We start from the raw sequence: 72,089 nt of genomic DNA, 5'->3' as shown, positions 1-72,089 counted from the left end.
GTTCTTGACCTTGTATAGGACCACTCCGGGCATTTTTAAGAATATTGTTTGAGGACCCATAAAATTGGGGTTGGCTACACGAATCCCGGTCCGTCATTCTACTCTATTAAGGGGCATGCCTTTAGCGAGGCCATAAGTCCTCATATTTTTCCTCACTACTTCTAACCAATATTCTTTTGGGCCTACCCCTTTCCCTTTTTTAGCCTTCCACTTGAACTGACTCACACCTACTAAGAGGTGTTGTATTGGGTCTGCATTGTACATGGTTAGCTCACTTAAGTCTACTTTCTCACATCTTGTCGTCTATTGGTGCCATACCTAAATTTTCCTGAATGTATTCCTTTTGAATTCGATTCCTTCTTGTCTTGACACTCATTCATCTCAACATCCTCATCTCAGCTACACTCATTTTATGGGTATGTTCTTTCTTAACCGCCCAATATTCCGCCCCATGAAGCAAAGCTGGTCTCATAGCTGTCCTTTAGGAGCTGCCCTTCAACTTCATCGGTATGCAGCGATCACAAAAATCTTCGATTGTACATCTCCACTTCACCTACCCCGCTCTAATTCTATGAGCTACATCTTCTTTAGTCTCTCCAGTTTCATGAATTATCGACCCAAGATATCAAAGGAGGTACCTGTGTGAAACACAAATTAAAAAGTAAAGGCTCTGATGTTTTGACTCCCTTAATGATTTTATAAGGGATTTTTCTAGAGTTAACAACCCCTCAAAATGCAAATGTTAATTTTAGAATGAGTTACGATGGGTGTATTTTTTCAAAAGTCATTACATTTTGTTTAAAAATTTAGTTTCAAGAGTCATTACTTTCACAAAAGAACAATGGTATTTTGGAAGCTAGTATCATGGAACTTTATTTGTAGAGTATCATTGACCTTTAGTAAAAATTTCAACTTTACCCTTATAAAAATAACAAAAATACCCCTTGCCTTTTAGTGATATATACACAAATACCCTTCCTTGATAAGAAAGACATCACAAAAAGTAATTTTATTGAAAAAAAGAAACCAGATGGTTAGTAAATCCACCTTTCACAACTCACTTTAACATTAACCTTTGTAATTTGAAGAGTTGTCAATTGTAGATTTTTCTTATTTATATATATATATGCCCCATGAAACCCTATAGGTTACATTTAGAAATGGTGTGAACTGTAAACGTTACTTTAGTTACGTAAAGGGTATTTTTGTTAAAGGAAGGAAATTGTTGTTATTCTTACTAAATGACAAAGGGTGTTTTTTATATTAATAAATTGCCTAGAGTTTTACACCATAATTATCCTTGTCTTTTTGTGAATATATCAGAACTACCCTTTTCAATGACAAAAATTGTGCTAGCTCATTTCGTAGCCATGGAACAAAGAAAATGGCAGCTAAAGTAATTTTGACAGTTCACACACCTTTCTAATGTAACCTATAGTATTTCATGGGATGTGGGAATTTTTCATGGTTTCTCTAAATCTAGTTAAGCTCAAAATATGAAATTTGTAACCACAAAAATGGTATCGAACTAGTAGTATTCACTTAGGAATAACCATAACGCTCTAGAATTAATATTTGTGGACACAACAAAAGTACCCCTTTTGCATTATTAAGATCACTTATTGAATCCTCATTGTATGTGTACAAGCCCATGTAAAGATTTATGCATGAGAGTAGAGGTGCATACTATTAATAGTGTCCTACATGGTTCAAGGGGGGTTGGGGACTGCTCGATAGGGCTCACCACGATACAGGTATTGTTTGTGTGGCCTTTCAAGGCCTTATAGCTAAGAGTCTTTCGCTTAGTAGGAGTAAGAGAGAGAACGAGATTGAATCTGGGTGCTTAGCGCACTGGAGCCCAGATTCAATATACCCCGAGTACATGAGCTAATGTGCGTTTTTTTTTTGAGAGAGTAATCTCTTGGGGAGGTGTGAGGGTCACCACCAAGTCAAGGCTATATTGGTTAAGATGCCTCATGGTTGTGATGGTTGGCCAGGCCTATCAGAACCAAATGAGTACAATAGAACCCGCATAATTTCAAAGTATCGACCCTATACGGAATGGTCATGACTTATGGGACATAAGTCCGTACTATGACACGAGACCACTCCATGGCATATGCACTTATAGTTGTATAGGAAGCCACTCTTCTATAGTATAATCTGACTTAGAAAGCCAGTGCACATGTGCCTTAAGAGAACCCCTGTATTCGAGTAATAGTATGTCCCACAGGGGTGCACATGTAATCCATTGAGAAGCCGATAATGGAAAGCTATGGCTGAGTGACTTTGATGTGGTCAATTATGTGTCTTTGCCATAGACTGTGGAACATAGGTCCATTTAGCTTTAAACAATTGTAGATCATCATTCAGGATGAGCCCAATGGAGTACTCTGATAACTAGTGTTAGACCTAGTGATCTCATTTACCTGTGGTCCATCTATTTTACTTTGTTGTAAAGAGATATAATAATGATGAGAAATCATTTGGATAATTTTTGGGAATTTTTAAAACACAAAATGCCATTTTCAAATTTGTTTGGACTTAATTCCAAATATAGACGTCATATGGGGAGACCACGTGGACCCCAAGTGGCCATAGGGAGTCCACGTGGCAGCCCCACACACCACCTAAGGGCTGACATCAGCATGACATCATTCCCTATGTGTGGGGGCCCTTTTGCAATTGTGTCATTTGTTTATTTTATGTTATGTTTTCTCATTTAGTGTTATATTTTGTTATATTGTAAATGGGCATTTTGTCACATGCTATATTTCTCACATGTGTCCAGCTTTGGCATGTGTGAAGCCAAAAAATTTTGAGAAATATTTTGAATTCGATATTTCAGTGTGTGTGAAGAAACTATGTAGATTTGTCCCATTGATGTGAAGTATGTATAGAGAATAGGTTGTCTGAATCTCAATGGATGTGCGTCATAAGATATTAGGAAAATTACAAACCCCCCCCCCTTCTGACTTTTCTCTCTCATACTTTTCACTTCAACAAATTATCTTTGCCAAAACCCCCTTAACCTAAAAAAAAGTAAAAAAGGGTCCAAAATACCCTTTTGTCTTCATACCCCTTCTCTACGCACCCGAAGCTTTTCTCACGCGCTCCGGCACTACAGAAACACGCTCCGACAGACAAGCTTTTGGAGCCATAGCTCTCGGGCAGTCAGATCAGCCCCTCTGGCAATAAGCCACTTCAATCCGGCAGTTTAGTACGTTGCTCCGACGATACATTCTGCGCTCCGGCAATACTCTTTTGGAGCACATCGCTCTGACGAGGTGGCAGTGTGCTCCGGCATTGTTTGATCTCGCTTCGGTAGTGACTATTGCGATCCAGCAGTCATTTCAAAGCGGTCCGGCGTTGTTTTTCTTTTCTCCGGCAATAGGCAACTTGGGACCGCCAATTGAATTTTTATTGTACGGTAAGGCCATTTATGTCCAAAACATTACAACTTTTTACTTAGGGGGGGTTTTTGTGAGGAAAGCTTGTTGAGGGGAAAAAAGTGTGAGGAAAAGTTTGGGTGGGGGTAAGTTGAGTGAATAGTATATCCTGGGGGGGTTTTTGTAATTTTCCCTAAGATATTTATTCACACATGTGGGTTTTACTTTTTACTAAAATGGACATGTCTTTGTCCATAAAGTGATCTAATGATTTATTAAAACCATGGGCATTTGAGGAATCTCTACAATGGACTTAAGTGGTATTTTTCTATGGGACTAAGGACCAAAGTGTAAAAAGGCTGAACCTAGGGTTTTGAGGGGTGATAATTGTGTCAAATTCCTTATATTTTGGTGGTTGGATGGGGATGAGTGGCTAGGATTATGGCCTCTTATGTGTCATAGATAAGGAGCACCAAGGGCTAATATCACTTTACATCTAATCACTTAATATAAATATCACTTAAAGGTTCAACTGGCCCTAACTTAAGAAGATCAATTTCAAACGTAGAGACAAAGACAGAGTCCAACTTGAGTTCCGTGAACAAGCCATGGAGATCCATAAATTTGAGTTCGATTTTTCCCATGGTGAGCTTGTTTCCTCTTGAAGATCATGTTAGATCACCCCCCCATCAAGGTATTCACTTCTATTGAGTTCGATTTCCATTATATCATCTTTTGTTCATCAAACGTTTGCTGTAAATTACATTTTACAGAAGATTTTGGATCTTTTAAACCGTAGTTTCATTGATATATGTCCTAAAACTCAATAGTATAGTCCATACCTTGATCATTTGTTGAGAAGATTGAGTATCCTTCAACTATAGCTTGTTTTCTATAGCCTTTTTCTTTCTGAATTTTTTGAGAATTTTAGTTTGAGTATGCATCATATCAGTGAGTATATTTTACATATTTGAGAAACAAGAATGGGGTTCCTGATCATCATTTTATGTTGTTCCCATGGTCCACTATGTGTAGTGTAGATTGAATTTCCTTCATCTACATCTTGATTTCTATGGATTTTCTCTCCCTGATTTATTTGAGCATCCTAGTGAGTTTTATATATCAGATTAGTGAGTTCTTTATCATATTTGAGAATATAAAATGAGGATACGTGATTACCATTGTTCTTGAAAAAAGTTTTGTTCTCTCGTGCTCCATAGTGTGTAGTATGCTCATTGTTTGAGCCCTTTGAATTGGATATCTCTCAACTCACTTTAGAAATTGATTCCCATCATATATCTCTCAAATTGACCCCTATTAAAGTGGTACAAAAGTGAATATAAGCTTCCCAAAGTGAAGTGATCTCTTTGATTATTGAAACCATCTATGGGACAAAATTAAGTCCTTAGAAAGTCCGATTTGTGACCCAGGCACAAAGGGTTTGATCTATGGCTTCTTAAATGATTGCCTATATGTTTATTTGTTATAATTTACAGTTATTTGATGATTTGTCCTATGAAGGAGCTGAGCATGTCTTGTGGGGAATATATTTGTTCTTATGTCAATCTAATCAATGATTTTATGCCATGTTGAATTATTGGCCACATACCATGCAAGTTGAATTTATATTTGACTCCTCATGATCAAGTCTACTGTGCATATGAAATCTTGTGGTTTCGATGAGGATGAAGATTAGACATGAAGTGATGAAGTAATTCCTAAGTGCTACGAAAAATTTGAGTATGTATGTTGTGTAGTGTTGTAAACACAAGTATTTGAGTATTTGAGCATTGCATCGTATATGGTTGTATTTCGAGTTTGGGACATGAAAAGGAACCAATTAGAATTGCAATTTGTAAAAAACAAATTGTACAAGACAAGCTTAGTGGCTAGAATTTGTGTATTATTGTTTTCTTTTATGAAAAATTTATGTATTAAAGAATCATGATTTCACTATAATGAAAAAATTTTAAATTGAATCACTAGAACCTCAGTCTTATACCACCAACAACAGGTCACCACTCCGTATTTTCCCATAAGCTAAGGGGTCACTTTATAAGTGGATGATGACCAACCCCAGTGAGAAAGTAACTTATGCTATGGATTTGGTTTTCTGTAGCTAGGAATGAAGTGAAGATAAGTTGTTAGGGAGTGCAGAGTTTGTCAACTATCAAACAAATGACTCAACCTCATGTCCACCTTCACCATGCTAAACCATTTTCTGAACTACTCAAATTTTCTTTCATCCAACCTCTTGGTGAACACATTTTCCACCTGCCCACCACTAGGGTTGGAAATAAGATCCACCTCAGCTTCCAACACCTTTATTAACAATTTGATGGCATTCTCCAGGATCTTATCATGTATATCCACAGTGTGACCAGGTTAGATTCATACATGATATATAGTTCATAGACTATATTATGACATGAAGCTTTCATGACTTTTCAGCTATTCACCAAATCTGTGAACTGAATCAACCAATTGTAACAGAAAAAGCTGGAGTTGCAACCCTATACCTTTAGCAGATTATAAAGCTGGCACTTTGCTTATTGCTGCCCCTGCAGCCCAATCAAATGCAATGACATGATGCGAACACCCTATTAGCGGATGTTGGCATAGTCCCCATTTACTGCCCTCACATCCTGAAATCTATTGTCCTGCCTTTAATATGTCAAGCTCCACATTCTCACATCAAATCTTATGAAACTTCCATTGTTGTGTGAAATTTGTGACTTCTATGCAAACTGAACATCTATGCTAACTGCACAAGAAATGAAAGGCTGCTTAACCAGCAGGTGGTTAAGATGGGGCACCTTTTTCTCGTTGTTTGCAAGCCAATGACATTTGATGTCATTGTAGTAGAATGACTCGGAGAGTATTTAAGTACTCACAATAATTGAAATTCCATCAAAGAAAATCCTTGATAAGACATCTTTTTAATTTTATAAATGGATTCCCATGAGCTTATATGCTGATATTCTTTCAGTTTTATTATTGCCCATGTGCCCATATCCTATCTTTGAACAAACTGACATCTCGTGTGATTCAGGGTTTTAGCCAGCGACCTGTGTCTATTGCGACATAAATATTTGCATGGATTCTATTTATGTGATGATACTTCTACGGAACTCACTTTCTTTGTTGTTTCTGCAGCTTCTTCACTAATGTCCAAATACTGAAATGTGGCGTGTGCATCATAAAATTAGTCATATTCCTAGATGTATGATCATTTTATCTTGATTGACATGAATATTTGTATACAGCTTAACTTCTCTATTTCACTAAAACATAAGTTAAGGATACATCAAATAAACGTCACTCACCCCAACCACTCCCTCCCTTCCTCTCAACTGACATGCACTCACAGACACACTTACTGAAAATTCTGACATTAAGTTTATTGGTTTTTATGTAAACAGTGTTTATGTTTCTGCCTCTCTGTCCAGTTATGTTAGTGTCCATGTAGTGCAAAGCACAGGCCATGGATTATGTATATGATGTGGTGCTGCAATTTTGATTTTCATATAAAAATAAGTAGCATGTATCTATTTGATCTGTCTTGGGTATTTTAGTTGTAGGGATTGTATGCTGTGAGATCATTTATGTTTGGTACAAGCAATTCATAATCACTTTTGGCCATTGGATGTGAAATCCAATAGATGAAAATATGTCACAACATTCGATAAATTTTATTTTGGACTTTATATGCATAAACAATGACACATTTTCTTTCTTTCTTTTTTTGGGTATTAATTCCAGCTTCAATTTGTTATCAAATGTCCTGAAATTTGGTTCTATTTTGTAGATAATTAAAACCTACATAGTATTCTACTGCTAATTTGTTCATTTAAACTAGGATTCCCCATCGATTTGCCTTCCAAATCCAAGAAATCGAAAAGTTCCTGAACTTTTTAACAGTCAACGAAAATCAAAGAAAACAATGGGGATTTTGGTTGATTTGGATCAAATTTCGGTGGTTTTCTGTTCTACAGAGATTTAGATTTGATATAAATCAACTAAATTTCATTTTCATACCGTATTTTGTTTTCTACAAATTGTTTTTTGCATGAAGGTAGCACAGATTAGGTTTCCACCATTTCAAACTGCTCTCTCTCAAATTTGTGTCAAATTTCTTCAAACTTGAATGAAAATGATCGTATTGAATATGATTTCCATATTACAAATCCAATACAATGTATAGAAGTCGAAAATAGCATGGATTATGGGCCAAATTATGGACTGCTTTTTGGATTGTTGAGAACTCAATTTTAAAACAAATTAATGATTTTCAGAAGAAATTAGGGCTTTTGATGCATTTAGGTTATTGATTCGTGTAGTGTGTGACTCGATGTTTTCATTTTTTATTTGCTCTGACATATTTTCAGCCACCCGATTTCAAATATAATGATCAATGATGATTGTGACCTTTTACAAAAGTAAATGGTCTTGTTGTATACGTTTCATTAGTTGTATGTTCCACAATAACATAAATTATTATCTTTGTCATCCTCACGTGTATATCCTCTACACTGATTGCACATTCCAGCATCCAAGTAGAATTACTTGGCTCTTTCTAGTGCTTTAGATTAAAACCAATATTTCTGTCGGCATGCAGTTGAATGTACTCCATGCCTTTCAGTCTGATATAATGTTTTTCTCTTCTTTTCATTTTCTCATGATTATTACAGCTTCTTAGATGTATTTCCTTCGTCTAAACTATTTCCAGAATTTGATGTATTTAAATCTGAAAGAGTATTAGTATTAAATGTTTGAAGCAATTATCCACAGTTACAGATGTTGCTGGTGAGGTTGTTGAAGTTGGTTCCAGAATCCAGAATTTCAAAGTAGGCGACAAAGTAGTGAGCATGCTACACTTCATGGTGAGTGAACATGACCTCCACAGCATGGCCATGCTTTAAATACATAGTAAAATCCATTATGAAGCAATTACTGAGGAAAACATCACCATTGACATCCTGTAGTGTGATTTGTAATATGCATCCGTAGCATCCACCATCAGTTCTCAAAATTGACCATGAAGATGAAGCATAGTTCCAAAGTTGGATACTCACACAAAACTATAGTTCTTTTCTACTTCCAACTGGGGAACATATGCTGGATACCTTGTATGCATATACTATGCGCTATTCAAGATGTATGTGTTGTACTTTCCCTTGCTACAAACATATTAAATTGCTGGCTTTGCTTATTATTCTATTATTCTGAATATATTTGGTTATCTTATGGAAAATCTGTTTAAAGTATAGCATTGGGATTGACACTTTAAGCATAGTATACCATTTTCGGGTAATGTTTTGTTGAAAAATACAGCATCTATTGTGCATTTCCTATGTTTGTGGATATATTACGATAATCCAATGGACTATGGAAAACCTGCAGTTAATTGGAACATCTATGTCAATTAAACAAAGAAAGTACGCTAGTCGTAAGTCATCAACATCTAATCAATGGGTGAACGGTGTTGAAGAGAGTGGGACCCCCCACTCAGGTCATATCATGCACTGGTGGGTCCCACTCACTGCCCGTTGCCTTCATCCTTTGATTGGACATTGATGACATTTATGACCAAAAAGTTTCTATGGTCATGCAGATCAAAGCACTATCTCATTCAATAAGTGGATTTAAGGATGAATATCATTTCCATGATTCACCAGATGGGGATGACTTAATTGCCCGTTGTTTTTCCATAATCCCATTGGATAATAGTATAGATAAAATTGGATTATAGTTACTCTCTCATCCCATTGTTTATCAAATCTGATTCCCAAGTTGTGGGATTACTGTGAGGCAGAATGGAGGTGGGCTTGCTGAATATGCAGTGGTGAGTAAGACCTTGATGGTGGAGAGGCCACCAGAGGTGTCAGCCTCAGAGGGCGCCGCCCTACCCATGGCTGGCCTCACAGCACTACAAGCACTTACTAAGGCTGCTGGTCTTAAGCTTGAAAAGAGTAGCACTGATAAAGAGATAAATGTGTTGGTAACTGCTGCCTCAGGTGGGGTCGGGCACTTCGCTGTTCAATTAGCAAAGCTCGGCAACATTCATGTAACCGCCACATGTGGTGCCCGCAACATAGAGCTGGTTAAAAGCTTGGGGGCTGATGAGGTGATTGATTACAAAACCCCTGAAGGTGCTGCCCTGAAGAGCCCATCAGGCCGAAAATATGATGTTGTTATTCATTGTGCTACTAATATCCCATGGTCTATTTTTGAGCCAAACTTGAGTGAGAATGGGAAGGTGATCGATATGACACCCCGTTTGAGGGCTTTCTTGACTTCTTTTACAAAGAAACTGACGTTTTCCAAGAAGAAGCTGGTGCCTTTGTTTTTGGCGCCTAAGGGTGAGAATTTGGATTATATGTTGGGCTTGGTGAGAGATGGGAAGATAAAGGCTGTGATCGACTCTAAGTTTCCGCTGGCCAAGGCAGAGGAGGCATGGGCGAAGATCATGGATGGGCATGCTACTGGGAAGATCATTGTGACTTCGGAGTAGAGAGAGAATATTGAGTAGTGCGATGTGCGATGGTTTATCTGTGTATTGAGGGTGTATTTTGTTTTTGCTTATCCTGCATTGCAGTTGCTCGAGTGTATATTTTGAGAGACCTGATTACCTAAGTGTCATGAAGCCCCTTTGGCATGAACTGATGTATTAGTTTAGTGTACATGCATCTTGTGGATATTAATTCTTAAATTTATAACACAATACATGGCCATTGTAGATGTATCGTATGGGCATCAATGATTATGGACTCTATACTAGATATAATCAAGGACCCCAATTAATTGGGAAAAGGATGATGATGCTGGATATAATCGAGGACTGTGCTTGAGAAACTTTTTATGTGCATTAACAGTCTTGCTACCATTTAAGTTCGTTAGCCAAGGGGGGTTAATATTTGCCTGAAATCTTTGATTTCATCATCATAATTCAAGCTTTGATTTAATAGATGATTTTTTATTTTTTAATTTTTTTGAAAAAATGAAGATTTTGCGTTCTTAATGACTTAAGTTGTATGAAATGGAAGGGGCATGTTTTCACTATTACAGGTGAATTAGTTTGTGAAGCATAAAGGAAAGTTGTTTCATGCGGGCTGGATCGCATGACTACATATGTGGTCCAAAAAGTATAAAGCATTCATCTTTGGAAAAGGTTTCCATACTTCCCCTACAGCATAGAAGATCTATGCTACCCTTACCATCCAACCGTCCAATTTTGATCAAGAGAGCCACTCACTGTTTGATCTTAGATCCGACGTCTCAAAGTATTTTATTTTTAGTTTTTTTTATACAAATTATATGAATATGAAATTTGGTACGTGCCATTTTCTCATTGAGGCGCACTTATAAAAAATACTAAAAATAATTTTTCGATAAAATATAATGACCAAAATACCCCTTGAAATTTTTAGGGGTATTTTGGTCATCTTATTTTATTAGAAATATCTTTTTTATATTTTTTGCCAGTGAGAGTTTAATAGAGAATTGGACGTCCAAAATTTGGTATCAAAATAGTTTATAGAAAAAATTAAAAATAAAATGGTGTAGAGACGTGACATTGTGATTGGAGCAATCTTAGCTCTCCATTCAGAATGGACGGTTGGATAAGGGGAAGTATATAAGTTTTATGTTGTAGGGAAAGCATAGAAAGCCCTTCATCTTTATGATGGATGCAAGTACTCGTTTCATCCAAAAAAAATGGAAACTAACAGTCCAAATGTTTTCTTATTAGAATTATTATTTCTAATTTTTAAAATTTATTTATTTATCCATATTCATGATATTCATGTTAGAGATTACTTGTCCTTAAAAATTAAATCCAAAAATCCTCTCAAAAATAGATTTATTAAGAGGCCTGCATTTCTACATATACGGGCTTGGCCGCATAGAAATCGGGTCCCAGAGTAAATCCTCTTATTTCTCTTTTGTATTGCTTTCAGTACAGTTGTTGACAAACGCTTCAGTAATAATGGGTTTGGGTCGTAGTATTAGCTTGTTGAGTTGTTGGCGCACACAATCTTTTTTATTTTTCTCCAAATGTGGTGGATGTTAAGAAAGTTTGCGAAATAAAAAGGGGTGGATTATATCCAATGAGATCAATTATCTTTAGTAGAACTTGTGTTGAACTTTCTAATGGAGGAGAGATAACCCTAAAAAATTCCGGGTATTGAAGGTAATATCGTTGGACTTTAAATCGCAAAGAACATGGCTTTCCAGAACTATTGAAAACTCTTTAGTTTTTCTCTGTGTGCTTCTTCATAACCATGAAATCTTAAGTTATAAACGGATGGGAGGAGGCTGTCTTAAGTTATAAAGGGATGAGAGTAGGCCGTTCTCCAATGTTCGGCTTTTCTTCCTGGAATATTTTTAGAACATTATCATCTTTACCTAGGAGATTGGTAGTTAACTACTATCCATTGAAAAAAAATATTTTCTCTTTAAAAATCTTTTTAGTGATAAACACTAAAAATACATAATATTTTAGGATAAATATTAATTACATTAAGAGAGAAAAATATAGCACATGTGAGACCCCATGGCCACCCACACATATCAACATCTCTCACTTGGTCATAAGAGCCAGATACATTGAAATATCATAAAGTTTATATCACTTAGTGGGTTTAATATTTATGAGCATATCCTTGTCATGAGGTTTTTCATTCTAGTGTGGTTATGTATCTCATGACACAAAAAATATCCAAAATCATATCATGGGGTTTTTCATGTTTATGCAGCTTTTCCTCTCATAACCATGACAAAAAAAAAAAATCTCATTTGGGAGTTCTTGACTTAGATGTTCTTAAATCTCATCAAAGCTACATGCTTTGATAATATTTATGCACTTAATCCATTTGTTAAAAGGTCTGCAATCATATCTAATTATGGCAAATAACTTACAGTTATTTCATTCTTTCTAATAATATTATAAATATAATGATAATCAATTTCAATGTACTTACCCTTGAAACTATAGGAATGATAACCTGATTATCACACAAAAAATTTAACAGGTCCGTCGGCTATATCCAGGTTCAAATCATTTATGAAGCATTTAATCCAGGAAACATAAGTTATAGCCATGTTACAATTAATATACTCGGCTTCCATAGTATACTGAGCTACACAACCTTGTTTCTTGCTAAACCAAAAACACATCCACCTCCGAAGAGGAATACAAGTCTTTGGGTTGATTTTCTATCATCTGGGTCTCTTGCAACGTTTGCATCAGAGTACTCAATAACCTCTAACACAATTTGTAGTTTTTAGTTTCTAAAGATACATTAGTATCCTTTTATAGTTTGCCAATGAGTCATTCCATGATTACTCTGAGATCTACTCACACGACCATATACATAACACAATTCAGGTCTTGTATATAACATGACATAATTTATACATCCTACAACTTGAGCATATTGAATTCTTCATTTCAGCTTTGTCACTATCATTTAATGGATACATTTTCTTTGACAATTTCAAGCTTTACAAATGGGTGTATCTATGGACATACAATTTTTCATCTTAGATTTCTTTAAAATACTTTTTAAATAATTTTTTTGAGATAAACATAGAAGTCTCGAACTTTTATCTCTTGTAATCTTTATGCCTAGTACATAAGAGGCGTCTCCCATATCTTTCATCTCAAATTGGGAACTTAGACATGATTTGGTATGGTTAAGCATACCAATATCATTACCAGCTAGCAATATATCATCTACATATATGATAAGATAACAAAATTGTTCCCATTATTCCAAACATATACACAATAGTTTAATATATTGGCTACGTAACTAATTTCAGTGATTGCATTATGAAAAGTAAAATAACACTGCCTAAGAGATTGTTTTAGACCATGTAAAGATTTCTTTAATTTGTATATTTTGTCTTCCTTCTAGTTGTTTCATGTATATATCTTCTTTTAATTCTTCATTCAAGAAAGTTGTTTTATTATAGATCATAATATGCAACTAATGCTAGGATGACCTTAATAGATAAAATTTTTGCTACAGGAGAATAAGTCTATATATAATCTATACCCTCCCTTTGGATAAATCTTTTAGCTACCAACCTAGCTTTATATTTACAATTGGATCCATTGCATTAAGTTTTTTCTTTATGACCCATTTACAATCAATAGCTTTTCTATTTTTAAGGATGTCAACCAACTCACAAACTTGATTCCTCTTAATAGAATCAAGCTCATTATCTATGGCTTCAGTCCACTCAACTAATTCATGTGAGCTAGTAGCTTCACTGTAGCTTTGAGGTTCATTTATTGAATCATCACTCATTGGAGAATAATCATCTTCATTCATAAACACATAAAATTTTCTAAAGTTTGTAGGTGGGGCTCTAGTTCTTTTAGGTCTATTTGGTATACTAGGTTCAATTGAATTATTCTCACCAATTATAGAGAGAGACTGAGAAATAGGGTCTTCGAGACCCTTATCTTTATCAATTTTGTGTAAGTCAATATGCTTATTTAAAGTATGTTCTTTATCTATATTTTTTAAAAAATGAGCGTCATGGCTCTCTGTTAAGGATCTAATATCATAGTTATAGAATCTATAGCCCTTAGAATTTTCTGAATAACCTATAAATGACATTTTATAGTTTTATTTTGTAATTTTTCTCTATTTTGTGGTGGTATAAGTACATTTGCCCAAGCACCCCAAACTTTCAAGATAATAAAGTCAGGTTTTGTATCTGTCCATAATTTATATAGGCTTAAGTCTATAGATATAGTTGAAACATAATTAATAATGTACATTGCAGTAGTTAGAGCCTCACCCTAAAGATAAGGTGATAAATCTAAATTGTTCATCATTGACCTAACCATGTCCATTAAAATTCTATTTATTTTTTCAACTACATCATTTTGTTGTGATGTATATGGCTTGGTGGTTTAGTAAATTATATCATGCTTCTTATCAAATTCGATAAATAAGTCGGAGCAATATTCACCTCCTCTATCAGTTCTAACAATTAGTCTCCCTAGTTGGTTTTCTACCTCAACTCTATATTCTTTAAATGTTTCTAATGCATCCGATTTTCTACTAGTTAAGTATAGCTATCCATAATCATAATAATCATCTACAAATGTTATGAAATACATCATCATTCTATGCGTTTTTATATTTAATGGGCCACATATATCAGATTGAGCGATACTAAGTAATTCAGTAAACTTTTTCCTTTAGAAAAATGTTTCTTAGTTAATTTACCGAAAATACATGGCTCGCATGTTTTAAACACAATTTCTCCTGAATTGGGGAGCATACCTCTTTTAACCATTTGATTGATTTTATCTTTATTTATATAACCTAATCTTAGGTGTCTAAATATGAATCATCCACACATACATACCCATCAAAAGAGATATCAATATAACCAGAGTAAGATGAACTTTCATTGATGTTCAATTGGTACAAATTGTCAACTTTACTATCGTACACCAACGCTCAATAATGTTTATCAATGGTAACCCAACCAGATCTGAACTTTATTTCATAACCCTTGTCGTCTAGCCTGAGAACAAGAATCAAATTGTGCTATTTATTGGGCGCATACAAAGTATCAATTAGTAGGAGATTTGTTCCTCCAAGTAGACACAGCTTAAAAGTATCGACACCAAGTGTTTCACAATATGTATCATTTCTCATATAAATCCACTGGTTATCTGTTGCGATCTCTTTCAATTTTGTGAATCCATCATTGGTCATCAAGACATATAGAGTGGAGGCTGAGTCGACCTATCGATTCTTCAGATCATGATCGGCAACTAATGATTCTAGGACTATGCATATCAAGTCATTTATTTTATTTTGATTATTATTATTATTTCTAGCATTGTTGTTATTCTGGTTCCTATTTTTATTTTTTAGTTTAGGACAATTAAACTTGATGTGTCTAGTTTCCTTACAATAAAAACATGTCCTTTTAGCCATATTCTTCTGAGTTTTAAAATTATTCCCTTTTCCCTTAAACTTATTGTTGTTATTGTTCTCATTATTATAGCGCTTTTTGGGAAATTGAGAAGATGAACTTTGAGCATAATAGAGCTCATTTGACTTCTTCCTTATTCATCTCTCAGATTCAATACTGAGGTGCATGAGAAGATTCAACATAGTTATCGCTTGTCCAAAGTGGTTCAATACAATTACAACAGGCTCTCAAGATGGAGGGAGATTGTTAAGGACAATGGACACTTGCATGCGATCAGAGATTGGATTCCTGACCTCAACAAGATCCTTTGCAAGCACTGTCATTTTGTTGACATGCTCGGTCATTTGTGTCTAATTCCTTCATTCTACATGAATTATATTTTCCTAATAATAATTGCACATGGGTCTTAGAAGTGGTCTCATACTTTTCAGATAGTGCATCCATCATACTTCGAGCTGTAGTGTGATCCTCAAAAACTCTAATTAAGCCATCCTCCATAAAAAAACGTAATGGTCCGAGCTCCTTTACCATCTTCTAACCATTTGTCAAGTCACCTTCTAGCTTGACTATTGGCATTAGGCTTTAAAATTGGTGGTTATATATGTAGAACATAGCCCACCCTCTCTTAGAAGAGAATTTATCCTTTTTTTTTTTTCCACATAGGATAATTAGTCCCATTGAGTTTTTCGAGTTTTGATAGTTCTGCCCTGACTAGCCTAGATGTCATTTGAAGTTTCAAATTTTGCATAAAATTAAGAGTTATAAAGATGTAGGCAAACTGACGTAAAATTTTAATTATGTTTGAGAATGGGTTGTCTGCTAGTCAAATCAGTACGTTATCGACTCTTTATGGGTAGTAACTTCAAAAAAGAATTCTCTCGAACAATTTATGTTTGTACTGTTGTGATGCAAGAAAACTAAAAGAGTAAGGCAATAAACTACTTCACGCAATTCTTGCACAAGATTAATTTTCATAAATATATAAATATGTTTTAGCTTTAGAAAGAGAGTCTACAATGATATTTGATATTTTCAACAAAAAGATGGCATAATATAATAACAAAAAATGAATTCACAAAATCAAGATCATGAAATTTTTTCCCTTAAAGAGACCAAAGCATAGGATAATTATGCAAGGGAATGACAATTATTATGCAAATAGAATATATAGAAATATCCCTAAATTACATTCCAAGTATATAAAATATAAAAAATAAAAAATATGTAGCACCCAAGGATTTAAAAATTGGCGAGTCGACCCAGAATAGCTCGGGTCGACATGGAAATCGAACACCACGTGTCGATTTCTATCCAATACCGGAAATCAAGCATGTCTAGAGAGAAATTCCTATCCAATACCAGAAATCGAGCGTGTCTAAAGAGAAATTCCTATCCAATACCGGATATCGGGCTTGTCTAGAGAGAAAAGAGAAAACACTGGTTCTCAGCGATTTGCTACAGTGAATCGAGCGAGTGGACATGGTGACACAGCTACCTCTGCATGTGGCAGCCCCCAGTAGAGGCAAGTGGAGATGGTGACATAGTGGCCGCCCCCAGTAGTAACATGTGGCGCCTCAAAACTTCTTGACGGCACAGCTACCTCTACACGTGTCTGCCAGTAGAAACATGTGGCGCCTCAAAACCTCTTGACGACACAGCTACCTCTACACGTGTCACCTACCTCTACACGTGGAAGCCCCCAGTAGAAACATGTGGCATGGACATGGTGACACAACTACCTCTACACATGGCAGTCCCCCAGTAGAAACATGTGGCGTGGACATGGTGACACAGCTACCTCTACACGTGGCAGCCCCCAGTAGAGGGCGAGTGGACATGGTGACACAGCTACCTTTACACGTGGCAGCCCCCAGTACAGGGCGAGTGGACATGGTGACACAGCTACCTCTACACGTGGCAGCCCCCAGTAGAAATATGTGACGCCTCAAAACCTCTTGACGGCACAGCTACCTCTACACGTGGCAGCCCCCAATAGAAACATGTGGCGTGGACATGGTGACACAGCTACCTCTACACATGGCAGTCCCCCAATAGAAACATGTGGTGTAGACATGGTGACACAGCTACCTCTACACGCGGCAGCCCCTAGTAGAGGGCAAGTGGACATGGTGACATAACTACCTCTACACGTGGCAGCTACCTCTACACATGGCAGCCCCCAATAGAAACATGTGACGCCTCAAAACCTCTTGACGGCACAACAACCTCTACACGTGGTAGCCCCCAGTAGAAACATGTGGCGTGGACATGGTGACACGGCTACTTCTACATGTGGCAGCCCCCAATAGAGGGCGAGTGGACATGGCGACACAACTACCTCTACATGGCAGCCCCCAGTAGAAACATGTGGCGTCTCAAAACCTACGTGGAAGAATCTCACGCTTGCCGAAATACAGTTGCACGTGGCACCCCGCCCCCATGCTTTTATGCCCATACTTCATTTTCTATTCCACAGCTATTTGTAGAGAGAATCCTTACACTCGTCCTTCGATGTGGGACTAATATAAGAGTTGATGTAGCAATATAATGTATACATTTATTACGGAAAGAAAAGTATCATATGGTGATGTGGTGCAGTCAGTTATCTTTATTGATAATCAGTTAATGCGTCTCAAGTTCGAAACCCTTTAAGGTTCATAAAATGAGACCATTTGAAATCTCTCTCTCTACTAACAATTTCTTCCACTAAATTTATTCTAAAAACCTAAAAAAAATAAATTTTTTTAAAATTAAAGTGTTATTTCGAAAATTGGGATGCATTCTAATAATTTAACATTGATAACCAAATATTTTATTTATTAATTTATTTGCATTATAAATAATGTAATGTACTATTTTTCTTACCGTTGTCAATAATATATTTTAAATTAGATGATATTATAAGATATTTTGGATTTGTTATTAGTTGTATAATAAAATAATTATAAAATGAAAACTAACAATTTCAATTTCAGTATATAATATTATAGTTAGTTAGGTTGTAACAATTTTGGATTGTAGTTAGTTAGGTTGTAATAATTTGGGTTTTTTTTTAGCGGATTAGGGTTTTACGCCAATTCGAAATTTTAGTGGCCATGTTTTCATCGATTTAATTCATTCTTTATTGTAGTCTATGTATGATTATATACTTCATCCATGATACTTCTATGATTTTTCTTTTGTGTGATGCAAATTTAATGGTCAACATAAGTTCACACAGGAAAATATCATCTCAATATTTGCAAATTGATGAAAAAAACGAAAGTTAATAGTGTAGTACCCACATTTTTTATTGGATTTCTAAAAAACAACATTTTATAATGAATTTTCATAAATTTTTTTGATTTTTTTTAAGTCTTAATTCGACTGATTCCCGATCCGGATCGCTGATTCATCGATCCAGATGGGTTTTTGAGGTGCCAGATCTGGGGCACCAATCCATTTTTTAAACCACTAGTAGCAGTAAAAAATTGATTATCAACTGCAGTAATATGTCTCTTTATCTCTCTCTAAAATTTTAGCAATCTCTAAGGGAGGTTTAGAGAGAGAAGACCTTAAAGGTTTTGAGAGGTTGGAACAAAGAGGGGGTTTTGGATTGGTTCAAAGGTTTTCTTTCTCTTTTCAATACAAGTGATTTTGTTGATGGAGAATACCGTATAAAAACCATTACAAGAGAGAGGTAATCGCAATACAAATTAATTAGAGAAAAAGGATTTCTCTAAAAGGTGCGGTTTTTATAAGGTTGCAACCTTAAATAATCCAATTAAGGCTCACCTTCAAAGTTTTTCATAACATGTAATTTTGGTGTAAAATTTTTTTAGGATTATCTCAAAATCTATTTTCACATCTAATTATTAAAATCAACCAGATCTATAAACATGTGAAAATCTTGAAAATGGACGGTCTAGATAATGTATTGCAAGATGTATTATACTTGGTACTCAAATTTTTTTTTTTTTTCATATTTGTACATCTCAATGTTGAGATGATCAATTAGACAGTTTTCTAACATTAAAACAACATTTTCCAATGGATTTTTTAGGTGTATTTTTAATTATTGCAACCTTATATAAACTTTTTCCTTCTATATAAAAAGGGCTTCCACTTGCTAAGACAAAGAGAATTACTGTTTGAAACTCACATATTTGGGTTGAAGAAGTCAAGAAAAAAAACGACAAGAGAGACTAATCTTATGCTTCCAAACCAGTAGATAAGCACTAAGCCTTGCAAGAGATAACTTTATGCAGGAGATGGACGTACTAGTGCAAAAAAACAAGATAAACACGCGAATGGTCCAGCACGGAACTTGATGGTGGGCATGGATGGCCCCATGAGATTGGAAATTCTCAACACGTATTAATAAAAAAAAATGAATAAATTAATCAGCAAAGTGAGATAAAAAATCAAAGCTTAAATACGAACGTGATTGCTTTGATACCAATGTTGTACTTTTTTATAGAGAGGAGTTAACCCTCCAAAATTCTAGGTATTGAAGGCAATGTCGTTAGACTATAAATCACAAAGAACGGGATTTTTTCAGAACTCTTTAGTTTTTCTTTGTGTGCCTCTCCATAGTCATGAAACCCTAATTTATAAAGGGATGGGTGAAGGTTGTTCTCAACGTTCAGTTTTCTTTCCTAAAATATCTGAGGAGGTGATCATCTTTACCTGGCTTTCCTTCCTGGAATCTCTGAGGAGGTGGCCCTCTTGGGAGTTTGGTAGTTATCTACTATAAGTTGGAGAAAACATTTTCTCTCTCTTAGAGATAACATTTTATCTCTCTTAGAGATAAACATTAAAAATACAATTACAATAAGAGAGAAATATATGATACATGTGAAGCCCCATGGCCACCCATACGAACAAACAACGTGGTCACAATTACTTATAATCATCCGCTATGCAATCCGTAGTTCGAGTGTGTCCTAAAATTCGAGAAAACTTCTTTTGAACTTTGAGCTTGGTCAATAGAGTAGATGCAGCTACCCAATTTTACATCCAATGATCAAGATTAATTGTGACCAATATATATATATATATATATATATATATATATATATATATATATATATATATATATATATATATATATATATATATATATATATATATATATATATATATATATATATATATATAGTTTATGGATCGAATAAAGCTCACACGTCTCTCAAAATGGTTCGCCTTTCTTTATGGCTTCGTTGCTTTACACATGTATGTATACCCTCCCATGAACAAGGGGATTCCTCTGCATGCTTGGAACCTGGTCATCATTAAAAGGATTGTGGGAACATTGGAGATGACTTCCTATTTGGACATGGACTGGGATTCCTCTTTGAATCCGGTTTGTAATGGGGTTTTTGTTACAATGATCCTAGCTAAAGGTTTCCATTTACCTGAGAATATATGTCTTTCCATTGGAGATGACTTCTTCAGTATTCAAGTTTTCTGTGAGTCTTTGTCAAAGGGGGTGGAGGCTTCTAGTAGAACTGCTTGTGGACATTCTTAGATGGCCAGGAAGTTGCCGGAGAACGTGAACAGGCCGGCCAATTTTTCGAGTAGATTTAAGTTGAAGCGTCGGCACTATGGGGAATTTGAATTTCAAAATTATGTAACTCCCAAAATTTCAAAAAGATGGATTCCAATGGGAAGGTTTCCAGATTTTACTGCGGGGTTTTTTAATTCTATTAGTAACTCCCAAAAATTTATCAAGGGAGGGAATTACGGCATGATGATAAATTTAGAAGCTGGAATTTCGGATGCGATTATGAAAGTCCCGAAGGACTAGATCTTGGATGATCTTTCGAGGGAACATTCTGTTGAAATCATGTCGTTGCTAACTGGTGGTCATGCAGGTCCACCTCACTTTCAATTTTGCACCGGCAAAAAAAGTGATAGAATGGCGGTGGCTTTTGGTCCCGAGATTTTTGTGCACAGGGAAAAGATTACTTGTCAGCAATCGATCCTTGGGAAGGATTTCCCCATGCAGATGGCAGCCTTATCTTTTGGTGCGACTAGGGAGCTGCTGGAGGAGAAGATTGAGTTGCCATTTTTTTCCCCTGTGACTTCTCTGGTGTTCCTTCTTATTCATCGAAAAAAAGTGGGACAAGCTTGGTGCCTCTTGCTTGTGATTGTCTTCCTTAATTTGAAGATGCATCATCTGGTTTTTCATTTGGCTACTGCTAAGAGCAAGATGAAAAGTTAGTCTCGTTTTGACCCTTTCTTAATTGATCCTTTGGCCATATTGATGGTTGATCGTGAGGAGCCCCAGTTACTTTTGGAGGGTGAAGCTGCCTCTATCCAGGAGGAGGAGTTGGTTCCTATACCTCAATTACTTTTAGAGGGTGAAGCTGCTGCCATCCAGGAGGAGGAGATGCTTTCTGTTCCTTTGGAGATGCCCTTGGTGGTGCCCCCTGCGACGCTAGCTTTGGATGTTAATGATGAGTTTTAGGAGGATGGCGTGGTTCCTGATCCTTTGGAGATGCCATTAGTGGTGTCCCCTGTGGCACAACCTTTGGATTTTAATCCCCCGATTGCAGACGATACTCCTCTACCCATTCAAGCACATGCTGGTGATTCGTCGTTAGTTCAAAAAATGATAGTTGACATGGACATGGAGGATGTTCCTCTGACTATGGTGATGGAGGAAATAAAAAAGCGTCGAAAGACAAAGTGTGTGATGGTAGATAAGGTGGAGCAAAAGGTAACTGAGGTCTCTCAGAGAATGTTGTAGTCGGCACCCCAGCAGGTAAAGTGTCAGCAAAGGAGAAATATAAGAAGGTCTTTAAGCATGGTAAGCGGTCGTCAGCAAGATTGGAGGCACGTCAGCAAGATTGGAGGCACGTGGCGTCCCTAAAGGAGGATTCTTGGCTGCAGCGAATGCTCTTCGTAATCCATAGTTGGTGGATATTGATTCAACCTCTGAGTCTTCTGCAAATGAAGATACTCTGGAGTCCATGATGCTAGAAGAAGCGTACTTGGGGGGGGGGGGTGGGGGTCTGTCTGGACCAAGTTCTCTTCCTTTCCTTCCTCTTCTTTTGAATGAATATTTTGTCTTGGAATGTTAAGGGGTTAGGTGACCCCAGAAGAAAAAAGGATGTTCTGTTTCTAGTTTATAAGTTTATACCTGTTATTTTGGCTTTACAGAGACCAAACTTCCCAATCCTACTCTTTCTGGGGCTAGCGAAGTTTGGGGCTCAAGAATGGTCTGTTTTTGTGGGATTGATGCTGTTAGTAATTCTGGTGGGATTTGGATTCTTTGGAATCTTTTAGTGATTTTTAATTTTGTGTATTTTGTTAATGACAATTTATTGCTTTTGGGTTTTATGGGCCCCAATCTGGGTTTTTCTTGGGGTTTTATGAATGTTTAAGGGCCTTCTATCTCTTCTTTAAAAGTGGGCTTTATTAATGATATGAATGAGGCCATCCATTCTGTGTCCTACCCAATTGTAATTGGGGAGATTTTAATCTTTTTAGGTGGCTTGATGAATGTTTAGCAGGTCATCCTATACATACTTCTATGAGAAGATTTAACAGGTTCATTGAAGAGACTGCATTCATGGATCCTCCTATTATTGGTTCTACGTTTACTTGGTCCAATAATAGTATAGGTAATCTTGCAATGTCGAAATTGGATAGGTTCTTGATTGCGTCAGAATGGGTGGACTCATTTCCTCTTGTTTCTGTCAAATCGCTGGTGTGATTATCCTCCGATCACTTACCTATTCTTCGTAATTCGGGGAGTCTCAGAGGTGGGTCAAAACCTCTTAGATTTGAATTGAGCTGGTTGGAGGATAAAGTGGTGGTTGAACTTATCAACAGGACTTGGTTAAATACTAAGGTTGGTGGTTCATTGGATTTCCAACTTCACCAAAAGCTGTTGAATGTCAACCATAAATTACTTGTATGGAAGAAAGAGAATAAGATTGATCTTAAAGCTAAGATTGAGAGGATCCTAGCTGAGATTGAGGTGCTGGATCATAATACTGAATGGTGTGCTTACAGAACAAGCAGTGAATGAGCGCAGTGAGAAACTCAAGGAGTTAGAGGAGTTACGAAGGTCGGAAGAAATTTATTGGAAACAAAGATCAAGAAATAAGTGGTTGAAGGAAAGAGATCTTAACACTAAATATTTCCATGCAATTGCTAGTGTTAGGAGAAGACAGAATGATATCAAGAGTTTGTCCATTCCTAGGATTGATTCTAATGATAATGCTACAATGGAGTTGGGAATTATACAACATTTTAAGAATTCTTTTTCTAAGAAGGTGATTGTGACTCTCAACTTCGTAAATGTTCCTTTTAAGACATTGGATGTGGAGCGTAGAGGTTTTTTGGAAAAGGAGATCACCATTGAAGAAGTAAAAAATGCAGTTTTTGCATTGCCTGGTGATAAAGCGCGTGGGCCAAATGGATTCCCTTTATGTTTTTTCCATAAATTTTGGAGTATTGTTAAGGAAGACTTACTGTTGTTGGTAAAAGATTTTTTCATTAGAGGTCATATTTTAAAAGGGATTAACTCAACCTTTCTGGCCTTGATTCCGAAAAAATCTGTAATTTCTAAGCTTGCAGATATTAGACCCATTAGTTTGTTGTCCAGTGTTTATAAAATTATTGCTAAAATTCTTGTTGAGAGCCTCAAAGGGGTCCTTCCTTTTCTTATCTCAACCTCATAGTATGCTTTTATTCAAAACCGTCATATTATTGATAGTGTTCTAGTGGCGCAAGAATGTATCCATTCCTGGGTGCTAAGTAAGGAGCCGGGTGTTTTGTTAAAATTGGATATGGAAAAAGCATATGACAAGGTGGAGTGGACGGTGTTGTTAGAGATTATGAAGTTAATGAGTTTTGGAGTTAAGTGGAGGAGCTGGATTTATGGTTGCCTCTCTTCAGCTCATTTCTCCGTACTCTTCAAAGGAAGTCCTATTGGCTTTTTCAATGCATCTAGAGGCATTCGCCAAGGTGATCCACTTTCTCTATTCTTATTTACCATTTATGCATAATGTTTTAGTTTAATGTTGACTAGGGTGGAAAGGCTGGGAGCCTTTACGGGAATCAAGATTGCAAATTCTAATATTAAAGTCTCCCACTTATAATATGTTGATGACACACTTATTTTTTGTGATGTAAAGGCACTACAATTGGGTAATATTGTAACATTTCTTGAAATTTACGAAGTGACTTTAGGTTTCAGAGTTAATTTTCATAAGTCATCTCTGGTGGGAATAAATTGCGCAGATTCTTTGGTGAATAACCTGGCTATTGTTATGGGGTGCAAAGTTGGTTCTTTCTCAATCACTTATTTGGGCTTGCCAATTTTAGACTCAAAATTTTATGTTGCGGTTTGGGATAAGATTATTGAGAGGGTGCAATTAAAACTTGATCTGTGGAAGTATAAATATTTATCCCTAGGGGGTAAGATTCCATTTTAAGTCATCAATAAAAATTTTGAATGTTGGTCAAAAAAAAAAAAAAGAAGGTCAGTCTACAAAAAGTATGTCATGCATCCTTGAGCTTCTATGGAGTTGCTCAAAAGCTTTAACCAAACAAGCTACAAAGAGGATTTTCTTCTTGGAGATGGACTCCATGGGAAGAGAGCCCTTGGTGTACTTTTTCAAAAAAAGAGAGTGACAGAGGGAGGGAGGGTCAATGGGGGGGGGGGGGGCACACAAAATAGACCCTTCATCATGTTTCATTTCATATTTTTTATCTCGGGACATGGATATTATATATACCCAATTATGAATCAACAACGCCAAAATATTCTTACTTCTCCATTGTTCCAATGAGATTTTTCAAAAAACATGAGAATTCAATAAAAAGAAAGAAAGAAAGAAAGTGGACCTAACACATTGAACCGTGACTATACTAGCTATTATGATAGTAAGATTCGAGATAGATGAAGTTGTGGAAGGGGTTGATTTCCTTGCCCCACAAAAATTTGTCAATCTAAATTCTTCCCCATTTCTTGAGGACATTATCTAGATTTCTTGATCCATAATTATTACTAGCTTATAATCTCTAAACATGGTCATTGAAGGGCTTAAAAGATCCCATTCACCGAAGTGACTTTTAATTTTCAAGTTTCATTTCATAAAGATATATTTTTTTACCATGCTATGCGAAATGAGATCTTTTGAGCCATTTGATCTTTTAAGATAAGATGATTTAGGGCCCGTTTGGCTACATGGGTTTTTCAATCCTGTGGAAAAGTGTATCCTGGAATTGGTATTTAGAGGAATTGCACTTGTTGAAATATGGTGTATGTTGTTTGGATTACATCTGGTAGAAACCAGAAAAATGCAAATTCATTGTTTGAATTACCTGGAATATCTTTTTTTTTAAAATGCAAATCTTCTCTCTTTCTCACTCTCTCTCTCTCTATTGTTTTCTCCATGCAATGTTAAAAAATGGGTCTTCCTCCCTTTTCAAACCCCAAGCTAGTTGCGCCTCTCTCTTTAGAATAACACCACCAAAATAACTAGAGAAGCTAGCTCTCTCTCTCTCTCTCGCATAACATCCAGAGATATTTGCAAATGACCATCAACTCTTGAAACACTTCCTTCTAAGACAAATCTCCACTCTAAGTAAGAGAGAAACAACTACCTATCCAATAAAAGAAAGGGAAACAAACATTGCAAGACAAGTTTCCCTCTAACAAAGAGAGAAGTTTTAGAAAGAAAAAACAGTGCAGGAACCAAAAACCCCAATTTCAATTCATTACAATATAATTCCCTTTAGCAAATAGAGAGAGAAAATTGTTATGACTAGTTTGGATAGGAGGAAATTAGAAATTTTTTATATTTGAAATCCAAAGAAAACCTATGAATTTCCAATATCAAGGATTCTTGTCATGGATTCCTCAAATCTCTTATTTGGATATGCAATATAAAATTCATTGATTCATTACAATCATTTTTATGTCCATTGCTTGGTAACAAAATTTGATATACTTTCTTTTTTAAAAACTCAAAATTTAGGATAGTTTATCTTTCTAAAAATTTTGAGATAGTTTCTCTCTCTAAAAATTTTAGATACTTTTGTATCTAAAATTTGATATAGCTTCTCTCTCTAAAATTTTGAGAAACTCTCTCTTTGAAACTTAAAATTTGAGATAGTTTTTCTCTATAAAAAATTTTGAGATAGTTTCTCCCTAAAAAATGTCAGGTAGTTTCTCTCTTTAAAATATGATATAGTTTCTCTCTCTAAAATTTTAAGGTACTTTCTCTATCTAAAACTTATATTTGAGACAGTTTCTTACTAAAAATTTGAGATAATTTCTCTCTCTAAGAAATTTTAGGTATTTTTTCACTTTAAAATTTGATATAGTTACTCTCTCTAAAATTTTAAGATGTTTTGTCTCTCTAAACTTAAATTTTGAGACATATTCTCTCTCTAAAATTTTCAAGTAATTTCTTTCTCTAAAATTTTCAAGTAATTTCTTTCTTTAAAATTTTAATATACTCTCTCTTTAAAACTTAAAATTTGAGATGGTTTGCTGTCTAAAATTTTTGAAATATTTTCTCTCTCTAAAAATTTCAGGTACTTTTTTTCTCTCTAAAAATTTTCAGGTAGTTTCTCTATTTAAAATTTGATGTAGTTTCTAATTCTAAAATTTTAATATAATCTCTCTCTAGAACTTAAAATTTGAGATAGTTTCTCTCTCTAAAAGTTTTGAGATATTTCTCTATAAAAAAATTTAAGTAGTCCCTCTCCCTAAAATTTAATATAGTTTTTCTCTCTAAAATTTTAAGATTTTTTCCGTCTCTAAAATTTAAGATTTGAAATAGTTTCTCTATCTAAAATTTAAAGTGCTATCTCTAAAACTTTAAATTTGAGATAGTTTCTCTATCTAAAAACTTGATAAAGCTTCTTTGTCTAAAAACTTTCATGTATTTTCTCTCTCTAAATAATTTCATGTACTGTCTCTCTCGAAAAATTGATGTTGTTTCTCTTTTTAAAATTTGATATAGTTTCCCCCTTTAAAATTTTAATACGTTTTCTTTATCTAAAATTTTATATCGTTTCTCTCTCTAAAATTTTAATATGTTTTCATTCTTCAGCAGCAGCGGGCATAGGTTCTTAACGCTGCTACAGTTCTTTTTTATTCAAAAATGAAACATCCTCGGTCACTAGGGTTAGAGAAGCCTATGGACCTCAGTAAATTTATTCAATCTAATCTACCACAGGGCAGTAACTGGTCCGTGAAAAAATGAGTCATTTCCATGAATATCAATTCCACCTATTTTGGTGGAATTGGGATTTCCAAAATTTAGGCTTAAAATGAGCATTCAAAAATCCCACAGAATCTCAATTCCAACATAAATGTCAATTCTATAAAAATCAAACTCGATTGGCCCACCCTTTTCTAGAAAAAGTGACCTAGAAATTTGAGACTAAGGAACCAAACAGGGCCTTAATGATGTTTTTCCTTTCTAAAATCATTAGTCATCTTTCTCATATTAATCCTAAAAATATAGGACTTCAAATCTTTTTTTTCAACTGCTGAAGGTCGTGGAGTTTCTCGTATTGACATCTTTATTAATTTAAAGCACGTTGTCTACTCCTGCTCTCCGACTTCTCGTCTTTACTCTATTTGGAAGGCACCTCGAATGGGCTCTCTTAAACTTAACTTTGATGGAAACTCCACTGGCAATCAGGGTCCTGCTGAAAATCCGGGTCCTGCTGAAATTAGTGGCTTGCTTACAAAACATGAGGGATCAACCATTTTTTCTTATGTAGGACTTTGTGACAATACCACGGCTAATCAAGCAGAAATCTCATCCCTCTTATCAGGATTGGAGATTATCATCAGTAAAGGCATATCATGAGAGATTCTCATTGAAGGTTTCCCTCAATGTCATCAAATGGTGCAAGCAGTAGCAAATAATTCATTGGTCCGTGGTTGAAAATTATTGAGCTTCGCTCCACACCTAGTCTTCTTATTTCTTTTTCTCATGTCTATCGTGAAGCCAATGGGGCAACAGATGGCCTTATTAAATCTGGCATCTCCTCTCCTGCTTTGCTTATTACATATGCTTTAATTCCTACTGGGTAATTCGATGTTGTTTCAGCTCTCCTTTAATAAAAGTTTTTAACATTACTGAAAAAAATAAAAATAAATAAATGAAAAAGAAAAAAAAAGAAGAGAGACAAACCAGTAGGAAACCCCGCTAACCAACATCTCTCGCCCGTCATATGGAGTGTATGTAAAAATGACTTGGTCTCCTATCGGTACTCCGTGAATATTTCATATGCAAGAATCCTCCACATGTCTGGCATAAAACATGTATGCTCACAAGAGAGCATAATGGTTTTTCTTCTACATGTATTTTACTTAATGACAAATACTAACCTTGTATTCAATTATGAGGATTTCTAATTTCAAAAATAAATTAAAAATAATTTAATCACCACGTATATCACAAATATAGAGCGACAAATTTTTATGGTACATATTATAAAAAATATTTTGTTGCAAAACGCCTATAGGTGAAAATGAACAGTGATTTCACCTACCCTCATCACCTTCCAAACTTCATCACACGATCACAGTTGTCCGGTAGCGTTTCAATTTTAATTTTAAATTGTTTACTAATCGGAATGATCAAAAATATGGAGTGTGTGTATATCTTAGTGAGACACATCTAATAAAAATATGAAAAAAATAATTCGTAAAATATAAATTAACCAAAATACCCCTTATAAATTTTTAGGGGTATTTTGGTCAATTTATATTTTACGAATTATTTGTTTGATATTTTTATTAAGTGCGCCTCACTAAGTGTACACACGTTCCAAATTTCAAGTAATTTGGTTTCGTAAAAAAAAAAAAATGAAAAGTGAAATACTACCAGACAACTGTGACCGTACGATGAAGTTTGGATAGTGATGAGGGTAGGTGAAATCACTGTTCATTTTCGCCTATAGGCGTTGGGAAGAGTTTTCCTCTCTCTCTCTTTCTATATATATATATATATATATATATATATATATATATATATGATAAAATGGAAAAAAAAGGAAAATAATCAAAGAGATGCGCATAAAGTAAAAAATTTAAAACTGAAAATAAACGATAAAGCATATTACATAATTGAAAATAAAATAATTTGCATAAACGGAATACATACCTCCTAATTACCAACCAGAGCAAAAGAATAATTTATTTTAATATCCAACCATAATAACTATCCTACATAAGGAATTAAAATATGGTAGAAATTTCAAAATTGAAGAATATCAAAAAAAATGCTATGATAAAAAAATATAAGCATAATTTTTAGCCCATAATTCTCTACCTTATCAAACACCTAATTATCCACCAAAAAATCCAAACATAATGTGCATAGAACTTATAAATAATACAAAGCAAATGAAAATATTTCAATTAAATAATTAAAATAAAAGAGCCGAGAATTGCATGTGTTATGAAATAATTGTTGTAGTCTACAATTTTAATAAGAGTAATGACCCTATAGGACCCTCTCCCACTCATGTGTGTAGGACCCCAAAGGATCATCATTAAAGTTGACAAAAATATTTAAAAAAATTATCACATGAGTATGAGATTTGATTTTTCTAGAGATTTGTGCCAACTTTAATGGTATACATAGGTGGGAGAGGGACCTATATGATCATTTCTCTTTTAATAAATAATTTATTAATAAATAGAAATGCAACCACTCTGTATGTATAATATATAAAAAGAATCTGTAAAATATTCTTAAAGCAAGCGTAACAGTTAGTCGCCATTGAATTCCAATTTGAGAAAGGTTACTATGCTCCCTCTACAGCATAGAAGTTCTATCCTGCCCCTACCATCCAGCCTTCCAATTTTGATCAAGAGAGTCACACACTGTTTGATCTTAGATCTGACATCTCAAAGTATTTTATTTTTAGTTTTTTTTTATACAAATTGTATGAATATGAAATTTGGTACGCACCATATTCTCATTAGGGCGTACATATAAAAAATATTAAAATAATTTTTTGATAAAATATAAGGACCAAAATACCCTTTAAAACTTTCAGAGGTATTTTGATCATTTTATTTTATTGAAAATATATTTTTATTTTATTTTTTGCTAGTGCGAGTTTAATAGAGGAATGGACGTCCAAAATTTGGTATCAAAATAGTTTGTAGAAAAAAAATTAAAAATAAAATAATGTAAAGACATGACATTATGATTAGGGTAGTCTTAACTCTTTATTCAAAAAGGACGGTTGGATAAAAGGGAAGATAGAACTTCTCTGTTGTAGGAGAAGCATAGAAAGCCAATCTTTTAGAAAATTGAGCTCTTTTTCTCTTTTTCTCTCTCTTTCTTTTTTAGAGTTAAAAATGTGTCTTATAACCTTTACATAATTAAAGACCCTTCTTATTTTCGTGATACGTGTCAACCCCTCAACTCTTGCTTTGAAATGTAGTGCAGATAAAAATATAGTAATAAAAATTAAGAATGTAGTATAGATAAAAATATAGTAATAAAAATTAAATATGTCGAGTTGATTCAAAAGTTTGCAACTTTGAACTGGGCCATGCCCGAAAGATACGGAAATTACGGAGCAATACAAGGATACGACTTTCCAACGAATTGTTATTGTATATTTTAAGTTGTTCTCCAAGAGGCTACATAATTGAAGAAAATTCCAGGGGTTCAAAGATACACTTTCGACTCACTCCAAACTAGGGAAATTTTTTTGGGATTACTATAAAGAGATCATTTTTTTTTATACATAGAGGATATAATTATTCTTTTTGATAAGAAAACTACAAAATTAAATTTAAAACTAAATTTTGATTCCAAGTGGGGAATACAAACCCCTATCCAATTTGGAAGACATATTTATTATTGTCCGTTAAATTTCAAAATGGGTGGTGGTAAGAGTATCATTGAATAAACATAAAGTTCCAATAAAATAAAAAAAACTGAGATTCTTGACTTACTTCAAGCCATTCAATCTGACATCTAATGAGTGATAATAGTTGTGACTTCTATGTACAAAAAATAAATTGACTCTTTATAGACAATCCCAATTTTTTTCCGATTTGAAGGTACGACTTTCAATCTGCCCTAAAAATATGACTGTTCAAATGTAGTAGTTTCATGAGACCATTATTTTGAAATAAAATAAAAATTTTTGAAAATCTTTATCGAGTCTAAATTAGTAAATTTGAGTTGGTGGCGGAACTGGGAAAAAATAGACAAAAATTTGATATAATAAAAATATAAACCACGAGGTAATACCACATCTTTTTTCTGGTATGCGACTTTTTCTCAAAAGCGGTTGTAAACTCCTAGTAAACAATTCCCGTACAAACAAGAATGGAAATCAATTTTAAGTAAAAAAGACAGGGAAAATATCAATAAACACGTCGAAACTCTTTAGAATATAACCAAATCGGTCAAAACATTTCAAGTTGTATTTGAGGATTTCTTTAAATTTTTTATATCATAAGATACGCCCTAAAAAATAATAATAAAGAATTCATCAATTGACGCTATTCAATAATGGAAAAGCCTATGCAATTAGGGAGGTCTTAGCTGAATAATAATCTGGGATAATATTATCAAATACCACTGATTATTCTTGTTTTGCATCACCCAACAAGGGCAATCTGAAATTTTTTAATATTTTTAAAAAGGAAAAAGTCTATATCAGGTTACAACCTTACCTCTAAAGCTAAGGATGCACCTCAAAAATCCATCGGAAAAGATATTTTTAATGTTGAAAATCCTTTTGATTGATCATCTCGACATCGAGATGCATGACCATGAAAAATAAAGAGATTTTAAGTATCAGAAATAGTACATTTTACAACATATTACCTACACCGTCCATTTTCAAGATTTTCATATATTTATATATCTGCTTGATTTTAGCCTTTTTTTAAATTTAAAATTTTATAATTAGATATAAAAATAGATTTTAAGATAATCTTAAGAACATTTTACATCAAAATTATATAACATGATGAATTTGAAGATGCACCTTACCTCTATAGCTACGGATGCATATATATACCAACTGCACCATTTTAAAAATATACATAATTGATATAAAAATTTAAAATTAATTTACGGAAAATGTTTTCACAGGGCCGCAGCCCAACTAGTACAAACAGGGCTGCGGCCGTTGGCACCGTTCATGAATTTGGACAGCTGATATTTTTCACACATCTCAATGGATGATACCAGGGCACGTAAAGCGCAAGAACTTCATGATAATGTCGATTTTGTTGCTACTAATTCATGAGGTGACAACGCTCGGGCTTCTTTTTTTTTATATATTGAAAGGTGGAATGTTTTGAAAGTTTAAACATTCTCTCTGTAACATCCGTGATGTTGAGCACATCACTGGCATGATTTCCTGCTGAAAATTTATTGTCTTGCAGCTACGGTGGATTGGTTTATTTTGGCAAGTTTTATTTTCCTCCCAAAATAGTTACTTCCATTTGGCAACAACCCCCTTTCTCTCTAAAAACATGAAGAGCAAAGCTTCATGGTTTCATAGTTAAAGTCCAAAGAAACCTCAAGCATCTGTAATAGCCAGTTTAGTAGTGAGGACCAAAGATAACCTATTAAAACTCTAAATACAACAACTAGGAGACCAATTTGAGAAAATTGTAACATGAATCAATGCCTTCTGAGAGCCTGAACAAACAAAATTTGCAGCATGAGAACTAATTTTGACAAAAGACCTATTTATTTTGTTGTGGTGAACTACTTCTTGATTACTGACCCATTAATAAAAACTCCCACAAAAAAAGAAAAAGAAAAAGAGAAGCATTCCTTTTTCAGAAATTTTGTTGCTTTTTGGTCTTGACAGATTTACAGTATGGTTTTGGGGGGTTTCCAGAGTGGTTTTGAGTTCTTGAGTAAGATAACAACCCAACAATGAGATCCCCCATTGTCAAAGACGATGAATTTTCTTAGAAATATTGGATCCTCTTCTGATGATGAAGTTGCAGAAAAATAAAGATGACCTCATGGTTATACTTCTGGGTAGTGCTCTAGTTTTCTAGCTATTTCTGCAAATAGGGTTGCAGACCTATAGAAACAAGATCCTTTAAGTATAACCTGTAATCTTGACCTTTTAAAGGGTTTTAATCTATTTTTTTACTTTGTTCGAAAAAGACAAGTTACATTCTCGCTTGCAAAACCTCCAAAGTCCTATCCATTGTTATTTTAGATAAGCATTCATGGATATCTTAATAAAATTAATTGCCCTTGTACTTTGTTTATTGAGAAAATTATTTGTGCTGTCTTTTTTTCTTTCTATATTTGTTTTCGTGACGGGGTCTATTGCTTACATGAAAACACGCATGGTTGCCCATTTCTCAACACGTAACGACTCTCTCTCTCTCTTGTCCATTAATGTACGGAACAACTCTCTCTCTCTCTGTGTACATAAGGTTGAAAATTGGAGGCTCATCCTCCAATTATATCTCTCCTCTCTCTGATCTTCATATTCTTTGAACATGTCTTATTGTTGAATGAATCATCTCTCTCTCTTGCACTGACAAGTGAGTGAAACCTGTCAACAGTGTTGGGTTTATGTCTCTCTCTTGCACTGACAAGTAAGTGAAACCTATGAACAGTATTGCGTTTATGTGGCCTTTAAAGGCTTTACAGGTGTGTAACGAAAAATATTTACTATAGTGGAACATAAACTCAGTGAGAGTGTGGTCCTTCGAAGACCATACTAAATAAATGATATTTGCGGATAATAGATTGTGTTTGACGATCTAGGCCAGTCGGTTGGAAAACCCAAAGTATCTGGGTATAAAAAATAAACCGAAAAGGGTTTTTGGGTTAGCCCTTGATAAGGTCGGAGCTTATGCCTAGATGAGTGAGCCGAGGGATTGTGTGACCCTTGTGTGAGATGGTAGGCCTACAGGGACGGGGGCTAAAACATCATCATTGTTCCATCACACGGCGTGCATATAGATAGATCGTTCGGGAAAACTTGATATCTACCTTTGCGTGAAGTATATGCATATATGAGAGATATCCATATGCGCCATAGAGCTGTGGTCACATCAGGTCGTGGTGATTTTGACTTGTCTTTAGGGGAGGACCTGTAATCCACAGACTGGGATTGTACTCCTTGGCTCATCGACCAGACTTTTGTGACCCGCTAATGAGCCCATGTTTGGACTGTGGGTCATGGGAAGCACTGGTAGGTAGTCCACAGTTGAAGGTAGAGTACCCCGTGATTGTTGATTGAATTCCTGAACCATATGGATCAACTTCTCATCATATTAATTTAATTGTGTTTATTTAATTATTAAATTATTTTAGATTTATTAATTGAATTTTTGTAAGTCATTTGATTTTTTTATTTCTTATTTTTTAACTTTTAAAAATGAAGTTATTAATTTATAAAGTTATAATGTTTTAAAATTTATTTTTTAAAATATTTATTAAAAAAAAATTCATGGGGGCCTATAGTGCACATGGGCCATCATGTGTGTATTAGGTGGGGCCCACATACCATACATGGGTGGCACGCCCCACCCTTGGATACTTTATCTTGTTTTGTCTTCAAGCTTGTTAAAAAAGGTAACTACATCTTGTAGCATGCGGTCAAATGTTGATACGGAAATATTGACTATCTCTTATATTGATTATTGAAAGAATATCTTAACTTGATATTATTGAAATATTATTATGGAAAATATGAGATGGAGATGGAATATGCAATTTATGGTATGCATAATATCTTTAGTAGATTTAATTTATTTAAAAATATTCATGGGAAAATGGTTTAAAAAAAGGGGGATAATGGTTCATGTACTTTCCATAATGTTGATGGCCCATTTATGGAATTGATAACTCATATCTCTCACCCCACAAGTCATCTTGATCGACGGTCCATATTCAATCTAAAAAAAGACATATTATGGAAACCCTAGACCTAAATTTCACTATAAATAGGGGTACTCTTTCTCATTTCAACACACATCACTCACCCACAAACTCTATATCTATCTTCCGTAAGGGCTATGCCCTTCTCTCTCCCTACTCTCTTACTCTCTCTCTACTCTCTTATTTTCTCTCTCTCCCTACTCTCTTATTTTCTCTCTCCCTACTCACTTATTTTCTCTCTCCTAAAAAGGATGCTAGGGGGCACGCCCAACATAGACTCTCTCGAGAAAAAGGATCCTAGGGGGCACACTCAACATAGAGACTCTCTCTCTCATGATCTAATCCTAAAAAAGACCTTAAGGGGCACACTCAACAGAGATACTTTATCTTTCTCATGATCTAATCCTAAAAAGGACCCTAGGGGGCATGCCCAATATAGAGACTCTCTCTGGGTTGAGAGGGTTTGAGCCTAATTATTTTTTAGTTAGGGTTTTGTAGAGAAGGTTTTGTAGAGATTTAAGGATGGTTATTTAGTTTGGCCGAAATTAACTTTTTTGGTTCGAGATTGAAGCTAAACCGCTAATACCGCGCTATTGGATGTGGTGACTCAGTGTGGAGTATAAAAGATCCCGTACTATTGGATGTGGTGACTCGGTGTGGGGTATAAAAAGTCCGGTTGAAGTAATCTCTTACATCTTTTCTTTTAATTGTTTGTTCTTTTATTTTATATTTCCAAACATATTAAGTTGTATGAATGGCATCAAGTAGTTGATATTTATTTTATCAATATATTATTTATTTTTAAAATTTTTATTATTTGTAATAAAACCACCTGCTACGGATCTTGTTGCCAAAATTATAAAAAGGTGATTATTAAAAAAAAAAAAAAAGTATTTTCTCGCCATAAGAACACAGGTATGAAACATTATCCGAAACATTATCCTCTTGGTTTCTGATTCGCAGCTTGCCAAAATTATAAAATGGTGATTATTAAAAAAAAAAAAAAGTATTTTCCCGGCATTAGAACACTGGTATGAAACATTATCAGAAACATTATCCTCTTGGTTTCTGAGTGGCAGCTAGGAGGCTTCATCTAAAATTAAAAGCCTTTTCTTCTGCTGTACCTGTTCCTTACTTTCCCTTTGTTAGCCATGGCCGCCAAGCTTATGAAGGCCCTTCGCTACGACCGCTATGGTGGAGGTGCTGAGGGCTTGAAGGTCTCTATCTCTCTCTTATGTTTCTTTTTTCTGAATCAACCCCCTAAATCTTTTTTTCTTCTTACCTAATTTTTCTCCTTTTAGTTGGGTTTTTTCTCTTGAACATTCAATTTTGTGTCTTACATTATATGGTGGATCCTCAGATGTTCTCTGCTTCATTTTTTATTGTTTCACTTAATTTGCATCTTAATAAATTCTTGTCTGATTCTGACTGAGTAGGGGTTTGATGAACTCTGAATTTTGTGCATGTGGAGGTCCCATCCAGATGCACCAAAAAAATTGGTTACACACAAAAAATATTGGGTAAAATGTGTCTGCAATTCTTGGGCATTCGAATTGTCTCTTCTCCTTCAATCTCAGTCTCTTCGTATTCATCTGGGCTTTCCCGACTATACTGTCCTATAGGCTGGGGGACTCGTGGACTCATTTTCCATTATGTAAGTGTGATTGTTAGCAAGGTTTGAAAACTCAACTCAGTTTGGGATGGCCCGTGCCCGAGCCAGTAACTCATGCGAGTCCTAGTGGACTCGCCAGAGTTCTACCATGGTCCACAAAGGGCTTGGGGAAAAGATTAAGAAAATAGGAGAATCCCAAAATAAGAAAATGCAAATGCATGAAAAAACTTAATCAAGAAACACAGATTAATTTGGATAAAAAATGAGGGAGAAATCTAAGCAGTGGCAGATTGGGGTAGGGTTGAACAAGAGAAAACTGCTTTTTGTCCCCCAAAATAATTCAGAACTTTCAGGACAAAGCACTTTGATCCCACAAGCTAGTATGTGGATCTCGTAGAGGGTTTTGAATCATGTTACCAATTCTCAACAGACTTAGATATAAAGTGTGAGAGAAATCAAAGCATTGGCTTTGATCCAACAAAAAGAAAAAACCGAGTTTAACAAAAAAAAGGGGAAAAAACTGAGTTGTCTCTGGTCAAATCTCTCTATTTCTAGGCTTTGATCCAACAAATTAGTTTCGGGATTTTGTAGAGGGTTGAATCACATTCAACTAGAACCAAATTTCAATGAATTTGGATAAAAATGAAAGTGAAATTTAGCTATTGGCTGATTGAAGTGGGGTTAACAAAAAAAACTTATCTTCTCAGAAAAAATGAAGGAGAAAAAGATAAAATCTCAAATGAACTGCTCAAACCTATCAAATTTCGATTGAGTTTGATCAACAATAGGGCTTAATATAGCCCAAACAATATTTCTTCATCAAAACCGCAAAAAATTTACAGCAAGCTGTAAGAGTATCTCAGCAGAACAGGTTAACTACCTGGCAGATATGTACAGCTAATCTCTGCTGGGCACCTGCCAAGGTCGAGAAACTTGGCCAAGACTGAGTCGACTTGGTCATTCTGGTTAATAGTCAATCATGCGTATGTAACTGCTATTTCTGTAATATTTTATACATGAGATCTAGTGTGTTTCCAAGAATTTACTGCAAAATATTGGTGATTTCAAAGCCATCAGTCATTGTTTTCTTTTTAGAAAGTTACTACTGCTCTGTCTGCATGTTGCTAACAGGCAAAGAGTACACGAGCTTCCTTTTAATGGTGGTGAGTTTTACAAGAAGAATTGCCATTAATTTAACCCCAAGGTAATCTAATGTCTGTTGCAAGCAGACATCTTTTGATCTGCCTTAATATGTTACAAAATGTTCAAAAAGGTGAAGGCAGCCACCTAGGTGGCCAGTGGGCAGCCCCCCTTATCTTTTTCTTATCTTATATGTAGAGTAAGAGAGATAGTGCATATGTAGCCGAGTTTGTGAAGGAGAGATCTTGAACAATTGCAGTACATTCTTATTTTTCTTCTTCTAACATGGAGAGAGAGAGAGAGAGAGAGAGAGAGAGAGAGAGAGAGAGAGAGAGAGAGAGAGAGATACCTTGCATTGAACACTCGGAGGTCATCTTCTTTTCTTCTTCTTACATGTACAAAGCGAGTATATGGGTCCATATGTGTCTTTGTGTGCATGTGTGTGAGAGAGAAAGAGAGAGAGGCCTCACATGAAATATTTGGGGGCCATCTTCTTCTCCTTCTTATATGTAGAGAAAGCACATGGGCCCTTGTGTGTGTGTGTGTGAGAGAGAGAGAGAGAGAGAGAGAGAGAGAGAGAGGGGCCGTAAATAAGCCTCAACTTTTCTTTTCTTCTTAATCGTCCTTTTTTTTTTTTTTAAAGGAGGTGGCAGGAACTAGGCGGTTGCCAAGATCAGCCAAGGCGCCCCCACCCAGCCTTGGGCAAGCCTGCCTAGACCAACCCGCCAAGGCCTTGCCTAGGAAGATTGTCGACCAGGCCGCCTACGCAGCCAGGTGGCCAATTTTTTCAATCATCTTGTTATATACAGGAAATTTACTCTTCTTTCCATTGGCTAGTTTGTGTTACTGTCCAGCCTCAGTTTCCAGTAACTGACAGAGATCATCTTACCTCATTATTAAACCTACCCAGGGCCTGAGAGTGGCAATCTAACTGCTTCTTCACTGAATCACCGGCCAACATCTAGAAGTAGTAAATAAATGCAAAGAAACCAAGAAGATTAGTCAGAATGGAAGCTCAAACAAATACTAGTCTCCAGGGGGTTCATAGTCCACTAAACTATTAAAGTGGTTCTTTTCATTCATATATCCTTAATATCTCTGATATGTTCACATTTCAAGATCCTCCTTAGCCTCGCTCGCGATGAAGACTCCAATTATGTTATTCCATGTAGAGGTTTCATGGTGATTTATGTGCCAAAATATTTATTCCTATGCTACAGGAATCAAAGTGGTTAACATTTTGATTTCCAACCCTCGTCACTACTAAAAAGATCATCAAATACTAAGTTACTGTACTTCACCCTTTTTCCCTTGCAGCATGTAGAGATTCCAATCCCCACTCCAAAGAAGAATGAGGTCTTACTCAAATTGGAGGCAGCAAGCCTCAATCCAGCTGATTGGAAATATCAGAAAGGCATGGTACGGCCCTTTTTGCCTGGCAAGTTCCCATTTGTTCCAGGTGAGGGATCAAATCTTTATGCCTCATGGTATTATTTGCTGTATTAGATGTACAATTTCTTACCTTGATTTTTAAGACTGTTACAGCATTTAACAAAACTAGGATGGTATTTGCTATTGGTTTTACTGTTTGTCCAAATTTATGTTACATTGTCTTTGCATTGAGCTTCGATCTGGGACATACTAAAATGGTAGATAATAGGGATGTGTTGGCAGAAATTGAATTATAGATTTGTAACAGATTAATAAGATAGGGGCTGTCACTTGGTGTGACGTTAGAAAGCTCGGATAGTGAGCGCAAGAGCGCTGGTTCGAGTCCTGAGAGTGGCCACTTTGTGCATAAAAAGCCAAGGGTTAGGACCATTTCCAGCCCACTCCTCCCGGGACCCTGCGTAGACTGGACCAGCACCGGGTTATGACCCTTAACAGATTAATAAGATCTTGCTCCTATAAATATTTTAGGCGTTGAGGAAGACAGAGCATACCAAAGCACCTCAAGTGAATCTCAATATACCAGCACCGAAAATTCTTGGTAACATATAAAGAACCTCAAGTGGATGGGTTGGTTTCGTGCTGCAAAAAAAACTCCAACTTCTTAAAGACTCCCTCAAATCTCGGAGTTCTCAACTCCCAGCACAGAAATTTCACGGTCACATGAAAAGTACCTCAAGTGGATGGGCTGGTTTTGTGCTGCAAAGAAAACTCCAAATCTTAAAGGCTCCCTCAAATCTTGGAGCTCTCAACTCCCTGGGAACTTCCACCACCAAAAAGAATCACGGCTGCTCTCTATACAGCAATGGGACTCTTTTGAGGAACTCCTACCTCTCTTCCCATCTGAATTCGAAGCCAGCTCCAGTGTCCTTAAGAAAGAAGAGATCTATTGGGCTTAAAGGGCCAAAGTGAAATGGCTCAAGCTCGGCGATCAATACACAACCTACTTTCACCAGATTGCTAATTGCCATAGGAGGGAGAACTCGATTACTCATTTGAAGGTTGGGGAACATTCCATTGATCAACCCCATCTCATCGAGGCAGCAGCAATCCAATATTTCTTGAATTTTTTCTCTTCCCCCTCTGGCCCCAAGCCAGTTATGGATGACCTCTCCTTTTACTCCATCTCCCCAAAAATTGCTACCTCTTTGGAATTGGCTATCTCTGAGGAAGAAGTATTACAAGCCATTAATGAACTTAGTAGAGATAGAGCTCCAGCCCCCGATGGGTTTCTCGCAGCCCTATTCAAAGTCTTTTGGGACACCCTTAGACTCGACATCAAGGCCTTCTTTTCAGAGTTCTATTCCCGGGACACTACTCATAAGGCCAAGAATGCAACTTCATCGCTTTGATCCCCAAGAGAGAGGGAGCCGTAGGAACTCAAGGATTTTAGGCCTATTAGCCTCATTAAGACCTCGTACAAAATCCTCTCTAAGGTTTTAGCTTCTCGTCTCAAGACTGTCCCTAGTCAAGTGATTTCCCTGTCTCAAGGGGCTTTTGTGAAGGATAGGCAGATCCTTGATGGGGCCCTAGTAGTTCATGACTGTATTCATTCCCGGTATATCTCGAAGTCGCTCGGTTTGGTCATCAAATTAGACGGGGAAAAAGCCTACGACCATGTTGATTGGGGAGTCCTAGATGAAACTTTGGCTCGAATGGGATTTGGGCAATGTTAGCATAGATGGATTCAAGGGTGTATTTCCAACTCCCAATTTTTGGTTCTTATCAATGGCTTCCCCCATGGATACTTCGAAGCTTTGCCAGAGCTTCGGCAAGGGGACCCCCTCTCTCGTTTTCTTTTCGCTATTGTGGCCGGATTTAGTGCCTCAATTTCTCGAGTATAAAATGCAGGCCATCTGTCGGGCTTCCTAGTGACCTCATCAAGTCCCTTTATTTTCTATCTCCAAAATGCCGACGACACTATCCTTTTTTGCAATGCTTCTCACCTTGAGGTCAATTTCCTAATGCTCTTTCTTCAATGTTTCAAGATGGCTACAGGATTTAGGGTGAACCTAGAAAAAACTAAGTTGACCAGGATTTTCCTTGATCGGGCTGTGGTCCGAAAATTTACCGATATATGGGGTTGCACAGTAGAGGAACTTCCTTCTTCATACCTTGGACTCCCTCTTTGCCTCGGCCTTCCTCGAATTCATCTTTGGAGCCCAGTCATTGACAAAGTTGAGAGGCGGCTGGTGTCATGGAAAGGAAGGTTTCTCTCACCGACTGGTAGATTGCTCTTATTAACGGCACAATTTAAAATATCCCCCTCTTCGTCATGTCCCTTTCTTTATGCCATCAGCTGTGGTAGCCAGATTGGAGAAGCTTATGAGATCTTTTCTTTGGCCTGGGGAAGGAGCCCACAAATTTCACTTAATTAATTGGGCTAAGGTGTGTCAACCTAAAGCCCTGGGGCGTCTTGGTTATCCGGAACCTTAGGACCATAAACATAGCCTTGATGGGAAAGTGGTGGTGGCGTTTCACTACCCAACCCAGTCACCTTTGGAGAGAAGTGATCAAGTGCAAATATTGCTGTGATGACCATGAGTGGTTCCCTTCCTGCAGGATGAGAGGTAATTTATCCAGCTTCTGGAGGTCTTTGCTGCATTGCCAACAGCGTTTCCTTAGCCATACCCATTACAGTCCCAGAAGGGGCTCTAGGTTAACTGGTTAAGCTTCTGACATGATACTTGGGTTGGATCTCAGCCCTCAAGGACCAGTACCCCTCCTTCTTCCTCTTAGCTCACAACCCCTCTTCCTCTGTGGCCGAGAGTGTCCCTGGCCCAGATACTGCGAGATCTTGAAACCGAACTTTAGACAACCTTTAGTCGACCACGAGTTCGACCATTTCTTGGAACTCTCAGCCTTGCTTCATTCGCAGTTTCTCTTGCCTGAAGGAGAGAGGAAGTTATATGGTCCCCCACGGGGTCCTTCACTGTTGCCTCCTTTTACATAAGCCTCTCCTTGCTTCCCTCCCCCCTGTGGCCGTTTCCTCCATTGTTGCCATGGATGGAGCTCCTTTCTACCCACCAATATCCAATTCTTTACCTGGTTAACGCTCCATGAAAGGGCCCTTACCCTTGATCAATTACAACGAAAGGGAGTACAACTGCTAAACAGATGCATTATGTGCTGCGCTGCCGAAGAGACCAACCAACATCTGTTTATTCATTGTGAAATGGCCTCGTCGCTCTGGAATGATCACCTCCTCCCCTTTAATTGGCTGTGGGGTAGTCAGTCCCTCATCTCTTCTCTTCCTACCGTTGCACCCCCTGGGGGAATTTTGGGAACCTCCTCTGGAGAGCTTCTATTTCTGCAACCTTATTGGTCATTTGGATTGAAAGAAATAATAGGATCTTTAGAGGCGAGAGGGCCTCTATTTCTTCTCTCATCGAGAAGAGAAGAGAAGATTCACAAAAGCTTCTCCCTCTATTGTTTCACGGATTTTCATCAGCAATGGCAGACTCTTCTCTGCCTAAGGACTTCAAGGATACCACGGGCCTCCCTGTGGAGGCCGCTGTCACCTGAGGTGATCAAACTCAATTTTGACGGTTACTCCCTTGGCAACCTGGGCCCGTCCTGGCGTGGAGGCTTGTACAGGTACTCGGATGGCCTAACTCTCCTTTCTTATGTTGTGCCCATTGAAATGGTAGACTCAACTTATACCGGAGCTATGGCCTTGCTTGACGGCCTCAGAAGGTACAACCTCAATTGGAACTCTCTAGTGCTGGTTGAAGGGGACCCTAGTAACACCATTGCTTGGGTCTCTGGCTCGACTAGACAGTATCTTTGCAGAGATTCATCATCTTTGTTCCTCTATCAGTGTCTCTTGGTTATATATCTATAAAGAATCTAACGCAAAGGCGGATGCTCCAACTAGGGAGGGAGCTAGCCTTAACCCCTCACAGGGGCCTATAGTCCAGCTTAGGATTTCATTTTTGATGTTTATTTCTTGGCCCTTTTAGGGATTTGTAAAGGCCACCCAGTTTTGGGGAAGGCCTAACTGTTTCCTGCTCACGATATTGTACTTCTATACTCTATCAATATAAATAGTCGCTTTTATATAAAAAAAGACATGAAAATAACAAATTAGAGATCCTCTTCCCATAGAACGAAATCCACCAAACTCTCGAATTAGCGTCAGCCTTAGAGTGGATCACAAGTACTGATCCCTTTGAATCAATGTCTTGTAAATTATGGAGTTTAAACATAATTAAAATGTTTCTAATTTTTTACTTGCAAGAACATCCAGTTCTTTTACCTTAAATATTAAAAAAATTCTTACGTCTTCAGATCTATTTTTTACAAAATTAAGAAAATAAAAGAGATATTTATAAAGCTGCCAGATTAGAAATTGCATCTACCATATATGATCTCCTCTAATCCAATCAAACGAGTTATTCAAATTCTTGAATCCAACCAGAGTGATATACACGAAATGGGGTGCTCCTTTAAGGTCCAACTAAGAAAACTGCCAACCTCTTTTTCTCAGGTTATAGAAAATTCAACCTCTTTTTCTCAGGTTATAGAAAATTAAACTTAAAGAAGCTCATTGGAGGTTGTATTATCAGTGAAAAAGATAGAGACAGTGCGCACAAGTAAAAATATCACGCTTGATGCTTCTGACACCTTCCTACACGCCTACGGAAAAGGAAATTACAAGATGACATTTGGGTGCTGTGAATGGCACTAGGATAGATGTATGTTTTCCCCCTTTAGGACCATCTCATGCAAGGTTCTGGCCAAGAGGGTGCTACTATCATGTGGGTTGCTTTTTCACAGCCTTTTCCCCACCCATTTTTTACCAACTCATGAGGTATATGGGAGGGCTTAAATCTATTTAGAACTGCCTCCCTTGTACTAATATGTGCATAGTCATGGATCTTTAATTTTATGTGTATTGTGTGTTAGTAAAGGGTATTTCATAGGGATATGTATGTCTCGTACTGTTGTGCGTATTTTGTAATCGTTGTATACCAATGAAATTGAAAACGAAGTTCTATAGAACAACAATAAGACCAGCCATGATTTATGGGTTGGAGTGTTGGGCGGTGACGAAATAACATATTCATAAAACGAGCATAGTTGAGATGAGGATGTTGAGATGGATGAGTGGCAAGATAAGGAAGGATAGAACTCGGAATGAATACATTCAAGAGAACTTAAGGGTAGCTCCAATAGACGATAAAATGAGGGAAAGTAGTCTTAAGTGGTTGGTCATGTGCATCAGTGACCTAGAACAACACTGATTAGGAGGAGTGATTTGGTTCAAGTGGAAGCCTCTAAAAGGGCAAGGAGAAAGTCCCTAAGGATAGAAGTAATAAGAAAAAATATGGTGACTTATGGTTTGACTGAGGGTGTGGCCCTTGAAAGAGCAAAATGACAGAATAGGATTCGTGTAACCGACCCCATATAGTTGGGATAAAGCTCAGATGATGACTCGTTTACCTATTCTCTGTGTGTGTAGGAGCATATTTGCACATAATGTTCCAAAAAATGTTGGGTAGCGCCTAGGCAGCCGGGGGCGGGGATTGTCCAGGCCGCCTAACGTGTAGGCTGTTCTTGGCAGCCCAATAGAATAAAAGGCATGGGATATCTGACATGTCTAACTGTTTAGGGTTAGATTTTGGGTAAAAAATTAAAACATACATATTGAAACATATAACACATTAATGATGCATAATATGTAGTCCATCCATAATTCCATACATTTCAAATTAAAAAATCAAACTTCAAACTTCAAACCATTAGACATTAGAGTATTAGACCATACTCCATAAGTCCATACCATAATCTAAAGTCCATACACTCCATTGTCCATACGCATAGTAAAAATAGGAAAATATAATCCAAGACGGCAAGACATCGATTCATCTCAAGAAAAGGAAAGAAATAGCACATAGGAGTTAGGACATATCAATTGTCCATAGTCCACAACTCCACATACACTCCTTCATACTCAATAAGTCCATATCCATAGTCCATACATAGTTACAAATTGACAATTTACACACAACCAAGAGGAGGAAAGAAAAATGAAAGAAATAGACTTGAAGACTCTAAAGAGTCTTCACTCTTCAGTCATCACTCATCATCAGAAAAAGCAGAGTTAGCTGCATCATATGGATCGGAGTCGAACCCATTATCATCGGAATCATCTCCCTTCTAAATATAGTGGTCGTCTTCCTATCTCTCTTTTGAATCTGCTTCTGCTTCCTCCTCTTCCTTCTCCACCCTCGTCCTCTGGGAGGTAGATCTAGTGGCGCTAGGAGGGTCGGCTGTTGTCCCTGAAGCCTCCATGACCATATCTCATGTCAATCCTTCATGCCCCTGAACCTCATCATCATCAGCCTACCACTCCATAGCTTTATCCTTATTTTTTTATTTGAAGGGGTCTCTCTTATCCATAGCTATTGAAGGCAAGAGTGGGATTGATTCGGGATTCGCCGAACCGCCCTATAGTGGAAGCTCTCTGGGATTAGGATCTACATTCGTACGAGGAACAAGACAAGGAGAAAGATCCTTAGGTTTATGGGAGCGAGATCTGAGGTCAATGGGTTCGATGTTTTGACTAGCATGAATCTAAGCTCCACTATCCAAAACAATGAGGTTGCAAGTATAGCTAGTACAAGTTCCCTTGGTAAAGGAATCGAGGTTTACGTATGTCATATAACGGGGTTCCTCCTGTTCTAATGTCGAGGTTCTTAAAGTATAAGAATCAAGGTCCCTAGCTGATTGGCCTCGAGGTGTGCAAGTGCCATTTACTAGGGATCCCTTATCAAGTTCCCCATGCCCTTAACAAAGGATATATTTCTTTTTACGTGAATAACAATAAATTAATTATGTCGCTCTATAAGTCGGTCTTTCTTATGACTACTACATCTTCAGGCCATGACACAAGTTTGACATGCACCATTCCCTTTGAGCCCCCGGCAACCCAGAATCCTACTACTCAAGAGTCATCTCCTTCTAATGTAGTCTCCTCTGCTTCCATTGTTTCTCAAAGACTGGCTCTTCGAAGGGGTAAAAGGACAAGATGAACTACTCTCTCCCTCTCTCTCTCTCTCTCTCTCTCTCTCTCTCTCTCTCTTTAACTAACATAAAAGAAGCTTTTTAAAGCTTGAAATGAATGTATATATTCTCATTTCGCAACTATAATCAGATTTAAGACTCTAAAACAACATCATAAATATAAGATTGTAAATGAAATATATATTCTCACAATTAAGAGGAATAGCTTACACAATAGGACTTAATAAAACAATGAGTCACTCTAAACTATATCTAGTTCAAATTAAGAATCTAAAATAATGGAACTTCGTACTATGCGAAAAAGGGGTTAGATTTTAACATCATGGAACTTATGATTCCTAAATAATGGGAATTTTGGACAATGGCAATATGTAACCTAATATCATTCGTAAATGAAAGTAGAACCCACAAACATGGAACCCAAGATTTTAATGTATGAAAACCTTAGACCATGGTTGATGGGAACGGGGATACTGGATTCCACTGATGAATGGAATGTAGTCCCCTTTTTTGGGAGCGAGATCCCAAAATCGAAGAAATGGGGTCCCTACAAGATCCCTTTTAGGAATCATGGAATCGAGGTTCCAGAGCGGGATCGTTATCCTACCCACAAGGTTCCCTTAACTATGCGCTTATCTCTCTTAGCAAACAACTCCTTCGAGAATCGATATACTTCACATAAACTAGGTCATTGATCCTCTTTGATTCAAGCAATGTTTCTTTTCTTTGTATGAATCTGATAAAATCAAATGAAACTAATTAATATAATACCACAAATTTACAATTGACATAGCAATCAATAATTACTAACTACTAACGACTAAGGTATTAATACAAAGTAGTAAATTGTAAAGTAATAAGGTAAACTAAATTACCTTCTCAAAAGTACTCCAATTCCTCTCATTGCCAGATGAGATAGTGATTAGGCTCAAGACCTGAATGGCCAACTTTTGTGAATTTGGAGCACCACACCCATGTTGGCTCCACCAATTGGCTGCAAATTGATTATGAATTACAATTATATATGAAATATAAAAAACAAACAACAAACATGAAACTTGAACTTGAGGAACTTAAAAATATTATTACCTGGATCAATTTTGGTCCTTTGCTTCACCACCATTCGACTCCCAAAAGACTTCAATGCGCACTTGTAACTTACTAGCTTATCAGTGCATATAATGCCTTGAATATCCTGATTAGGGACAAGCACGTCCAAACATTTATTAAATCCAATCATAATTGTGTCATTTGTATATATATCCTTATCATCATAATAAAAGCTGGATTCAAACAATAATCAGCTACATGCAATAGTGGATGTAGCTGCCTATCCCACTTCTCATCAATAATCTTCCAAACTGGCTCATAGCAGCTCACATCATCATCTAAATTACGCTCTCTCTCTCTCTTGCACTTGTCCATTGCCTCATAAATTAGCCTATAGAGGGCTTGTCACTATCAACCATGCAGAGGACTTTGACAAGCGGAAAAAAAAATACCTTAAGGGCTAAGGCCCACTTGCATGCTCTCTAATCATCCGAGGTAAACATTTGACTCAACTGGGCTCTCCTCAAATGTATACTATCTAGGCATAGGTATCAGGTAGCAAATCTCGTGACCCCGACCTCACAATCTAGTTCTTCTTTGTAAATCTTTGCATTATGTTGAGGGTGATGGTGTGGCTATAAGTGAAGGCTATAACTGACCTAGCCTTCTTAAGTGCACCTAAAATATCTCTCAAACGGCCAAGAGCCTCAAGCATGAGATTTATATCATAGTTGTTCGAAACGCCTGGGAACCTGAATCGTTATAGGAACCGGAATCGCGGAATCGTCGCCGGCTAGAAGATTCTTGTCTTAGGAATCATTGTCCGTACAATAGGAATCGTGGGGAACAAAGTTCCTAGTTTTTGAGAATCGTGTTTTGACTGAAATAGATCCAAGTTTCATCCACATGGAATTGAGATTCTGTCCTCCTTGGAACCGACACTCTAGGAGTCAAAATTCATAAATATGCAGAATCTAGTTTTTGACATCTATGGAATCGAGTTTTTGACATATGTGGAACTAAGATGTGTTGCTGTTTCGAATCGTGATTCTAACATATTTGGAATTGATTCTAACATATTTGGAATCAAGTTTCTCAAGTATATGGATTAGAGATCCATGCCAGTTTGAGATGGAGATTTACAAGAATATGGACTATGAAATGCATTTGACGATCCCTACTAGGAATTGAGATTTTATTTTTATGGAGAAGGAAGCCCCAAGCAAGTCTTGAGCCTTATCAACTTTAGAACCTATATTGGATGTCTCTTATTAGAAGGTTTCCGAAATTGTAAAGTGATTGTGTTGACTATTGAATTTACGGTCATTATATATAAAAGATAAGTATTTTGACATTGTGATTTTGACTTCATTATTATAAAGACAATAGGATTATGTCTACGTCATGGTTTTACTTTCAATTGTATGTGTTGTATTTATCAGTTACATTTTAAATTTAAAGTAAAAGGCGTCTAGGGTGGCACAAGTAAAATAATGAAAACCTGCAACCACTAGAAGCATTCGAAGGAAGATTTCTGCTCCAATTTCCTTTAGGAATCCACAACCATCATAGACATTGGAAATTATGTACTTTGAATTGGTTTTTTTTTTTTCTTTCATACTTTGAATTTATTTAGTTTTGAATCAAGATTTAATCCTTGTTAGAATCCAGATTCGATATATTTGGGAACGTCTACCTACAATTTATGGGTTCAAGTTCCTAAAGATGTATCAGATCGAGATTCCAAAATTAAGGAATCGAGTTTCCTTGGTTCCGAAAAATGGTTTCTAAAGATGTGCTGAATCAAGATTTTGAAATTGAGGAATCGAGTTTCTTTGGTTCCAAAAATTGGTTTCTATGGAGATTCCTTAATGGAAATGCAGAATCGGGTTTCGAAATTGGAATCGCGAGGTTAATGGAGAGATTTTGGTAATTATGGTTTATACAGTGTGTTGTGCATGGTGTTCAAAAGATACTAGGGTAGGATATGCGCAACAAATTTGCAGCAACAACATTAGGAGGAGCATTATACAAGTACTTTTCTGCCCTTCTCCATCACTTTAAATATGTAATAGGCATCATGGTTATTATCAGAAACATCAGTAGACCTCAAAAAAATTGTCCCTAAAGTACAATTCACCAATAAATTCATCTGGCTTATTCTCTTCTTATCACTCCAAGTATCAGTCATAACATAAATTCTATATTGAGCTCATGCATCCTTTTGTGGCTTTACAATCTCCCTCTTGACATTCACCTCTTATTTCGAAAGAGGCTCTGAAAGCTTATATGCGGTTGAGGGCTTTATCCCAGGCCTAAATTGGCCAATTACCTTTACCAAAGTGTAGAAGCTGCTTAGGCGAGCGGTATTTAAAGGAATGCCCGCTTCATAAAACCATGTAACAATGTATTGTGCACTTCTCTGTCTCTTTCTCTCTTTCTTTCTCTCTCTCTCTCTCTCTTCTTGATGCTATTCTCAATAGTTGTTTGCTTCTTTGTTTTCTCTCCTACAACCTCAGGGTCAGGCCGGGGAAAAAAACAATCGATAGGCCCCCTAGACCGAGGGCTCTCAGGTCCCCCACCCTCAGAACCAACTACAACTTTCTTTCCCTTCCCCCTAATCTTGGATACAAGCTGCTTCACCTCTTCACACCTCTCCTTATCATTATCATCATCATCGTAATTGACATGAATGCCAGACCTAAGCTCTGCTACGGATGCCTCACTTTCCTCTTTTTTTCTTTTTTACTATATTCACATGATTTTTTATCTCCTCTCTAATAGCATCAACAACTTTTTTCCATGGGGCAACACCCCCCTTGATACCGGCAATATGTTTCTTAACCGGTTTATAACCCCCTTTGTATCCTTCTTACAAATAATTGCGTCTTATGCAATTTTTATCTAAAGAATTCGGGTTATAGTCATATTTCCAACCTGGATCACCACTTCTATTAGATTCCGAAGAAGACATCTCAAAATAATACGGGTCATCTAAAAATGAAAACTTTCTACTAACCTTGATTGCTTGGTCTTTAAACTTCCACCTTTGAGATGTTTTCCAATCTCAAAATTTTCTAAAAACCCCTCTAATAATCCTAAAAGTCTCCAAAACTAAATCTAATCTCAGTGGATGATATTTGGATCAATTTCTAGTAACTTTGAGAAACCCTTCGATCCTATGTAAATCACAAAATACTAAGTTTTTTGAGATTTCTCGCTCTCAAAAATAGTTCAAATGGGGTTTAGGTTGGATATGAACCTAAACCCTTTCTTTTACATATCTTTAAAAAAACGTTGCCACTCAACAAGGGGCATTTTTTCTCCTTGGTGGGGTGCAAACCTTGGGTGGCCGCCTAGGGCTGGTCGCTGGGTGCCTTGCCCCAGGCACCTACGCAGTTGCCCAGGGACAAGCCGCCAATTTTCTCGCCGCCCAGGCTTGGGCGAGGCGCCCAACCCCCTTGACCCTCCTAGGTGCGTGGGCTTTAGGTGGGCCACTTTTTGAAACACTACTGACACACTCCCATGGCGACCTATCTAGGGAGATTTGTCTGACCCCAAAGGTGTCAACCGAGCACCATTTTCTCTTTTCTTAAATGGAAAACCTATATTCATAGCATTTTCTCACTTCTCAAAGTAACTCATTGTTTAAGGTTCCTGACCTTGAATAGAAGCACTTTGGGCATTTTTTATAATATTTTTTGAGGAGGTACATGTTTGATCATCATCATCATCATCATCATAATTAAAGCCTTTTCCCAACTAATTGGGTCGGCTACACAATTCTGGTCCACCATTTTGCTTTATTAAGGGCCATAACTTCAATGAGGCCATAAGTCCCCATACTTTATGGGCCTACCTCTTTTCCTTTTTGAGCCTTCCATAACTAACTCACTCCTACCAATAGGTGTTGTAATGGGTCTGCGCTGCATATGGCTAGCCCACTTAAGTCTACTTTCTCTCATCTTATCGCTTACTGGTGCCACACCTAAATTCTCCCGAATGTATTCATTTTAAATTCTATCCCTTCTTGTCTTGCCACTCATACATCTCAACATCCTCATCTCACCTACACTCATTCTATGGGTATGTTGTTTCTTGACTGCCGAACATTCCACCCCATAAAGCAAAGCTGGTCTCATATATGTCTCTTCAACTTCAATGGTATACAACAATCGCATAAAACTTCTGTTCCACATCTCCACCTCGCCCACCCAGCTCTAATTATATATGTGACATCTTCCTTAGTCTCTCCATTTTCCTAAATTATCAACCCAAGATATCGAAGGAGGTGCCGGTGTGAAATACAATTTAAAAATAAATGCTGTGATGTTTTGGCCCCATTAATGATTTTATAAGCGGTTAGGGTTTGTCTAGTGTTAACAACCCCTCAAAATACAAAGGTTAACACTAAAATGAGTTGTGATGGGTGTATTTATCAAAAATCATTACTTTTTGTTTTAAAAATTATTTTGATAGGCAACTTAATCATTAAGTAATGGTAAAATTAAAATTTTTACAAAATTATAATGGTATTTTAGAATTTAATGTCCTAGAACTTTATTTGTATAGTACAACTTCACTCCTAATGAAAATGACAAAAATTCCCATTCTTTTAGTGATATTTACACAAACACCCTTGATGAGTAAGTCATCACAAAAAGTAATTTTTTTTAAACCTGAAACCACATAGTTAGTAAATCCACCCTTCACAATTCACTCTAGCATTAATCTTTGTGATTTGAAGTGTAGTGAATTATAGGTTGCCCCTATATATATATATATATATATATATGGGAATGATTTCATGCAACCGTTGTATAGTAATATGATGCAACGACTTTAAAAAACCATCTTATGGCCATTTGTTTGATCCAAATTTTGAAATATATACTCTTTTCATTCTTATGAACAATCACAAAACAAGAAAAAATTGAAAACACAACCTAAAAAGTATTTTTTTAGCCCAATTAACATATGCCGTTCATTTTGGTGAGATGCTTAGATCTAGGCCTTAGAAGGATTTTTTCATTTCCAATTTTTTTGGATGGCCTTATTATCATTAGATGAACAATGTTAAAAAAAAAAAAAAAGATTTTGAGTTTATAAAGGCTAAGATCTTGAAATTCACAAAATGAATGGTCTAGATTTGTTTTTGGAGGGGACTCATTTTGACCATATCTAGGGTTCAAATTGAACTTTTTTTTTCGGGGGGGATTGATTATTGAGATGAAGAGAGTGTGTGTGCAAAATTTGAGGTCATACAAATACCACAAACATGGTTTTCTAGAAGTGTCGTTGCATTATAGTATGATACAACCGTTGCATTCGATCATTGCGCATATATATATATATATATATATATATATATATATATATATATACATATATATACTCATGAAACCCTATAGGTTACATTTAGAAATGGTGTGAATTGTAAAAGTTACTTTAGTTACATAAGAGTATTTTTGTTATTCGGAAGGGAATTGTTGATATTCTCATTAAATGGCAAAGGTTGTTTTTGTTATCTAAAGTAGGACTTTTTTATAATTTTCACAAAAAGGCAAGGGCATTCATATTAATAAATTACCTACGAGTTCTACTTCATAATTATCCTTGTCTTTTAGTGAATATCTCAGCAATACCCTTTTCAATGACAAAAGCTTGCTCATTTTGTAGCCATGGAACAAAGAAAATGGCAGCTAAAGTAATTTTGACGGTTCATACCCCTTTTTTAAATGTAACTTATAGGATTTCATGGGGTGTGGGAATTTTGCATAGTTCCTCTAAATCTAGTTAAGCTCTAAATATAAACTTTGTAACCACTACAATGACATCGAATCAGTAGTATTCACTTAGGAATAACCATAGTGCTCTACACTTAACATTTGTGGACACTAACAAAAATACCCCTTCTGCAATATTAAGATCACTTATTGAATCCCCATACCATGTCTACAAGCCCATTTAAAAGATTTGTGCATGAGAGTAGAGGTGCATACCACCAATAGTGTCCTAAGTGCTTCAAGGGGTTTGGGGAGTGCTTGATGGGTCTCACCGTGATAGAGGTCACCACTCCGTATTGTCCCACAAGCTAATGGGCCCCTTTATAAGTGGATGATGACCAACCCTAGTGAGAACGTAACTTATGCTATATGCATTTGGTTTGTTGTAGCTAGGAATGACAAGGAAGATGAGTTGTTAGTGAGTGTAGAGTTTGTCAACTATCAAACAAATGCATCAACCTCATGTCCACGTTTACCATGCTAAACCATTTTCTGAACTAATCAAATTTTCTTTCATCCAACCTCTTGGCAAACATATTTTCCACCCGCCCACCATTAGGGTTGGAAATGAGATCCACCTCTGCTTCCTACACCTTTACTAACAATTTGGTGGCATTCTTCTAGATCCTATCATGTATATCTGCAATGACCAGGTTATATTCAGACATTATATATGGTTCATAGACTCATATTATGACACAAAGCTTTCATGATTTTTCAGCTATTCACCAAATCTGTAAACCAAATCAACCAATTCGTGACAAAACAAGTTGCAGTTGCAACCCTATGCCTTTAGTGGATTATAAGGCTGCCTCTTTTTGCTTATTGCTGCTCCATGAAACACCCCTGCTGCCCAATGAAATGCAACGACCTGATACGAACATCCTATTAGTGGATGTTGGCGTAACCCCCATTTAATGCCCTCACATCCTGAAATCATTGCCCTGCCTTTAATATGCCAAGCTCCACATTCTCACATCAAATCTTATGAAACTTCCATTTGTATGTGCAATTTGTGGCTTCTATGCAAACTGAACATCTGTGCTAACTGCACCAGGAATGAAAACCAGCAGGTGGTTAAGATGGGGTACCTTTTTCTTGTTGTTTACAAGCCAATAACCTTTGGAGAAATTTACATACGGACCTTAATTGGAGGGGGGGGGTCCATTATAAAATGGGATCACACTTATCCTAAATTACGGGCGGCACCTCCCCTCGCGGCGTTTTTTTTCCCCCCAAGTTACCCCCCCAAGTTACCCCCCCATCTGGTAATGCGAACATCGGACATATGGGGTTTATATCGGGCAAAGCAAAACAGCTATCCGGTATTTGAAATATCGGACAACTATTTGCTATCCCTAAAACCAGCAAGCCCTCTCTCTCTCCAAACATTGTGACTCTGCATTTTTTTTAAAACAATCTCCCTCAACCCTTCTCTCTCTCACGCTCTCTCAGCCCAAACCATCTCTCTCTCTTCCATAACCCATCTCTCTCCCCTAACCTTTACTCCTTGGCCCTATGTATTTTCCTATTGTAAGGTTATTTGGGTAAGCGTTGATCTTTCTTTCTACGATTCTCTGTCTTTGGCTATTATTATATGGGTTTGGGATGCAAAAGTTCTTTTTAAAGCTTTTGGTTTGCAAACGGTGGGATGCAAACTTTCTTTTACGCTTTTGCTTTGCAAATGGGTCAATGTAAGGGTTTGCAAATGAAATTTCTAATGAATGCAGTGGGTGTTGTGTTTTGAGGACTTTTAATCTTAGAATGGTTATTGGTCCAATAAGGTTAGGGGAGAGAGTTGGGTTATGGGAGAGAGAGATGGTTTGGGGGAGAGAGAGCATGAGATAGAGAAGGGTTGAGAGAGATTATTTTAAAAAAATTCCGAGTCATGATGTTTGGAGAGAGAGGGTTTGCTGGTTTTGGGGATAGTAGATAGTTGTCTGGTATTTCAAACACTAGACAACTGTTTTGCTTTACACGGTATAAACCCCACCTGTCTGGTGTTCGCAGTACCGAATAGAGGGGTAACCTGGGGTAAACAAACCCCGCGAAAGGGGGGTGCCGCTCGTAATTTGAGACAAACGTAATCCCATTTTGTAATTGACCCCCCCGCCTCCTCCCCAATATGGTCCGTATATAAATTTCTCTAACATTTGATGTCATTGTAGAAGAATGACTGAGAGAGTATTTAAGTACTCCCAATAATTTCACTTCCATCAAAGAAACTCCTTAATAAACCATCTTTTACATTTTTATAAATAGATTCCCATGAGCTTATTTGCCGGTATTCTTTCAGTTTTATTTTATTTCCCATGTGCCCATATCCTGTCTTTGAACAAACCCACATCTCTTGTGTGGGTCAGGGTTGTAGCTAGAGACCTGTATCTATTGCGACATAAATATTCACATGGATTCTATTTATGTGATGATACTTCTTCGGAAATCACTTTCTTTGTTGTTTTTGCAACTTCTCCACTAATGTCCAAATACTGAACTGTGGCATGCACATCATAAAATTAGTCATATTCCTAGATGTATGATCATCTTATCTTGATTGACATGAATATTTATATACAGCTTGATAAATTAACTTCTCTATTAGACTAAAGGGAATGGTTTCTATACTTCCCCTACTGCATAGAAGACATATACTTCACCCGTCATCCAACTGTCTAATTTAGATCAAGTGAGCCACTGACCGTTTGATCAGATGTGACAACTCAAGAGTGTTTTATTTTTAGGTTTTGTTCTACATATTGTATGAATATTAAATTTGGTAAGTTTATCATATCAATGGGGTGCACCTAAAAAAATATTAAAATAATTTCTCGATAAAATATAATGACCAAAATACCCTTTGAAAATATCAGGGGTCTTTTGGTTATTTTATTTTATTAGGAATATTTTTTTATATTTTTTATAGATGCGAGTTTAATAGAGGAGTGGAAGCCCAAAATTTGGTGTCAAAATACTTTATAGAAAAAATATTAAAAATTAAATAGTGTAGAGACGTGAAATTGTGATTGGGGCTATCTCAACCGTCCATTCAAAATAGACGTTTGATAAGGGGAAGTATATAAGTTTTCTGCTCTAGGGGAAGCATAGAAAGCTTGCCTGAGACTAAAACGCAAGTTAACGATACATCAAATAAAAGTCTCTCACCCCAACCACTCCCTCCCTCCCTCTCAACTGACATGCGCACCGGATAGCAGATAGTTGTCCGGTATTTCAAACACCGGACAACAATTTTTCTTTGCATAGTATAAACCCCACCTGTCCGGTGTTCGCATTACCGGACAAGGGGGAAACTTGGGAAAAAAAAGCCCCCGTGAAATGGGGGTGCCGCCTGTAATTTGGGACAAACGTGATCCCATTTTCAAATTGACCCCCTCTCTCCCCCCCCCCCTAATATGATCTGTACATATATTTCCCTAACATTTGATGTCATTGTAGTAGAATGACTCAGAGAGTATTTAAGTACTCCCAATAATTCCACTTCCATCAAAGAAAATCCTTGATAAGGCATCTTTTACATTTTTATAAATGGATTCCCATGAGCTTATGTGTAGATATTCTTTCAATTTTATTATTTCCCATGTGCCCATATCCTGTCTTTGAACAAACTGACATCTCTTGTGTGAGTTAGGGTTTTAGCTAGAGACCTATGTCTATTGCGACATAAATATTCACATGGGTTCTATTTTTGTGATGATACTTCTTCGGAAATCACTTTCTTTGTTGTTTCTGCAACTTCTCCGCCAATGTCCAAATACTGAACTGTGTGGCATGCACATCATAAAATTAATCATATTCTTAGATGTATGATCATCTTTTCTTGATTGACATGAATATTTATATACAGCTTGATAAACTAACTTCTCTATTAGACTAAAGGTAACGGTTTCTATACTTTCCCTACTGCATAGAAGTCATATACTAACCCCTCATCCAGCTGTCCAATTTAGATCAAGTGAGCCATTGACCTTTTGATATAGATGCGACAATTCAGAGTATTTTATTTTTAGGTTTTTTTCTACATATTGTATGAATATTAAATTTGGTACGTGTCATCATATCAATGGGGTGCACCTAAAAGAAATATTAAAATAATTTCTTGATAAAATATAATACCTAAAATACCCCTTGAAACTATCAAGGGTATTTTGGTAATTTTATTTTATTAGGAATATGTTTTATTTTTTATTTTTTACAAATGTGCGTTTAATAGAGAAGTGGAAGCCCAAAATTTGGTGTCAAAATACTTTATAGAAAAAATATTAAAAATTAAATAGTATAGAGACGTGAAATTGTGATTGGGGCTATCTCAACCGTCCATTCAAAATGGACGTTTGGATAGGGGGAAGTATATAAGTTTTCTGCTTTAGGGGAAGCATAGAAAGCTTGCCTGAGACTAAAACATAAGTTAACGATACATCAAATAAAAGTCTCTCACCCCAACCACTCCCTCTCTCCCTCCCTCCTACCCTCCCTCCCTCTCAACTGACATGCGCGCACAGACATCAGTAGCGGGGCCGAAGAAAGCCGAGGCACCGACAGAGAATGGATCTGACTGGTTATGTTTCTGCCTCTCTGTCTCAGTTATGTTAGTGTCCATGTAGTGCAAAGCACAGGCCACGGATTATGTATATGATGTGGTGCTGCAATTCTGATTTTCATATAAAAATAAGTAGCATTTATCTATTTGACCTGTCTTGGGTATTTTAGTTGTAGGGATTGTATGCTGTGAGACTATTTATGTTTGGTACAAGGAGGTCACAATAACTTCTGGCCATTGGATGTGAAATCCAATAGATGGTCTATTTTGAACTTTGTGTGTAAACAATGAGACATTTTCAACCACCCGATTTCAAATCTAACGGTCAATAATGATTGTGACATTCTTGTATAAAAAATAAATGGTCCCATTGTATACATTTCCCTAGTTGTATGTTTAACAATAACTCAAAATTATTATCTGTGTCATCCTCACGTGTATATCCTCTGCACTGGTTGCACAGGCTATTTCTGGTGCTTTAGATTAAAACCAATATTTCTTTTGGCATGCAGTTGAACGTACTTTATGCCTTTCAGTCTGACATTATGTTTTTCTCCTCCTTTTATTTTCTCGTGATTATTACAGCTTCTTAGATGTATTTCCTTCATCCATACTATTTCATAATTTGACATATTTAAATCTCAAAGAGTGCTAGTATTAAATGTTTGAAGCAATTATCTGATGCTTCTTTTCTATACTGCACAGTTACAGATGTTGCTGGTGAGGTTGTTGAAGTTGGTTCCGGAGTCCAGAATTTCAAAGTAGGCGACAAAGTAGTGAGCATGCTAAACGTCATAGTGAGTGAACATGACCTTCACTGCATGGTCAAGCTTTAATACATAGTAATAGTATCTTAGCCTTAATCCATTATGAAGCAATTACTAAGGAAAATATCACCATGCACATCCTGTAGTATGATGTGTAATATGCATCTGTAGCATCCACCATCAGTTCTGAAAACCGACCATGAAGATGATGCCTAGCTCCAATGTTGGATACTCACGCAAAACTACAGTTCTTTTCTACTTCCAACTGGAGAACAGATATATTATACCCTATTCAAGATGTATGTGTTGTACTTTCCCATTGTTACAAACATATTTGATTGCTGCCTTTGCTGATTATTTTGTTATTCTGAATATATTTGGTTATCCTAAGGAAAATCTGTTTTAAGTATAGCATTGAGATTATGACACTGTAAGCCTAGTAGACCACTTTCTGTTGATGTTTTTTGAAAAGTACCCCGTCTATTGTGTCTTTCCTATGTTTGTGGATATATTACGGTAATCCAATAGATTAAGGAAAACCTGCAGTTAATTGGATCATCAATGCCAATTAAATAAAGAAAGTACACAAGTCATAAGTCATCACCATCTAACAAATGGGTGGATGGTGTTGAAGAGAGTGGGACCCACCACTCAGGTCATATCATGCACTGGTGGGTCCCACTCACTGTCTGTTGCCTTCAACCTTTGATTAGACATTGATGACATTTATGACCAAAGATTTTCTATGGTCAAGTAGATCAAAGCACTATCTCATTCGACAAGTGGATTAAAGAATGAACCCACCCTCGCCATCCTTTCCATCATTTATCAGATGGGAATGACTTTATTGGCTGTTGTTCCCATAAACCCATTGGATAATAGCATAGATAAAATTGGATTATAGTATACTCTCTCATCCCGTTGTTCATCAAATCTGATTCCCAAGTTGTGTGGGATTACTGAGAGGCAGAATGGAGGTGGGCTTGCAGAATATGCAGTGGCGAGTAAGACCATGACTGTGAAGAGGCCACCAGAGGTGTCAGCCTCAGAGGGCGCCGCCCTACCCATAGCTGGCGTCACAGCGCTAGAAGCACTTACTAAGGCTGCTGGTCTAAGCTTGAAAAGAGTAGCACCAATAAAGAGAGAAATGTGTTGATAACTGCTGCGTCAGGTGGGGTTGGGCACTTTGCTGTTCAATTAGCAAAGCTTGGCAACATTCACGTGACCGCCACATGTGGTGCCCGCAACATAGAGCTGGTTAAGAGCTTGGGGGCTGATGAGGTGATTGATTATAAGACCCCGAAGGTGCTGCCCTGAAGAGCCCATCAGGCAGAAAATATGATGCTGCTATTAGCTGTGCGACTAATATCCCATGGCCTACTTTTGAGCCAAACTTGAGTGAGAATGGGAAAGTGATCTATATAGCACCTGGTCCAATGACTTTCTTAACTTATTTTATGAAGAAATTGACGTTTTCCAAGAAGGTGCTTGTGCCTCTGTTGGTGTCACCCAAGGGTGAGAACTTGGAGTGTATGGTGGGCTTGGTGAGAGATGGGAAGATAAAGGCTGTGATTGATTCTAAGTTTCCACTGGCTGAGGCGAAGGAGGCGTGGGCGAAGATCATGGACGGGCATGCTACTAGGAAGATCATTGTAACTTCGGAGTAGAGGGAATATTGGGTAGTGTGATGTGGGATGGTTTATCTGTGTATTGAGGGTGTGTTGTTTTAGCTTGTTTGTTTTACCTTATCCTGCACGATAGTTGCTCGAGTGTATATTTTTTGAAACCTGATTAACTAATTCTCATGAAGCCCTTTTGGCATGAACTTATGTATTAGAGTGGTGTACATGCATCCTGTGGATATTAATTGATAAGTTTATACCACAATGTATGTCCATTTTTACATGTACTGTATGGGGCATCGAATGATTATGGACTATATACTAGGTATAAGCAAGGACTATGCTTGAGAAACATTATATGTGCATCAAGGGGCTTATGCTACCATATAAGTCCGTTAGCCAAGTGGGGTTAATTTTTGCCTGATATCGGAAAAAAAAGAAGGCAATTGTATACAATGAGGTCATTTACCTTTAGTAGAAAGAGGGTCACAATTACTTACAGATGTGAAATCCGTAATTTAGGTGTGGTTTAAAATTTGAGAAAATTTCTTTTGAATTTTGAGCTTAGTCAATAGAATAGATGCAACTATTTAATTAATTTCACGTCTAATGGTGAAGATTAATTGGGACCGACATTTTTAGTAATTATATATACTAATTAATAATAAATAGTTTATGGATCCAATAAAGCTCACGTCTCTCGAAATGGTTCGCCTTTTCTTTATGATTTCGTTGTTTTACACACGCATGTATAAAAGCCAAATGATTCTTAACATGTGTACGTCATGCATAGTCCATCTTATATATAAAGTTGAAGGAGAGCAAAGTTTTGGTGGATTGATAAGAGACCATATGGGCATTTTATTTGTTCATATTTTGGCCCTTGCGGTGTCACTACTTTAACGAAACCGAAGCTAGAGGTCTTTTGGAAGGGGTTAAACTCTTGTCAATGATTGAGGGACAAAAGATCATAGAAGGGGGATTCAGAGAGAAAATGAGGGAAGGGGAAGCTGGGAACAGTTCTGTCTGAGAGTGGCTTGCCCCTTATCATTTAATTAAAATATATTTGATTAGCTTGAGGACATTATCTAGATTTTTGTATTCAAAATTATTACTAGATTAGAATATCTAGAACGGTCACTAAAGGGCTTAAAAAATCTCATTACAAATGTAAGGTTTAATTTTCAAGTTTCATTTCATAAAGATGTATCGTTTATACCATGCTATGCTAAATGAGATATTTCGAGCCATTTGATGATCTTTTAAGATAAGATGAATCATTTAATGATGTTTTTCTTTTTCAAAATCTTCTTCTTTTTTCATATTCATACATCTTGTTGTCGAGATGATCAATTACAAGGTTTTTCAACATTAAAACAATATTTTTTGATGGATTTTTTAGGTGCATCCTTAATTCTATATTTTAAGGTTGAAACCTTATATAAACTTTTTCCTTTAAAAATTGCCATTCCAGTCAAAATCTGGATTGGGTAAGGGGAGTGGGGAGTAAGGGTCTACACAAGCCTAATAGTCGGGTCGATTTGCAGGTCGACCCAAACTGGGTTTGGGTCTAGGTCCATTTTTTGGACCCAACAGATTGAGTTCGGGTCAAGCAACTAAACTTGACTCAGGTCTAGTCTTGGTCCTGGTTCAATATGGATTCTATCAAGATGAGTCAGGTCAGGGTGGGGGTCCGTCGACCTGACCCCGATCTGATATAAAATATATGATAATATAAATATTTTTCTAATTATTAGACCTGGGGCAGAGTCGGGTCCGGATCCAAGTTGCATGGACCCGACCCAATTCCAAATTCGGGTGAAACATAATCACGTCGTATCCAAGGAGGTTGGCTGGGATCCGATCCGACCCATTGCCATCCCTACGTAATATCCCAATTTCTACTAAATTTGAATTTTTTATTTTGGCTTGTTTCTTTATTATTTGAGAATCAGCTGATCCAAAATCAAATCACCAATTTGGATCGGTTTACCTAACCCAGTTACAAGTTTTAGAAGCCTGGTAAACATTTTGTTCGTATAGGAGAAAGTGAGCACTCTGAAGTTTTCCTCGCTTTACCAAAATAGAAAATGAGTCGTGTTCCACATTGTTTTCATGAAAACTAATGCTCTCTTAGCTCCATTAAAGTCACATCGAATATGCTTTCCGAATAACAAGGTTCAATGCAAAACCTACCCAAATGAATACGAATAAATGGGGTTAATATTCAACATTTGTACCATATGCCATGTACCACGCTAAAATCAATATAAACCTCAAAAGCAATGTTTGAAAAGTCGTCGAGGTGACAGGGAAGTAATCAAATTGGTTCGAAATGAGTACGGGACAAAGAATGCAAAAATCAGTTGAATTCTCTTTTTTTCTTTTTTTTTAAGAAATTATATATTCAAAAAGACCCTGTTTTTTTAAAACCTCATTCATACCACCATTATGTTACAGCTTATGATTTTTACCTAGAATACCCTTCACGGTAGTATCAAATCTGTGAAGGTCATCATCAGGACCGTGATAGTCATAAAACCCTGGTTTTTGAGGTGAGGTGATTAAATTTTTTTATTGTAATCTTTTTATACTTTATTGGGGAATGATCAGAGTGTCTTTGCCCAAATCGGGGCCTTTGGAGACCATGGTTTTCACCACATTTTGAGATATGGAATGGGAAGTGGCTCTGGTATGGGGGATATTTGCCCCTTGGAACCGCGGAGATCCAAGGAGTAAGGTAGTGGAAATGGGGTTCGTGCCATGCGTTAATGTTGATCGCAAGTTTGTGGAGGATACCAGTTTTAGAACAAATTCGGTGGTAATCGGCTCCTTTTCTCCCCCTTCTAATGACGTTTTTGGTTTGGGGGATGGGGTCTTTCTTATGTACGGGAAGTGCGCTCTCTTGGAGCTAATAAGGTGATTTTCTTCCTCAAATCTGCATATAAGGTTAGCTTTGTACTTTCTATTAACAAATTTGTCAGAGTTCATGGTAAACTTCTTTTACTGGATCCGTGGAGTCCTTCTATTCATGGGTTTATTGCAGAGAAGGAAAATGTATGCATTAGGTTTCGGGGCATCCCTTTATATGCAATATTCCAAAAATTGGCCAATGTGTGTGGCTCGTATTGTGATATTGATTAGGAGTTGTTGAGAATGGATCCCTTAGATTTTGTACGTGTTAAACTCTGGCGTTTGGTTAAGGAACTTTTCCCTTCCAAGATTCACTTACAAGTGGGCCCAGAGAGTTTTTTAATTGATTCAGTTATAGAGGTGAGCGATTATAAAGATGTGAAGTCAGCTTCGATTTTTGATGGTGATCAACCCATTAAAGATGATAGTTGGACAATGGTCAACCATAAGAAGAAGAAGCGACAGACCCATGGTGTGGGGTCTAGGGCGGGATGAAAGTTGAATCCCACTTCATGCGGTTGAAGAAAACAAGTGGAGGCCCTAGGGGCTCTAATGTTTTGAAATTTAAAAAGATTTGGGTTCAGGTGAGCTGCTTTCCTAGTAATTCTTTTGATTATCTCTTACTGTCTAAGTCTTGGGGTAAACGGCAGCTCGTTGCTGAAGATGATCTCTTAAGTGTACCAAAGCATGTTTTTTCAAATCTCAAGGAAAAGTCGGCGAATCCCATCTTCCTTGGGGGAGTTGCCACCTCCTCTCCACATGCTGATCCCTTGGCATTGGAAAAGGATGTGCTTCTATTTTCAAGGATGCATAGAGACAAAGGGGTCAATCAGTTGGATTTTCAAAAATTTTCGTATGCTCCTTCAAAGGCTGAATTTGGTCGCCGCAGTCCTCTTTCTTTGTTGGTGAAACAATTTTTGTAAGTGGTGCTACTTTGGTGGTCTGCTGCTTCCAAGATGAGGTTCCTTCCGTCTCGCTTGGCTGCTAAGAAGAAGGCGCATGCTCGTGCGTGATAAGGGATCCCATTGATCCAATGGCCTTGGCTATGATTGATGATATACAGGAGGAGCATGTTGGCATGATTGTTGAGGAAGAGGAGGTCCCTACCACAGATGAAGAAGTCTCGGATGATGCTCCCATTGTTCTAGAGGGGAATGATTTGGCAGTAGTAGAGGCTGGATGGGCCTAGCCAATTAACATGATTCATCAAGAAGACCCACTTTTCCTTCATTTTGAGAATGAATAATTAGCTCCTAGTGTTGGCCAGATGCAGGAGCCTAACATTGATAACCCATAAGTTGTGGAGCGGGTTAATGTCATAGGCTCTGAAACTGTGGTTTCTCTATCTGCTGATTGTTGTTCATAGGCAGAGGATGGTGATGGTGGTATTAATGGTAAGATTGCGGTGATGGTGGACGTTATTAGTTTTTCTTATGATATCCCTTTAGCTATGGTTGTGAAAACTATCAAGGAAAAGTTGAAGAAAGGAAAGAAAGCAAAAGCTGCTACGGTGACTGAGACGCTTTCAGAGACTCCTAAGAAGACTAAGGTCCAGGTTTCGTCTATGAAGGAGAATCGTCCGATTAGATTCTCAGCTAGATTGGCAGCCATCTTAAGGTGGGGTATCTATACTATGATGGATATTAGTAGCGACTCCTCCAAGTCTAACGACACTTAGGATGTGGAAGCATATTTTGAAGATGGGGGGATTTTGGTTTCTTCATGAAGGGGGGTTCTTCTTCGCACTTTTAATGCGTATTTTATCATGGAATGTTAGAGGTCTAGGTGCAACTAGACGTAGAAATGACTTAAAGCTTTTGATTCAGAAGTATAGACATGTCGTCGTAATTTTGCAAGAAACTAAGTCTTTAGTTCCTAAATTTGCATTTGTTAAGTAGTTATGGGGTCCACTGCTATTTTAGGAGTCTAATAACAGTGCGACTAATTTGGTTATATCGAAATTGGATCGATTTCTGGTTATTCGGGAGTGGTTGAAAACTTTCCCGTTGGCATCTGTAAAAGCTTTACCTAAACTTTCGTCTGTTCATAGACCATTATTGCTTAACATAAAGTTAATCAATGGTAGAAGGAAACCTTTTAGGTTGGAGTTGGGATGGTTAGATGAACCTGGTGTGGCTGATTTACTTAAATCCATGTGGGAAACTAGAAGTACCATTGGTTCAGTTGATTTTCAACTTCATGTAAAGCTTCTCAATGTTAAGTATAAATTGTTAACATGGAAAGCTGAAAACTGGTTATCTCTTAAATCCAAAATTGATCAGACGCTTTTTTATATTCAGATATGGGAGCAGGATGTGCAACAGTTATGGCTTATTTCTGAGGATGATTTGGCTCATAGAAACAAGTTGTTATCATCTTTGGATGAATTTTTCAGATTGGAAGAAATCTATTGGAAACAGAAGTCTAGAGTGATGTGGTTTAAAGAAAGAGACCGTAATACTAAGTTTTCCACGAAACTGCTAGTGCTTTAAGGAGACATAATGATATCTCAGTATTAGAGGTTCCTGGTGTTGATACAAATGATAATAATGCTTGGGAAACTAGTATTATATCTCATTTTCAAACAGCTTTTTCTTCAGAAATGCCCTTTTAGCCTAAGATGGGTGGCCTAACTTTCTCTACTATTCCTTCTGCGTGGTGGATAACCTTGAAATTGAGATCTCAATGGAAGAATTAAAGATAGTTGTGTTTAAACTTCTTAGGAATAAATCCCTTAGACCGGACGGTTTCCCAATATTCTTTTTCCAACGGATTTGGTCGGTGATCAATGTCGAGTTGCTAGAGATGGTTAAAGAGTTTATGGAGATAGGGGAGCTCTTTAAACATGTTAATGCTACTTTTATAGCGTTAATCTCTAGGAGATATGTTATTTCTTCCCTCTCGGATATTAGGTCAATCAGTCTTCTTTCGAGCCTTTACAAAATTATTGCTAAAATTCTAGCAGAAAGAATGAAGAGTGTTCTTTTTTTACTTGCCTCTGATACTCAATCAGCCTTTATTCAAAATAGAATGCTTACTGACAGTGTACTTACTGCTCAAGAATGTGTTCATTCAGGCTATTAAGTAGGGAGCCGGGTGTGGTGGTTAAGTTGGATATGGAGAAAGCCTACGATAGGGTTGAGTGGTGTATTTTGATGGAGATTTTGAAAAATATGAGCTTTGGCCCTAGATGGAGAAATTGGATTTATGGGTGTATTTCGTCAACACACTTTTCTATTCTTATTATTAGAAGTCCAAAACGTTTCTTCAGGGCTTCTACGAGCCTCAGACAGGGAAACCCATTATCACCCTTTCTTTTACCCTCTATGCGGAATACTTTATTAAGATAATATGAAACATGATGGATAAAAGGTGTACTTTTCAGGATTTGAGGTTGCTCAGAATGGGATGAGGATTTCCCATCTGCAATATGCTGATGGCACATTATTGTTTTGTGATGCGAATATTGACCACGTCTTGATATTAAGAGATTCTTAACGTGCTGTGAGGTATTAATGGGATTGAAGACTAATTTTGGTAAAACTACAATGATTGGGGTGAACTACAATGAGAATGTGCTTCAAGATCTAGCGTTCAATTTTGGATGTAGGGCGGATGTGTTTCCTTTCAGATATTTGGGCATGCTTATCTCAAATGGGAATTTGTCAATTGCTGCTTATAACAATGTTATCCAAAGGGTTCAATTTAAGCTAGAACTGTGGAAGCCTAGGTATCTCTCCCTAAGAGGCCGTGTTACTTTGTTGCTGTCGTGCTTAGTGAATATTCCAATTTATCAAATCTCGATGTTACTTAGGCGTATAGAAATCATGATGCGCAATTTCTTGTGGGGTTCGTTCAAAAAAGAAAGGAAGTTTCACCTTATGAGATGGGATAAGGTGTGCACACCAAAGGGTGAAGGAGGTTTAAGATTAAGGAGATTGCCACTAATGAATGAGGCACTTTTGTGCAAATGGTGGTGTCAAAGCACTGTCTATAACAATGGTTTAAAAATCAGATCGGTGACCCGGATCGGGCTTTTCAAAAACCGATCCGGATCGGCGAATCGGCGGTCCGGATCGGAATCGGGTGAATCGGTCAGAATAAAGCTTCAAAAAAATCCGAAAAAATTATTAAAATTCATTATAAATATTGTTTTTTAGGAATTCAATAAAAAATGAGGGTACTCCATTAAGAATTTTCATGTTTTTGGATGAATATGCGAATATTGATATGTTCTTTCCCTGCATGAACCGTCATTCAACATTTAATTTACATCACACAAAAGGATAAACATAGAATTATCATGGAATAAGTATATCAACATACATGGACTACAATAAAGCATAAAATTAATAACATACGATCTAAAAATAAAATGATAGACGACGTTGTTGTTCTTCTTGGTCACGCTGGTGCCATTGATTGAATTCGTTTGACAATTCATTGATTCGATCTAAAAACGAATCATCGATATTAGCGGGCGTCTGACTATTCCCAAATCCCTGAGTGTTAGTGTTTTGTTGTGTTCCCAGTCCAAAATCCCCAAAGCTTGTCCATCCTTCATGCTCACCTGCACTGTCGTGCTCATCCCTACACTGTTGCTGTTGGGACTCGATATGTGAATAATATGGCTGGGATAGGGTGGCCTCAGAATCATCATCTCTCTCATTTTCTCTTAGACCCCCTTCCCACTCTCCCTCATTAGGTGCAATATCATCGACATATTGTGGATACATTGGCTGGCTGCTTCCTCTTTCATGCCGCTCATCAGTTTCTTCAATATCTTCATCACCGATAGCCTCAAGGAACGCTCTCTTGTGCAACACTGGCTCCTCCTCTTTGACTACCCATCGGTCTGCTGTGTCTGTGACAAATATTGTGTCTAAGTCTATCGGCCCATAGTCTTCAAGCTTCCTTCTTATTTGTCGCTCTCTGAGGTTTAAATTATAATGAACGTAGACTAGTTTATGAAGCTTCTCAGAAGCGAGTCGATTCCTTCTAGTAGTGTGCAACCATTGGAACGTACTCCAGTTGCGCTCACAGCCAGTAGCAGAACATGTTTGGGAGAGCACCTTGATTGCTATCCTCTTTAGGTGAGGTGCATCAGTACCATATATCTCCCACCATTCAGCTGGATTAAAATGTAAAAAGCATTGTAAGGGCAAGAACAATTCATAAGATTAAATATATGAATAAACAAAATATTAGCGAGGGGATAACCTGGATCCATCATAGTTCGAGAATTTCTGGCAAGTCTAGTTCCGAAGGATCCTATAGCATCCCTATACATAGCAAGCTAAAACAAATATATTACGTTTTAGTGCATTATTCCTCACAAATATAACAACTCAATGAAGTTCTTACCCAAACATTAAATAATACCTCTTGTATTGCTGCTACTTGGTTTCGATGGCTTCTCTCCAACCTTGCAATAATGTATCTGACCCCTTCCATAATCTTGTGGGGTTGTTCAGGTGTCAAATAGAAAAATTTTGGGTTGAAGTAGTAACCTAAAAAATATATAGGTAGAAAAATGTCATTTACAATTTCATAAAAAAATGATTTAAACTGAAACATTGTAATGATATAAATATATATTTACCAGCATAATGAATTGGACGTCCGAATTTGGTGTTCCACCTCTTTTCTATAATCTCGATCACTTTGCTAGCAAAATTACACTTCTCCCCAATAGCTGATTTCACCCTCTCAATACCTTCATAAAGGATACCCATGGTAGCTTTCTTATCAGCATCCACCATTCTTAACACCGTGACCAAAGGGGCAGTGGCCTCTACAACACTGGAACATTGAGACCAGAACAGCCTATTTGAGATTATGTTATCCACTTTTACACCGGTACTGGACTTCGAGAGGCGGTCATTTAACCACTCTTCACAAGTAAACAATCTCTTTAATGCACCTTCAGATTGTCGAATGGAGTCCACAGCTAAGTAATCGGTCGCAAAGCGGGTTATGGCAGGCCTGATTATCTCTTTTTTCTTAGAGTGTTCTCTAAACAGAAATAATATTTTCGAGTGGTTGTATATAAATCTCGACACCAACCTTGCTTCATCTAGAGTCTCCTTCACAATTTTGATCTCACCGATTTCCTCTAACATAAGATCGATGCTGTGCGCAGCACACGGGGTCCATACTAGATGCTTCCTCTTATCCATCAACTTGCTGCCCGCAGAAACACATGCACGCGCATTGTCCGTAATAAACTGGACTACATGCTTATCCCCCACCTCCTCCACTATCTGATCATATAGTCGTACGTAGAAGTTTGCATCCTTCTTCGTCCCTGATACGTCTTTGCTAGACAAAAAAGCTGTACCTTTTGGGGAATAGGCCAAGAAGTTTAAAAACTCCTTTTTGCTAACTTTATTCAACCAACCATCACTCATGAGAGTAATTCCTGTCCTTGGCCAACTCTGTTTATATTCTTCAATCCACTTTTTAACTTCCTCTACCTCTTCGTCTAATATTGGCCCACTGAGCTCATATGCCGTCGGGGGTTTTACCCCGGGCCCGGCTCTCTGGATTGCACTAACCATAGGTGGAAAATATGGGCTATTGGCTGCATCAAAGGGAATCCCTTTATCGTAGAACCATTTACCAACATATCTCCCTAACATGTTTCTTGTACCTTTAACCATGCCTTTTAAGGTCATCAGTTGTGACTTAGGCTTTGAGAGAAATGGGTCTTTACGACCATGACCTGCAATACTGGCACTCCTAGGTAACTTAGAAACAATTTCTTCAACAACTGATTCTTCTTGATACATATTTCCACCAACCTCTCCATACATATTTGAGCTGGGCCCGCCATACATGCTCGAGCTGGACCCGCCATGCATATCTGAACTAGGCCCACCATGCATATCGGAGCTAGGCCCACCATGCATGTCTGAGCTAGACCCACCAGGCATTCTAAACCCACATTCCCTCTGATATTGTTCATATAAACTCAATCTTGTGGCCATGTCCAGCTCATTATTATATTGCTCTTTTAGGTCATAATTATATTGCTCTTCTGTATCATTCCTGCTTGATGGTGTATATAAACTAGCTATCTCCTCATTCATCCTATGTTTGGCAATTTTTTTACCTTTGCTAGCATTAAGAATTGCCACCATCTGTTTTTTTACATTACTAGGGACACTAGTGCATGCAGAAACTTCTCCCTTAACCCCTGCCAAGTGTTGCTTGAACCTATGTACCCCACTACTTATCACTCTTTGACAGTAATTACAAATAATTTTGTCTTTCTTGTTGGGATCAAGTCTGACCCCATGTTGCCATGCAGGGTCTTCTGTAGATCTTGACATGATTCAACTGTTTTAAGATGTAAAAAGTTTAAATTAACCTGACAGTTCAAAAAGAAAAATAATCACAATATGTAGTGATAATATGTTGCGGTAGTTCATGTAGTCATATTCGTTGTTATTTGTTATTGCAAAATACCTTTTTTGACAATAATATTTCGTACATATCAATTACAAACATTTAGAATAATACAAAATGCAAGCTCCAAACATGGCTACAACTCAATTATCAAGAACATACATTTTTTGCATTAAAAAATTAATAATAAAAACAATTCTTCAAAGAGCCGGCTAACATCAGTCATTCCAACTTAAAAATCCATGAACAACAGATAAAAAAAATACAGTTTTGTATTGAAAATATAATAACATGCATTTTTTTGCATAAATAATCCATCAACATACAATTTTTTCAACAAAAACTTTAACAATAAAAATTTAAAATATGGTTTAATACCTCATGATAATTAAAACCTTGTCACGATTTTCACATCTTTTCGAAAAATCATCAATTTTCAAAAAATTCGATCATGAAAAAAAAAAAAAAAAAATTATAGCAAACTCAAACAATAAAAATTAAAAATTAGGTTTAAATGTTTAATACATCATGATAATCAAAACTTTATCACGATTTCACATCTTTTCGAAAAATCATCATTTTTCAAAAAATTCGATCATGGATAAAAAGAAATAAAAAAAAAAAAGTACAGCAAATTTTCAAAAAATTCGATCATGGATTAAAAAAAAAAATTAACAAATTTTCAAAAAGTTCGATAATGGATTAAAAAAAAAAATTCATAAATTTTCTAAAAATTCGATCATGGATTACAAAAAATTCGATCATGGATTACATAAAATTCGATCATGGATTACATAAAATTCGATCATGGATTACAAAAAAAAAAAAAACACAAAAAATTCGATCATGGATTACAAGTAAAAAAAACAAACATTTTGATCATGGATTACAAAAAAGTTGATCATGGATTACAGAAAATTCTATCATGGATTACAAAAAATTCGATCATGGATTACATAAAATTCGATCATGGATTACAAAAAAGTCGATCATGGATTACAGAAAATTCTATCATGGATTACAAAAAATTCGTTCATGGATTACATAAAATTTGATCATGCATTACAAAAAAAAAAAACAAAAAAAAACGAAAAATTCTATCGTGGATTACTAAAAAAGAAAAAAACAATTACATCATGGATAACAAAAAATTCAATCATAGATTACAAAAAACTCTATCATGGGTTACATAAAAAACAAAAAACAAAAAATTCGATCATGGATTACAAAAAAAAACAAACATTTCGATCATGGATTACAAAACATTCGATCATGGATTACAAAAAATTCTATCATGGGTTACAAAAATAAAAAATAAAAAATAAAATTCGATCATGGATTACAAGAAAAAAAAACAAATATTTTGATCATGGATTACAAAAAATTCGATCATAGATTACAAAAAATTCTATCATGGGCTACAAAAAAAAAAAAAAAAAATTGTTCTTCACAGAGTCGTTTTACATAAGCGATTTTAACTCAAAAATTCACCTCCAAGTGAATAAATTACATCCAATTGACTATAT

At 36.7% G+C, this 72,089-nt stretch overlaps 3 protein-coding genes across 13 annotated transcripts in view; 2 read left to right on the top strand and 1 right to left on the bottom strand.

Annotated features, from left to right (window-relative positions):
* LOC18438257 (chloroplast envelope quinone oxidoreductase homolog) overlaps positions 1 to 15,789 on the top strand; it is a 24,484-nt gene extending 8,695 nt beyond the window's left edge. For 2 of the 6 annotated variants that reach the window (XM_088870220.1, XM_020669908.2), the window contains exons 3-4: positions 8,187 to 8,272; positions 9,205 to 10,132. In XM_088870220.1, the coding sequence (XP_088726346.1) occupies positions 8,187 to 8,272; positions 9,205 to 9,903 (785 nt within the window). In that variant the 3' untranslated portion in view covers positions 9,904 to 10,132. Of the gene's footprint in view, positions 1 to 3,933; positions 4,084 to 8,180; positions 8,273 to 9,204; positions 10,133 to 15,507 lie in introns of those variants that run through there. The other 4 variants (XM_020669909.2, XM_020669907.2, XM_088870221.1 and 1 more) reach the window with 3 other exon arrangements.
* Positions 15,790 to 36,297: 20,508 nt separating this feature from the next.
* On the top strand, positions 36,298 to 60,505 carry LOC18438255 (chloroplast envelope quinone oxidoreductase homolog). 6 transcript variants are annotated; one of them, XM_088870216.1, is made up of 6 exons: positions 36,298 to 36,447; positions 37,974 to 38,046; positions 38,629 to 38,756; positions 39,300 to 39,441; positions 58,557 to 58,648; positions 59,589 to 60,505. In XM_088870216.1, the coding sequence occupies exons 4-6, from the start codon at positions 39,399 to 39,401 to the stop codon at positions 59,772 to 59,774; spliced, it is 321 nt and encodes a 106-aa protein (XP_088726342.1). In that variant the 5' UTR covers positions 36,298 to 36,447; positions 37,974 to 38,046; positions 38,629 to 38,756; positions 39,300 to 39,398; the 3' UTR covers positions 59,775 to 60,505. The 6 variants fall into 6 exon arrangements, with proteins under 6 accessions (XP_088726342.1, XP_088726341.1, XP_088726344.1 ...); XM_088870215.1 differs by having other exon boundaries at positions 38,626 to 38,756; XM_088870218.1 differs by lacking the exon at positions 37,974 to 38,046 and having other exon boundaries at positions 38,626 to 38,756.
* A 6,228-nt stretch (positions 60,506 to 66,733) lies between these two features.
* On the bottom strand, positions 66,734 to 69,820 carry LOC148781625 (uncharacterized). The gene is made up of 5 exons (XM_088870870.1): positions 68,756 to 69,820; positions 68,536 to 68,663; positions 68,374 to 68,449; positions 67,946 to 68,284; positions 66,734 to 66,825 (listed from the first exon to the last, which is right to left on the bottom strand). The coding sequence occupies exons 1-5, from the start codon at positions 69,813 to 69,815 to the stop codon at positions 66,734 to 66,736; spliced, it is 1,695 nt and encodes a 564-aa protein (XP_088726996.1). The 5' UTR covers positions 69,816 to 69,820.
* Between the last annotated feature and the right edge of the window lie 2,269 nt (positions 69,821 to 72,089).

Source organism: Amborella trichopoda, chromosome 6 (genome assembly GCF_054954075.1).
Source record: "Amborella trichopoda isolate Santa Cruz 75 chromosome 6, AtrichopodaSantaCruz75HAP2 v2.0, whole genome shotgun sequence".
NCBI classification, from domain to species: Eukaryota; Viridiplantae; Streptophyta; class Magnoliopsida; order Amborellales; family Amborellaceae; genus Amborella; species Amborella trichopoda.
Note: the sequence above shows the minus strand (reverse complement) of the source record. Positions and strands in the feature narration are given on the sequence as shown.

Excerpts from the sequence above, each read along its gene's own strand:
- LOC18438255 (XM_088870213.1), top strand. The coding sequence starts at position 36,382 with ATGGCCGCCAAGCTTATGAAGGCCCTTCGCTACGACCGCTATGGTGGA. Across the intron at positions 39,442-58,556 it reads CAAGTTCCCATTTGTTCCAG|TTACAGATGTTGCTGGTGAG; the intron begins GTGAGGGATCAA and ends TATACTGCACAG. Across the intron at positions 58,649-59,588 it reads TGAGCATGCTAAACGTCATA|AATGGAGGTGGGCTTGCAGA; the intron begins GTGAGTGAACAT and ends ACTGAGAGGCAG.
- LOC148781625 (XM_088870870.1), bottom strand. The coding sequence starts at position 69,815 with ATGGTTAAAGGTACAAGAAACATGTTAGGGAGATATGTTGGTAAATGG. Across the intron at positions 68,664-68,755 it reads ACGTCCAATTCATTATGCTG|GTTACTACTTCAACCCAAAA; the intron begins GTAAATATATAT and ends TATATTTTTTAG. Across the intron at positions 68,285-68,373 it reads TCGAACTATGATGGATCCAG|CTGAATGGTGGGAGATATAT; the intron begins GTTATCCCCTCG and ends ATTTTAATCCAG.